Below are 72089 nucleotides of genomic sequence, written 5' to 3'. Positions count from 1 at the left end.
GCCTGTATGTATTTTTGTCCATAAATGGACTGAAACATTCGAAGCCCAAAGGGCTGCCAAAAGAGTGAGACATTCTGGTTCCTGCTGAGCCCATGATCAGAGAGGTGTTCAAACACTTGCCCTGAAATTCTCATGCAGGATGAGCTCTTTGTATTAATCATCAAATCTTTTCCTTTTTTCAGATGTGAACTGATTGATGAGGGTTCTGCATTTGCCGGCCTCGTGACTGTTCTTGAAATGGCAGTATTATTTTTGGAACACAGAAACTGTGTCCCTGCAGACAGATAATTAAAGTTTTTACTAAAACGAGTATAGAAATCAAGCACAGAAAACCTCCATAGATCTCAGTCACCACTGGGGTTCTCTGACTAAGAAATATAATTTACGCTAACTCATGACATTAGGGCTATTTTCTATTAAGAACAGGAGGCAGCATATGGACAGGACACCCAACACAGTGATGAGCAGTGAAATTAGGTTTTGATTTTAGGAAACAGCTGATATACTGCATGCCATTTAGGTAACTGCCTACTGCACAAGCATGATTTTATGTTTAATACAAAGATAGACTGGAGAAACAAAGACTTAAAAATGGCCACCTCAGCTGGAAGCTCCACTGGAACAATATACTGAAGTTCCATTTGGTGTAGTTTTGCATCTATTTATAGGGCCCCATCACTCTCACAACCAAGAAGTCGAACAGGCTGCAAACAAGTTGCCATCACTTTCAGTCCTCTCCGAATGGTAAACAGTTCCAATTAGAAATTCTTTGCCACTAAATTGTCTGCTGCTAACTGCTCTTTTGCATGTAATTATCAGTGAGGATTTAATAAGTATGGAAATACTATTACATGCCAAAAAGTAAAAATAAAATGAGAAAAAGCAGACTTAAAGAATGTCTGGCAGACAAACTCTTTAATTAATCCTGGAACATCATATTGGCTGATGTCTCTCTCAGTGAACATCTCTGGCAGAGAAATGGGTTTCTATAATATCTCAAGCAAAACGAGTAATGCATTTGCTTCTACAGCTAGAAAGGTTTTGGCCTTTGCCTCCAGGTTATGAATTTGAAAAGAACATCGATATAGGTGAGAACAAGACTGAACATGTCAAGGGAAACATAAAAAATCTTCACATGTCTTAAGAATAGTAACCCCTAATAAAGTACCAATTCAGATGAGGCACAGGCAAAACCTAGGAGGGGTTTTAAACTGTCACTAGGCTTTTAGGCGTAGCTCTAAGTTTCGCGTTCTTTACATGATCCATCTCTTAAACAACCACACGGTTTATGCTCCAGGTAAAACATGGGAGACGAGGATGAAGAAAATGAATTATCCTCTTAAGGATTTTCCTCTTAGGAAAGAAAGGATCCTCCTAGGATCCTCTTCCTCCTAGGAAGAAAGGATCAAGATGGACAAATAACTTTGCAGTGAGACTTTCTGCCTACCGTCAAATGGCAACGGAATTTGAAATATCCTTGATATGTCCCACCTGTGGTCACAGTCATTAGATAATATTCATCAGAATATAATCAGACTCAGAAGATAATAAGCCTGTACACAGACATAGCAAGGGTCCCAAATCTAGATCCTGTGTAGTTAATAGCTAAACTACTGTTTGCCACTGTGAGAGAAAAATCACAGTTCATGTATTTCCCTAAGATAGCAAAGAAAATGAAGTGGAAGGAAGATTTGGTATTTCGCTGAATTGATTTTCACTACATTTCTCTAAAGGAAAGACATCTAGATTTAGCGTTGTAAAGCAGGTTAATGACCTGTTGCACAAGACTAAAGAATAAATTATTACTGAGAGAGAATGAGTAGAATGCAAATATGAAATGTACTTTCTTGAGTGGAAAAAAATAGATTTCTTGCTTTAATTTCCTTAGTTGCTGTTTTTTTAGCTGTCATTTAGTGGCTCTGTGTAGACCTGAAAATGCCTTTCTAATGTTCATGAAGAATGCTGAAACAAAATTGACCAAGTTTAGCTAAGCAGAAGGCTGGTACTGAAAGCTGCAGGTGGGAAGCGTTACAAGCTTTCTTTTGCTATTCCTGGCCCAATTCCTCAATGTAAATCTGTTGCCCAAAGGGGAACAACCTACAGAACTAGCGAGAATTCTGTTCTTCCTGCCTGCTCCAGACTATATTATTTCTTTCTCCAAGAATTTGGAGGGTGACAATTATGGTGAGACATTTTGTATGTGATATAATACCTGTTTACTTGCAACTCCAAGATCAATTCACAGAGAGCAGATGTGGCAACAGTATTCAGTCACTGTTGTATTCACTTATCTCGGATTTGAATTGCTACCCCAGATGCCAAAGAAGCCATGCCCAATCCTGAGCACACTGAGCCTTCTAGATCTTGACACTTGGTTGTGTCAGAGAGAGACATCACACTTCAGTACCTTTGCATTTGGCCAAACGAACTCTGAAGACATTCTGGTATACTCTATTTATAGTTAGCAAGATATTTTTTGGCATAGTTCTTTAGGCATAGGTTGGCCTACCACCATTAGAGAGGACGGTCTCAGTCTGGGAGCTGTTGTTGTAACTCATGTATGAAATTAAAGTGAAACTTTCAGACTTCTCCCTTTTTGTGGGTTCAGTATGAATTCACATGAAATATCATAACTGAAGCTCTAAAATGAAGATAACACCACCAGGGTGGATTTGGTGTCTATTTTCCCTGACAGATTTCTGCATTCCATTTGTGACTGATTTTGTGATAAGGTTACTCTCTGGAGGGCATAGCTTTAGTTTTCAGATCATTTTTTTGCTTTCTAAACTGGAACAGGAAAAGAATAAACCCTGGCTGACTGGATCGCCTTAACAGCATATATCTTCAGGACTTCTGAATCCGAGCAAATCAGATCATCCTGCACCGATGTGATATATAATTCCCGTATCTTCTGTGCCATCAGCTCCTTGGGTTTGGTTTGAAGGGATAAGAATTAAGCTGCAGCATCTGAGTGAAATTGTTTTTATTATTGGAGTCACAAGATCTTTTTATGGGCAAGGGAAAAACTACCACAACTGGCACACAGCGTGACTCAACCTTACATATTGGGAACCGTAATTCTGTCAGCATCAATTGGACATGAAGCATACCCATTGCTTTGAGTCTTTATTTTTATGTAGCCCTGCTAGCAAAAAGAAACTATTTCCTGTTTGTAATTTAGTGCGCACCGGTTTTATTATTTCCTTTAACTCTTCCCCATGTTTAAATCACTACTTATTAAATAATGTTCCAGCATTTCCTTTCTAAGTGTGTCTTGGTGCATCAGTAGAGCTCAGCTAACTTTGAGACTGGATCTGCTGCTTGAAAATATTCATTGATGGCAAGTAATGAAAAAGTAATGACAGCTGAAACAATAACTGCCTATAAAAATCTGATTTCAGCTGTTGTTGAACCTGTTGATCTTTAGTGAAAAATGAAATATAAACTTTAATGGAATATCACTGTCGCTGCATCTTCCATCATCGTATTATAGGTTATGATTGCTACATTTTTCTCCTTTTACTGTAAAAGGTGACTCTTGGGAACAAGAAGGGCTGATTGCTCCATTAGTTTTTGATACTTAGGGCAACATTCATTTCTTTTGCACTTCATTTGCATTCCCTAATCACTGGAAATATCCTGGAAAATCTTATACCATTTGATGACCTAACCAGAGAATATTTTTTCGCTGAAGCCCTATTTCGCCCCCACTCCTAGAAACTCAGTCTTATTCTTTAGGCATCTATATTTGCCATAAATTACGACGGCTCTTAAGATGAGACATGTGAATTATGGTAAATACATTTCAAACCTCTTCCATTAGATTTTCATGGGAACCATTGGTAAACAAAACAAATACGCATGAGGCAGATAGCAAGTTTGGTGGATTTCAGTTGAAAGTAACCCTGAATGTATACCAAGACTGCGAGGTCTAACAATATAGAAAATCGAATTACTAGATTCCATTTTGAATCATCACCTGATTCTATTTACATAGAAACTTTACTCCCTGATGAGAAAAAGGATGAAAAGCTGGGGCTTACCTGACTCTGCATGCCACCAACCGTATGTGCCAAAAGACAGCCAGCCTGAGTAAATCATCTTGTCAAAACAGAAAGTATCACTAAGGCGGCAACACTGAGGGGCTGAGCGATTCATACCAGTTTGTTAAAAGCAGAGGCATGTATTCAGCCATTACTCCTTTGCCTTTTTGTCAAGGGCTCTGATTAGATAGCTTTTTCGTGTTAAAAAACTGTAAATGTAGATAATTCTGTAGCTTACTAATGTTGAATGTTACTGAGCTTATGTCCATAACGGAATTATTCTAAAGTAAGACCCATACACAGTTATAGCTGTCATCAAATAACTTTCTTAGAGGAATATTATTTTACATTAGGAGTACCCACATTATAAGCTTTCTGCAAATATTCTAAAAGACCTGTTGGGGAACACCTCCATGTACAAACCCTATTTTTCAGAAGCAGACGCTGTTCTGACTTTCTTTTTGCACTTACGCTATACTCTACACACATCAAGGAGGATGCTGAATTGGTGCTTGACATAAAGATGACTAACAACAATGCCATTAAAAGGGGTGAGGGTGGCAGGGAGTAAAGTACTTAACAGAGATGACAGTGAAAGAATAAAGTATTTAACAATGAGAATCTATTACTTCTTGGGGTACCTAAGTGGTTTTTGGATGAATATAGAATTACTTATGTGACTGAAGTATTAATAATACAGATATATTATTGTAGAGAAACCTAGGAAAAAAATTATGCCCTCTTATTTTCTTGCTATGAAACTTAAAGCCTCAGCATTTTCATTGGCTCCAAAAAATTATTTTATGATGAAGAGCCACAGTAAAGCTCAAAATGAAGAGAAAGAATTCCTAATTCGATAGCCCTAGCTGCACAAATAAACAAAAAAATGTCATCTGATAACTTATGTGACCCTGAGTGGCAGTTTCTTTTCAACAGATGTAGTTTAATCTTTGAGCAGCAGGTGCAAAAGTTATCTCGAGGCAGAAGCTACAAACAGAGCAATTTTACAGGAGACATTTCACTTGGTGGGAAATGCAGGAATAATTGCAACATGCAGCTCTTTTTCCTTCTGTCTTCCAATAGCAGATCATACATGACCCAATGCTTTATCTTGAAAGATACATATATACATATATATGTATAAATATATTTCTATCCCCCTCCCCCAGATGGGAACATGGTTCAGCACAGTATTGCTCCTTTGGTCAGAGTTTAGCAATTGATGCGAAAATGGATTTTCATTCCATTCAGTTTCTAAGCACTCAAAGGAACGCATTTGTTTTGAATTACCTATCTGGACACCCAGGTGGTTGCTAATAAAAGAGAATCAAATGGATTTAATGCCGCATTCGATCAGTTCCCGCGGTTCTGGAAATATATTCACCATCCCAGGCTTGGTTTTGTGTCAGTTAGGGTTTTATCCTGCCGGATGCTGAAAACGGCATATAAGTTGTACAGTGTTAACTTGAGCTAAGAATTTTGACAAACTGGGCCCTCATTAAGGAAATCGAAAAATGATTTTTTTTTTCCTGACCTCTGAAGCATGTAAAATAAATACACTAATTAAAGAAAGATCTGAGCCTCAGACTTTATATAGCAAACAGTGGTAGAGTTTTTCTTCCTGCTTGATACACCTGCAATACACAATAACATCTTTCTCCGGCAAAGTAAGTAAGCACACACTTAAAGTGAAGCCGTAAGAATACTCTGATTGGCTTAAAATTAAGCAATGTGCTTAAGTGCTTTGTTGTATTTAAGCCAGGCTTGAATCAACCGAGATGGCTCACACAACCCAACCATGTTCCACAACTCACTGTTCTCCCAGAAGTCCAAAATACCGTGGAGCACCGCCAACCTCCTTTGCCTGCCCTACAGGTACTGCACTGCCGCACTACTAGATGAGTCACCTCAAGGAAATGTAATTTTGGAGTTGGCTTCTTGAAACAAAACCTCTTTGCATCAGTTTGTGGACAAATAGTTCTGAACAGAAAAAAATGACTCCCATAGGTATTCCTGCCCTTCTAGTAATGTTCCGGTCCTGAACGTTGACTAAAATGGGCTATTTCCATTGCAATAAAATAGCTATATTTACAAGCTGACCTTGAAGCATGTACCAACTATTCCTCCAAGATGGTATCACAGCTTCTCAGCTAGATGCCTCAGACTACACACTGCCAAAGGATAATGAAAATTCTCTTTCAGCCTCAGCTGCTGATGCTGTGTAAATTTAACATAATACAACTCTCCTGCTGTTCTTGGCCTTTGCTGGGTTCCCAGAATGACCCTGTTAACACCACTCAGAAACGCAGAGCAGATTAGAGAGCAATGAATGGAAGCAACACAAGAAAAGGACCTGAGAGCAACGAGCCTCTGTGGCTTATTCACAATGGCAAACCTGGAAGGGAAAACATCCTGTAGCTCATAAGGACAACAAACTCGGCCACGCACAAGGCTGGCAGATTACAGTAGGTGCTTCTCCATCTGCTCCTCTGCTCCTTGGCAGCACCGGGGGGGACTCTCAAGGAAGAGTGAAGGGACACCAGCTCCTGCTCTGACAGGGGCTCTGCCCAGGCAGCACACTTCGATGACCTGCTGATGGAGGATAAGGCTGCAGAACCGCACCTGCCTTCCGTCCATGCCTACTGCAGCTGCAGACAGTGCCACTATTTGCAGCAGGAGAAAGTGACTGCAAAATGCCACCAGATCAGCTTTTTCACACCGAGTACGCGCTGGCATAAATGACAAGACCAGGTACAAGAAAACAAAGGAACAAGCTTATTTCTTTCTATATATAGAGAAAGCACTGCCTCCAGAAACACTGAAAGAATGGACTTTGAGGATATTCTTACAAATTGTTGAGAGACAAAATCATCTTTATCCTGTGACATGTGAGCAGACAATTGTCGCTCTATATCTCATCCTTCCAAATGACATTGTCCTACAATATATTTGTTCCAGGCTCTCTGAAGCACTGGCTAGTAATGCAAAAATCTTAGAAAAATGACTAATTTCGGCCTCTACAAGATGATAACAGAACAAAGCCCTGAGCTGGTACCATTATAGCTGAACACAGAGATAAAATTACGCCCTTAAAGTGGCAGTATCACAAAAGTGGTAAAAAAATTAAAAATCATATAGGTCACCTTGACACTGACAGGCAGGAGATGTTGTTTCCGAAGTAAGTAACGGGACCCAACATTTCAATGCGTGAAGAGACTAAGAAGTTTTGGAGAAATATTTCTGTTTTGGAAATGACATTCCTCTCTATCAGACTGTAGCAGTGTGGGTTGATTTTTCTGATAGAAGTTATTAAAAAATGCCAGTACTCTCAGTGAGAACTACTGGCATCATTAACCTCCCAAGAGATGATGAAGCAACAGGAGACATTTCTTAAGATTGTTTTGACATTTAAACATATTTTTTTCAATATATGTTTTTCTTACTGGCATGTAATGATTTAAAAAGTATTATAACTAATTGCAGATGTTTTCTTCTAAGAGCCTCTTCGTGCTTGAGTAATGCACATGAGATATATGAGATTCTTGGCCGGTAATCTTGCTTCTTTTGATACTTTGTTTTGTATTTGCCATTCATATACATAAATTCACAAACGAGCCGCCAATACTTGGCAGTCCTACTCAACTTTATACATATTCATTACGAAGACAAGAGAAATCATACATACCCGGAGGGTTTAAGAATTCTGATGGTGGCTCTGACAAGTTCAAACAGACGCTGTCTTGTGTATCTCCTAAACTTAGATTATACCCTGCTGTTACAATACATGGCTACTAATCCTAGAAAGATATGAATAGCCTGGTAATATGTATTTAAACAACTTTCACACCTATGACTCTGTGTTAACTAATTTTAGCACACAAACATGTAGTTAATGAATTACATCAAAAAGCAAAATCATGTTGAAAGACACTAGAGACCAAGTTCGATAGGTTATGATCAGAATATTTGCAATTAAAATTAATCTCTGTTTCTGTTCAAGTGATTGTTGACTCCCACAAAGGGCTTCAGTGCGGAGCTGAAGAGACCGGTCACTGTCTCTCCTTTGGTACCACCACCTGTGTGCAGGACAGACAGAAAATGGAAAGACCCCAGAGATCCCAGCCCCTTCAGCAGCCCCGTCTCCAGGACAAAGTGGAAATGGTCGTGGCAAAAATAAGCGAGGCTTGGTTAACTAAGTTTGGGTAAAACTCTAACGAGGACAAGGAGGTATGTAGCTTTCTCATAGGTTAGCAGATTCCTATGTTCTGGTGGTTGGATCTTGACTTCTGTCCTTTTAAAGGTTTCAATTTTTGAATCTCAAAGATTTTGAAGGGAGAAGTGGCAGTTCCGTCGGTGCAAAGTGCAAAAGCAATCTCACAGCAGTTTTCCAGTCCATTACTGTGCTATGCCCTTGTTCTCTTTGCAAAAACAAGCAACATGAGGACACTACACAAACAGGCTCTGATCAGTACTTGAACTTAGTACTCCTCTGACAAGATTATGTGGATAATAACCACTTACTGTGTGTTAAATATACTTCAGTGCACTAAAAAAAAAGCAAAGAACGTTTGAGTTGATCAAACGTAGGGCTTCTCAGTCCCAGAAAAGCCTCTAATAAAGACTGGCAAGCGTGTGCTCCTGCTCAGGAGGACCTGAATGGCACAGGTATTACATGTCAGGTCTAAGAACTGCAGTCAACTACGTAAGGACGCCTGGAGAAGACTCCTGCGGAGCATGTCTAAGTCAGAGGACGGTTTTAGATTCTTCTGCTGTGAGAATGTGGATGACAGTGTGTATTGAGTCATTACTATTAATTTATTTCTCAAATAGCAAATTTAAGAGAAAAGAACACATCATATATTAAGAGCCGTTCAGCTCCAGCATTTGAGTTCAAGACTAATATAGCCCTTCAGTAAAACGTTCACAGAGGATGAAAAAGATCAAAACATGAGTCAGTTTGTGGCAGCCAACAGAGACACATCTTGACAGGCAGTAGACTGTGTTCATTGTTCAAGTGATGGAGGCTGGCAACGGGCATCATCTGCTCCAAGAGGAGAGTCACTGCGTCACTTTACCTTGGACGATCCCGTGGATGAGTCAGCTTCGCTCCAATACATCAGACTCTGCAAAGTTACACTCTATTCCATATAGATTCATTCATTACAATTTAGTTTTAGCCCTCTCTGTTCACCTGGATTCATGGGAGAATAATTACATTTGGATTTTTTCATCTTTGCTGTTACTGATAGTCTCATAAATGAAGGAGGGAGACAGCACATTCTATTGGCCTGAAATGAAGCACTCTTAAGCAAGAATCAACAAAACAACAGCACTGCTTTAAAATGCTATGAAATGAAACAGATTAGCCCTTATGGCCACTTTGACATACAGTGACTCATATTGTAATTAGCCAATGTACTAACATAGACATTTCTAAATTATCCATGTGGCTAAGGCTTTCCTGAAATGTGGGATCTAGAATAAAAAAAATCCATAGCACAGCTACCTAATAAGCTTAAATAGTCCAAACACTTCAAATAATTTGTATTTTTACGACTCTGAAACACAAACAGTACTGTTCAATATCAGAAGTTCCAATTAAACAAGTGCTTGTAAGTTTACTGGAGACTAGTGTCTCTAGTACAAGCATCACTGAGATCATTATATGAAGAAAGCTGGGTGTGCCGACATAAAGGGAAACATAATTGGCTCTGAAGGAATTACGGATTTAGAGTTGTGATAAAGGAACGAAAATGCAAATGGTCACGCAAGAAGATAAACAACCTGGACTGATCTTCAGACAAGGTCATAAGAAAGAAAAAAATCTTTTGTTCTGTTAAACTGAGTTAATTTGGCATGAAAATAATACAATGACAAAAATCTTCGAATCTAAATTTCAGGCTCATATTTCAAACCAGATTTCATTTGAAAGATTGATTTTATTTTTCATTTTTGTGTGGTTGTGACACGTATTTGAAAAGTTTTGACCACAGACACTGCAAAAACTGTGCAGTGCTTAGCAACCAAAAGTGAGATTTCTTTAAGCAATTTTGAATTTGGGTTGGGTTTTGGGTTTTTTTTTTTATTTTAATCAAAAGACTGTTATATTTTTTTCTTCAAGATATTATGTTACCTGAAACTTAATCTTATGATGAGAGTGCTATTGGAGGTCTGTTCTTTTAGAGAGCCAGTTTCAGCCCATTTGACAGTTGCTTCAGTCCATTACTTAACCAGATGCACATATTATTTTCAGCGCTGTTTTCCTGATCTTTCTCTTTTTAAAGCTGATGGAATCAGACAGCCAGTTTGCTTTGCTTTACTATGCTTTACAGAAGTGGATTGTCTCAGTTAGGAAGGAAAGGCCAGGCAGTTCACAGCTGTAGACGTTATTTATTCTTCTGGGGTAAGAGTGTAGCAATCTCTTCTAAATGAGAACAACAGAATCTTCTTTTGTCCAGACATGAAACAGTCTTAAGTGAGAATCAGCACAGTAGCACCAACTACTTTTGGAAAGATGCTTTGGGATTCTTACTTAACTTGCACGTGAACAATTTTTCAGCTTTAGGAAGAAAGAAAAACTTAACTAAAACTTCGGCTTATGAGACAAGACAGCTGATGATTTGGTTACTTTCAAACATGCCCTATTTTGGAAATTGCTAGGGAATTTCAACTGCTAGGAATTTCATTTGCTAGGGAATGTCATCTAACTTTAAAAATAAGGAAAACAGAAAATTAAGGGGAACGGCCCCCATCCTTAAAAGCATTGCTATAATTAAGATTCCAAAGCCAAGTTTTGAGTTCTACAGCTAACTCATCTTCATCTCTTGGAACATAATATTTTACAGAACGCAATACGGTGTTAGCCTTAATGCCTTGAAACACACATTTACCTGTATGACTCTCCTAGTGTAGGTTTATGCTGCTTTTTAAATTTGTTTGCTGTAAGTTAAAGATTGCCATACCATTCCTTTTTGTTTGTTTCATGCTTAAGTCATGCTTTGACACCATCTGTGGTTTGTTAATATAATTAGCCAATAAATTGGTAAAGACTTCCTTTCCAGGCATCTTTTTAAAAATTCAAAGTTCAGATGTACAAAGTCAGTCACATATCTAAGTGATAAACCATGACTGTAATGTTCTCTGGCTCAAATATCTGCTTGCAGCGGTGAGCAGCTTTTGACTTAGGGCTGCAATTTTCCTTTTATTTCCCCAAAACCAGCTGTAAAAAACGATAACCAGCTTTAAACGTGTCATCCTAAAGGATTCCCTTTAAGCTGAGTAAAGCTGTGTGGTATAGCTGCTGATAGATGAAGATGCAGCGCATTCCCGATGTCCTCTGCCGCTCACAACTCCCATGTGAAGTGAAAGGGCAAATCAGTGAGGGTTCAAATTCTAGTGCTCTGAATGCATCCCTAAACTAACTCCACTCTTTTCTCATCTTCAGCATTTGGGGAATATATTTGCAAGTGTAAAGCAAGATAAATCCTTTCAGGTTCCAGCATTTAATTAAGCTTTCAGCTATCTTTGTGAATGAACCAAGAGCATCTAATATGCGTGTCTACAGGGAACAGATCAGGAGTACCACTCCATCTGTGAAGTTGTTTGCTATCAGCTGGAAAAAATCTCTTCTCAATTAGCCTCTCTCTGTGTCTAACTTCCTCTGGAACATTGCATCTACTATAGCTGAATCCCAATTGTAATAAATGTACTTGAACAAAAAAATACTTCGACTTCCTCTGTGATGGCCTGTGATTCTGGCAGTAATAGGAAATCGGGTTTAAGCAGCGTCAGGCTAAGCTGAGGTATAGAAACCAGCCTGGGAAAGACGATGTTAAATGATTTTAAAATCATTTAAAAAGTGTTCAAGGTTGTATAGCAGACCACAGCAGAATTGTTCTGTAATTGTTCTGATTTTTTTTTTCCCCGCTCTCTTATTATAAGTGAATGTCTGTAGGATTCCCAAAGTGGGAAACAGCTTGGTTTAGCATCCAATTGGAAACAGTAAGGATGTAAAAATTAAATCCCAACCTGAGTGGATCTGCTTACAGGGACCACTGGCGATACTTTAGTCCGCAACAGCAATCAACATAAAGACCTTACCTATCACAGAGAATCTTCTATCGCCTGGTTGGTCTAACATGCTTACCCAATAGAATGCATCATGGTAACCGTGTGGGCAGAATATTTTTGGAACAGATGGTCTGTTACCACCCCGTAACCACCTGATCCCCATTGAGTACCAAAGTCATGAACATAAATAAAGACCAGGTTAGAACGGTCTTTTCTCGCAGTACGTGAGAACTGATAATGTGACAATGACATCTCAGAAACAAATTGTTCCCAGGAACTGTAAGACGGCTCAAAAGTCACGGTCACCAAAATGATTTAGAATAGCGCTAACATTCACATGGCAAAATATGAATCAATGTGCCAAATGCCAAGCATTTGTGCTTCAACTTTTTATGTGTCAGTACTTCAAAGAGGAACTACACAGTTTTTCTATGCAGTGTATAATATCATCACACTTCAGACATCATAAACCATTTTCAGCTGTCATAACCAAATCAAGACTGAGTTTATCTTCATCTGTATTGTTCCAGCTGGCTTCCTTGAATATCCAACACAAGTATTCACGCAAAATGAAGTAAAGAGTTTCCCTCCCTAAAGGTAACCTCTAAATTAACTATTCCCAAATCAAAGGAGTGAATGGCCTTTTTGAAAATCAGCCAGCATTGGGCCAGCGCTCCGAGTGCTTCCTCTCACTGCAGTTCCTCTGCCCATACCGACGTTTCCCCATTTCTCCTTGGGATACCTGCCCCCTCCCCCGACTACTCCCATCTTCCCTAGTCCATCCCTACACCACACCCCACTGCAATGCCACTAATCCAACACCACACTGCCCACCTCCTTCTTACCCCATCCATCATTTTGCTGCACAGTTCTAACCTACCACTGAGCTGCTCTGGGGAACGAGACCAGTACACGTCAAGCTTTCTCTCCAACACAGCAGACGATTAATGGCATGGGTATCTTCCAAAACAGCTCCCTGTACACTGTGGCTGGGTAACAGGCCATGGCGGTGACACACGATTTCTCTCCACACACTGAGGAAAGAGCCCACGCTTTCCATCAGCTGCTGTGCAAGGCTGCCTGCAAGCTGCATCTAACAAATCCCTATTTTAAAGAAATTTTCTTTCAAGTCTTTTTTTTTTTTAAACATACATAAAGGGACCAAAAAGTACTTCTTTAGGAGTTTTGCCATACACACGTAACTGAGAAGGATTAAGGCTATTTAATGTTCTCATGTTTTAATATGAACCTCAAGGATGGGGTAACACATGGAAATACTTCCCCGGCTCTCCTACTGCTCTATTACCATCTACCCATGCATGGGCAGATCATTGGCGAGGCGCAGAAAACTAATGAGATTGACATGAATATTAAAAAAAATCTCTGAAAGGTGCCCTTTGGCTTCCAAGCGCTCTGAAAGCACCCGCACCACATTTTCAAGCCGCTTACTGAAAACCACGACCGATGGAAGCATGCCTCTATTTACCAAGAAAATTAATTTTCACATCACCACTTTTGGCTTCTGCCAGATTGTTTCCAGTATGTGCACAGCTACGACGGGAGCCATTGCGTGCCTATGAGAGGGCCTGGAAGAGAACCCTGCAGCATCCCTAAGGCCAGGAGAGGCCGTGGGTTTGTAACGGCCACCGAACACAAAGCACCGTGCCCCGTGCCCGACCGACTGGCGCTCAGAGCCTCGATAACCCCTTTTGCTGTGGAGAACAAGTGGGAGAAGTTTACGTAAGGCCGCCTTTCAGCGGGCTATCCCTCCACGCGAGCCGGGCCAGGCCCTCGGGGACGCTAACGGACGCCAACCACCACCCCACCCCCCGCAGCGCCCCAGCCCGGCACCAAAACGAGGCTCCACCTCCCGGCGGGTAACGCGCCGCCCAGGCCCTGCCGCACGCCCTGAACTACAACTCCCAGCATGCACCGCCAATAGCCCCCGGGCGCCGCGCGGGCGCGATGCACGCCGTGAAGTGTAGTCCCCCTCCGGCCTCGCCGCCGTTTCTCCCCCCACCCCCCGCGCCACACTCCAACGGCGGCCTAAACTTCCCGCGCACGCTCTGCGCCACGTACGCTCTGGCGTCACACGGCGGCGGACACCTCCCGCCCGCCGGCGGAGCCAATCAAGCAACGCGAGTAGGGGAGGGGGGACCTTTGACCCGGCGCCGCGCGCGGGCGGCCCGCCCCGCCCCTCCCGCCGTGTCAGCCGCAGCCGCAGGAGGCGGCGGAGCCCCCGCCTCCCCCCGCCCGCTCCTGCCGCCGTCCCCGGCTCCGGTTCGCCCCGCCCGAGCGCCGTCCCCAGCAGCGGGCGAAGTGGAGCCGGCGAGGCCGGGAAGACGCCGCCGCCTCCTCCTTCTCCTTCTCTCCTCCTCCTCTCCCGCCCCCCGCCCCGTCCGGGTCCGTCAACATGGCGAGCGCCTCGTACCACATCTCCAACCTGCTGGAGAAAATGACATCCAGCGACAAGGACTTCAGGTGGGAGCCGCCGCCGCATCCCCCCCACAACCCTGCAGCACCTCGGCCGCCGGCCCGGGCCCTCGCCCCGCCGCGCCGCGCCCGCGGGCCCCGCGCCGCCCTGCCCTGCCCCCACCGCCGCCTCCGCGCCGGGCCCGGGCCTGGCGCCGCGGCCGACAGGGCGGCGGGGCCGAGCGCGGCCCGGTGCTGCGAGCCCGCCTCGGTGCCTCTTGGGGTGGGAGAGGGCCTCTCCCCCGGGCCGCCCCTGCGGGGCTGGGCGCGAATCTGCCGCCACCCCGGGAAGAAAGTTGGCGGGAGGGGAGCGGCTCTTCTGCCGCCGCCCGTGAAGGACGGGGCAGGGGAAGCCGCGGCCTCCCCGCGTCGCGGGCAGAGATCGCAGGCAGCCGGGAGGAGCTGAGCGGCCCTCGGGCTTGCTGAGCTGCGGGGGGCTGAAGGCGGGGGAGGAGGTCGGCGGTGCAGTTTTCCATCCTCGCAGATGCTCAGAAGCCGAACGGACGAAGCCCCGAGCAACCTGCCGGCTTTGAGATGACCTCCCTGGGTCCCTTCCCAACCTCCAAAAAAATACGGATCCTGTGATTCTGCGAATAGGAGCAGGGAGGGACACCCAGAACATCCTAAGCTCACATGCTTGCAGGATGCTGCAGCCTGTAGACAAGAGGGGTTTTGTGCTCCTCGCATAATTTGGTACTGCCTCTAAAAGTCAGTGGATCCAGAGAGAGAAGTCCAGATAAGTCTGATGGGGAAAGGACTAGTATATATAATTTTGAACTTAAGATCTGTCACAAAATCACTACTTTTTATTGGATCATTTGCTTGCTTCGTAATAAATGAATAGCAGAGAAAATGCAAGCATTTGGATATCAGAAAATGAAATGGTATAAGTAAGCTATTAAAAAACACCAGAGGTGATAACATTTACACAATAGCTCTAGTAAAGCATTAGGTTAAAAATAATTGCCTTTCTTTGTATGGTGTGCAACCAGAAATTCACTTTTGAAGCCTTTATTTGTCAAAGAGGGTACATGAATACAGACAGGGAAAAGGCATAAAATGTGCTTGGGTTTTGTTGCTTTGCTCCAGCATAACAGTGCTTAGTTTATAGTTAAAGAACATCTTGACATCCAAACAAGTCTCTTGTTAATATATTAAAATCTAAAGGAAAACAGAGGTGATAATTAAATAACCAGAAAGTTGGATTTGGAATAATCTTGTTTGCTTTTGACAAACCGTTGTAGCACTGGACACACATGCAATAAATTTATGGTTTTTTCATGTCAGTTTCTTTCAGATTTTAGTAACATGATATTACCTGGAAAATTTAGGCTAGAAATTTTGGAAGTAGAAAAAAATATTGATTGGCTTAAAAAGAGATGGTCCAGAATCCCCTGCTTTATTTAAATTGTACTAAAAATAGATTCAGACATTTGTTCTTCTGAATGTTACTGAAGATTTTTTCTCTACTTATATCACATTAATTTTTTTCTGTAGTTAAGTGAGCTTTGCATTTTGTGCTTATGGTGAGGATGACCTACAAAAAATTCTAGTTGATTTGTGACTAAATACCCATTTTGATGAGTTTAAAACTTGTTGCATAAAAGGTGTAGGTCACACCTGTCAAATGCAGTTGTAACAAGCACTTTTTTTGCCCAGTTGCATGTAGTTAAACTTGCTTTGTGGTTGCTGTAGGAGAGGACACTTCAGAAATTACCTGTTCTAGGAGCTTTGAACAACTTTGGAATTCCCAAATATTAATTTTTTTTTCTTAGCATGGATTAAAATCTGCCTTTACAAACCATAAAAATGAGTGATGATAGACCTTTACAAACTGGCTGTTATGCAGTAACACGTTTTATGAAACTTTGTGTATCGTGTATTTGCGTAACGGTTAAAATAGTATTTAGCGCTGGTAATTGTAAGCGCATTTATTCTTAGATCATATACCTTTGAAGAGGGACAGTGTAGTTAACCTGTTGATATCAGGGAGATGAGTTATAAACCACAGTTCGAGTAACCACTTTCCTGTAACATTTAATCCTCCATTTTTTGGATAAACTGACTTGTCCAATGCAAATTGTCCAGAAACTCGCGCTTAAATTCTAAAATGGGCAGTAACGTAAAGTGGCAATTTACTATATGATTCTGGGAGAAGTAGTGTCCTCACTGGAGAAGGAGAATGACTACTCCTAGTACAAGGTATGAGGAACTGCTGACATGCTGCTGCTTCGTGCTGGGTAAGGTTTGATGTGCCTGAGGTGGGATCAGTTGTGACTAAAGGCCACATCTAAACTACTCGAAGCCATATTTCTAAATACCAGCTACTTTAAACTGAAGTCGCCAGGCCTCCCCACACCATTGTGGGGTTTGGGTAGGGGTTTTTTTTTAGTGGAGGAGTTTGCCAGGAGGACTCCTCAGTTGTAGTTGAGTGCCACCGAAGATGCCCAAGCTCTGCTTAGTTTAGGGACGTGTCACAAGTAGGTGATGAGTGCATGTGGATTCATAAGGCTGGGAAATGGGAGCTATTGACCAAGGAAGTGAGGGGAGGCTATTAAGAAGGCTTTAGAAAAGGACGTAAATATAGCAGTAATACAGAGGCACTTTTTGAATGTTCTAGTATTGTGTGACTGTGTATATCTTTATTCCCATTCTGTCTGTCCATTACATTAACTTACCAAGTAGTTTTTTCCTTGCTGTGCTTAAAAGTTGGTGCCATTCGCATTCATTGTCTGTTTGTGCACATATCTGGCTTCTGTCAGATTACAGGCTTGTTTCAGAGGGACTGTTGAAGTGAAATAAAAATGACTGAAGTCTTATCTTAAAAACACCTTGAGATTATTAAACTGGAATTACTGTATTAAAAGACAGGACAAGTTGGGGTCCATTCTGTGAGGGCAGGCATCTGGCATTTGTGATGCATATTACGATTATGCAGAGTCTTGGCTTTAATTTTCAGTAAAAAAGTATTTAGCATGTCAGGCTGTAAAGATAACTTTGCAAGTATGACCTGAGCTCAAGTGATGTCTGCTTGAGGCTGATGTTCCTGAAGTCCCAATGTCAACCTTAACTGTTTAATTATAGACCAGTTTTATCTGGAGCTTTGAATGGGGTTTGGGATTGGTACCAAAGCCCATGGGATCCGTAATTGAGTAATACATCTCTGTTACCTCTCCTGAGAAGAGAGGACGCTTACAAAAGAAGAACAGATTGGGAAACAGACTTCAGAAGGAAAAGCAACAAAAGACATAAAAGCATTATTTTTGGAAAGTAATTTCTCAGTATGTTGTTGTATTGGTGGATGTGACAGTGTTGTTGAATAGTAAATTAATTGATGTGAAAGATGATTTTATTTGCTTGATCTCTCAAGAATTAATCTTGGTCTTTAATGTGTCACCCTGGATTGAGGGCAGGATAAATTTATTGGCCATTGTCTGCACTATAAACAAACTAGTCTGCACAGGGGAATTAAAAACACAAAACGTAGCTTCAGTTTTATTTCTTCTTCATTAATGTTTGGCTTTTATGAATTTTGTGGGAGAATGTTTAAAAAATTCTATATTCTTCTTGCTTAAAAGTTGTTTTAAAATAAACTCGGAACAGAGATTGCTTTTTTTTTTTTAACAAACTTTAAAAATAAAATCCTATTTTGTACAACATCAGCATAGCTAATGAAAGGACTACTTAAAATCCGTGAAAGTGTCTGGTTTACTTTGTGGAAATCATTTGGAATCTAATGTAAACAGCAGAAGTAAAATATGTATCTGTCCTCATCAGAGAAGGATGATGGCCTAACTAAAAGTTATTGTCATTTTTAAATACAAATTTTCTCATTTTTATTCTACAACTAAAATAAATGCTACTGCATCACAAAACAGGTAACAGTAATCCAACGTTGAATGTGATTTATTTGATAATAAATGGTGGAAACTGAGAATTTTGAATCCTGAGCACTCTGAATAACCCATATCCTTTTAGCAATAATTATCTGACTATCTTTTGTCAGGTTTATGGCTACTAATGACTTGATGACAGAACTACAGAAAGATTCTATCAAGCTGGATGATGATAGTGAAAGAAAGGTGGTGAAGATGATTTTGAAATTACTGGAAGATAAAAATGGTGAGGTGCAAAACTTAGCTGTCAAATGGTAGGTATTCTTTTTCCATGGTGTAAAGAATTGTTTAATGACTGAAAAATGTAAAGCACTTTTGGAAGACTTAAGGGCTGCTGCTACACAAACTAGTTGTGAAACTGATGTCCACAAAGGAACCCTTGCACTTGTAGGCTACCTGCCTTAATTGTAGTTTCTTACAGAACTATCTCTTGTTGGCATTTTGGATTAACATTTGGGGTTTCAGGTGACAAGTAGCACGTGCAGTCCTTGCTGAATGTATATGAATGACATGCTTGTTCTTTGGTGATAATTCTTGAATGCTAAATAGATTTAAAAATACTGTAATTCATTGGTAATTGCCACATTGATATTTGATTGTGAGAAGGTAGGTGATGCGTAGGGGAAGAATTGTAGTATTGGAGTAGCTTCCAGGCAGAGATAAAAACATAAAAAGGTAAATATGTGGTCTTGATTATCAAGTATGGAACTTATTTCTTCCCTAACATTCAGAATACTGTGTTAACGGTTTTACATGCTTTACAGGAATTGAAAATGTTCTATGGGATCAGGGTGCAGTTACTTGCATTTCAGAGACTTCTGTTGCTTCTGTACCCTCTCTTCCTCACTTTTTTTAACTTTACATGTAGTGTGGCTTTTCCAGAGCACCCTTTGAAGAGGTTCTATGTTTATTATGCCTTTTTGTTCTTGGCCCTTCTGACTTTTTGTACTTTTTAAGTAGGGCCTCTCTGTTAAGAAGCTTGTAGGGTTCCTGAGAATGTTTCTTGTTTGTGAGCTCATTTAAAAAAAAAAAACAACAAAACAACAAACCAACAACTTATATTCCGCGAGGCATGGATTGAAGTAAACTTGCTATGCAAGAGCTTGGGGCAGCTTTGAAGAGAAGTTTCACATTATGACTAGCTGAGTTTGTTTCAGCTTGTTATTCTTTAGGGTTTGCCTTATCAGACTAGCAAAGCAGAAAATTAAAGCCTGTGTGTACATCTGCTTATGTGCTTAGAAGCAGTGCTTGCTTCAGCTTCTGAAGTATTTTCAGTGATGGTAACCAAAATCTTGCACAGAGAAACTAGTGTAGGAATAGCAAGTTTGAAGCCAAAGTTTAATATTAGCAGTATAGTAATATAATTGTCACTACTTTTTCACTACTCTGTCCAAGATTGCGGTGTTGTTAAAATGTGTCTTCCTCCCCGCCCCCCCGCCTTTGTTTTTTTAACAAACAACACAAAATGACGTCTTTCTTTTTTATTCAAACTTCTGAAATGTCAGAGTTCCTTGTGATACAGCTTCAGTTCTATGGCTTTGAAACAGATTGCTTGTACTCAATCAGAAGAGTAGGTTATTATGAAACTTGGCTCAGGCTTAGAATTGTCTTGGTGTGCAATAGCGTTTTGTGGAAAAGGTACGTTGCAGCATACATGCAGTACTCATCTTTAAGGTACATCCTAAAGTTATCCTGAAGTTTAGATTCATACACATAGACACAGCTTATATATCAGTCTTTAATGGCAATGTTAGAACTTTGGACTGAAAATACACGTAATGTTTATTAAAACATTAAAGAAAGATCATGAAGGGAGGAGACTCTATTTTCAGATGATCACCTGTGTATGTGCACATGTACGTGTGTCCTGTTCTTTTCTTATTAACCATTTGTCTATTTTTAAAGTTTACTTTGACATACTGATAGATTTCTTGGATTTAATTAAAATGGTGGGATCTATTTAAAGTTTGGAGTCTTTATGAGAAATCCAAATAATGTTAAAGAACAGTCATATTAAATATACTGTAATGGGACAGGCAAGATGATGGAAAATTTTTCAGGGAAATTGTGAACATTCATCTAGAATGTGTACATTCTTGAACATACCAAGGTTTTTTTTGGGCATTCCAAACACTTGCAGATATTCTTTGACGACAGAAAAATCCCACCACTGTAAAAACGTTTTCTCTTTTTAAAGCAGCTTATACTCACGGTATTGGTCTATGACAGTTTTAAGCCAGGTGAAGCTTCTGCTGCTGCTCTGCTGTTCTTGCCCTCCTTGTCCCTTTTTTTGCACTGTTGCTTATCTGATTTTGTTGTAGACTGGTTTGGGGACTTAGTTTTCTTCTGGCTTAGAGCTCTCCTCCTGCAATCTGATGAGCATTGGTAGAAACAGTGGTGAGGACGAAGGATGGGAGAGGTTGAACACTAGTAAGCTGTAGTTAAAAAATTTTTAAGATAGTTCAAGCTCATATAAAGTCTTCCATCTACTTCAGCCCTGGGTGTAAGCTCAATTTGTTGGGAAGTTAAATTCAGCCAGGATATTTTTCTTGATCTTTTTGTTTTTTAAATATTTTGTGGTGTTCTTTACTTGTGTATTTCTGTTAGAGATTTGCTGGCACTTTCAGCTGAGGAGAGTGTAAATTGTGTTTAGATCTCTATTAATTTAAATGCTCTGGTGAACTTCAGAGGCTGTCTGCAGGAACTTTCATCAGACTGGTACTTGATGACCCATTTAACTATAGATTCCCTCTCTCATAGAAAAAGGACTTAAGACAGCCCTATGTACCTTTGAATCTTCATTTGAGACGGGTTTTTCCTTGAGGAAGGGAGGGGAAAGATTTGTAGTGTTAGCGTAGCTTCCTCTACAGGTAGATCAATGGAAACACTGTGAATGGGAAAGGTATTGATCACTCCTTGGGCAGATAAGAATCTCTTGCGGGAGGATCACTCTTTCAAGGTTTGATTCTTGAGGTCACTGAGCAGAGCAGATTTAAAACAACGCAGAACAGCCTTAAAGCAGCATTTATTTTTAGGTAAGCGTAGCACCAAGTAAGCAGTGTTCTGGTTTTACCTTATCTGCTGCTTGTTTTCACATTTGTGTAGGAAGGGCTCTATTGATTAAAATGCTGATGAACTTGTTTCTTATTATCTCTTCAAAGCACACTAATGATTTTGTTCTTGTTCCTTTCAGTTATATTACCCTGGTTTTGGACAGGATAAAACATGTTGTTCTTTGGTTAGCAGAAGTCAGGTTGAGAGTTCATGGATATTTGGGTAGTAACCTCGCAAGATGATTGTGCAGTTCATTTCTGAATAACAATGAAAATTAATGAGCTGCCTGAGTACTCTTGGAGTAAAAGTCAACCTGCTCTAAGCTCTGACCCTACAGAAGGGAAGGGAGTGTATTTGTCAAGCTTCTGTTGTTGCAGGCAGTAGATGCAAACTAGGTCAGTAACTGTGGGTTCTTCACCTTGTTTTTCTTGAGAGCATGTAAAATTTTAAATGTATTCTTGTTGTCTGAATTTTTTTTTGGAGTTGTTAGTTTTTTGCTTCATTTGATAATCTTAGGCTGTTTTACAGTCAGCCAGTGTAGAAAATGCTGTTGGAGATTCTTACAGCATGTACTTAGTTAAAGCCTGTTAGTGTAGTCCAGCACAGCTTCCTGTGCACCTTACGGCGGTACTAGTTATACTGCCTGTAGAACTGTCCAAGATCACGTGCATCTGGATTAGACAAGCAGTATGGTTTGTCTAAGTGTAGGTATTGTGTTGAATGGAATGTTTGTTCTTCGTTGATGGTAATGTCAGTAATGTTCTGTTGGCCCAAATTGCACATTGTTTCATATGTTTTCTGTGTTGCAGTTTAAGGATGAGCTGCTTCTCATTTTGAGCAGTTATTTACGGTTTGATATTCTGCCATTTAAACCTATACTTACAAATTTTTGTTGTTTCACACCGTGAAATGTTTCTTGAAACCTGTAAAAACCCAAACAAACATGCATATATATATATATATATGGGGGAAAAAAAAAGAGTGGGATTAAAGTAAGTACTTCTCAGTGGTTTCTCCCTTGTGCTACTGCAGTTTCTCTGCATTTATCAGTGTGACTTCTCTGGGCAGTAGTTCAATATAGGAAAGCCTGCTTGATGCTGTGAGTGTGAGTCATTAGTGTGAACAGGATGATGCACATATTGGCTGCTGTGTGGCTGATCTGGTTCAGCAGCTTTAAAGCATTTTGTATGCTGTGGTAATACACTGCTGCGCATCACGCTATACTGGTCATTTCAGTCTTTCTTTTTTTTTTCCATTTGTGAATTTTAACTCTCCTCTGTAAGTAAATGTATTTATCTGATAGCCATTAAAATATGCCAGTTTGAGACTATAATTGATTATAAGTTGGTGACCGCTTTCTAATAAGGAGCTACAGTGTGATCACCTTTATTTTTAAATGTATGTAACTTAAAGGAATACAGTGTGTTGTAGTTGCTGTTTATTTCTCTAGGCAGCTGAATGAGCTTTTGACTTTAAAGAGAAACTGGACACAAATTATTGGCTAGGGAAAGGGAAAAGATCAAAGAGCACTTAAAACAGTATCTGATAGTGCCTTCAAATGTGTAAAATACATAGTTAAGTGCAAAAGCTTTGTACTCAGAACTTACTTTCTAAAAGAAGGTTGTAGTTTACTTTCAACTTCTGATCAGCTTAGTTTGTAATCTGGGACTAATAATAAGGTCTGTAAGTGATACCTACTGTTTGTTTCATATGAATACACTTCCATAATTATAGACGTGCTTGTTCCTGCTCCCTAGTGCTTCTATTTACAGGACTTCCGATGGAGCATGCAGCGTTACAGATGTGAAATGGTTTGTACGGATTCTGCACTCGTACCTTTGTATACTGTAGTTTGTTGACTGAAATGCACAGGGAGTTTCGGTGGACTACTGTGGGCAGTCGTCATACCTTGGAATTGCGATTGCTTCTGTTATAGGTGGTTTGTGCTTGTGCTGCTTGCAAAACAATTTACTATGCACCAATGGTCGAAGAGTGTAACAGTGCTGTGAGTAGCTGATGACTGACAGTGGTGTGTATTTGAAGAGAAGCTAGTGACAGACTGAGAGAGTTGGGCTTGTTCAGTCTGGAGAAAAGAAGGCTCCGAGGAGACCTTATAGTGGCCTACCAGTATCTTAAGGGGGCCTACAAGAAAGCTGGTGAGGGACTTTGTAGGATGTCGGGTAATGGCAGGACTAGAGAGAATGGATTAAAACTAGAGATGGGACGATTCAGACTGGACATTAGGAAGAAGTTCTTCACCATGAGGGTGGTGAGACACTGGAACAGGTTACCCAGAGAGGTGGTGCAAGCCCCATCCCTGGAAGTTTTTAAGGCCAGGCTGGATGGGGCTCTGAGCAACCTGATCTAGTGGGAGGTGTCCCTGCCCATGGCAGGGGGGTTGGAACGAGATGATCTTTAAGGTCCCTTCCAGCCCTAACAATTCTATTATGCATCAAGGAAACACTGTGAAGGGAAAGCTTGGCTGAAGAGTGAAATCAGGTTGTGGAGAAAGCCATGAGCTTTTTGAGCAACTGGAGAAAATGTTTCAACTTTTAGGAATGCGGTCAGGGTTGGCTTGATGTATTTGAGTCTGGGAGGTAATCCTTGGTAATAATCTGTGTGTTGGCAAATGCTTGTGTACAAATTGATCAGGAATTTATCTGTTGGAGGAAAAAGGCCTTTACCAGTATCAGTGTCCAGAAATTATTTCAATAAGGTTGCAGTATTAATTTAACATGATTTTACAGTAAGTAAAATGACCAGATTAGATTGTGGATATGATCCTCTAAATCCCTGCTGTCAGAGGTTAGTAGCTGTGAGATGGTTTGATGGAATCTAAAGATTCCAGTACAGTGCCCCTTTCCTAAATTAAAAGGCAGTGCCAGGTTAGGGCCAGAGGTTTGGCTGCTTTTAACAAAGGATGCTCTGTCAGAGCTGTTCATTTCTGCAGGACTAGGTGTACCTGCTGAAGCAAGTGAGAAACCATTCCATTACATCTTCGTTTCTGTGTACTTACAGGGCTTCTGTTTATGCCTTTCATCAGATACTAGCCAGTATCTCAATTAACAGTTCTCTTGGGATTGTTTGCTGTGTCTTCTAGAAATGCTGCACCAAAGTTGGTTTTGTGTATTTTTAAGATATCTGCATATCTTCATAAAATACTCTGCAAAATGAGTAAATTGCAATCTTCCTGAATTTGTGGCGTTGAGGTGATCATAATGCATAAATTTCAGATGTCTGTAGCCTAATTTGACGAATGTCAAATTAGTTCCAAGTTTTGTGCATTAACAAAACTGAGTTAATTAATTGTACGTGATTTCAGTGCATGATTTTGGTAAATATGATTTGCCTTTGCTGCCTTTTTTTTTTTTTAAATTCCCAAATTGCCAGTATTTTCATCAGGTTTTACCACACGAGTAGGGTGATGGTGAGTAAGGAGAGGAGGAAACCACGCAGGTTACAGTTTGTGAAGGAAGGCATGGAAAGCAGTAGGTGTGGTTGTCTTGGGAATTGCCTGTTCCTGGGTGTTAATCTAAGTGCTGTGCCTCGAGTGCAACCACTGTTCTGAGTTCATGAGGGTAAGGTGTTATGAGCATGGCCATTGAAAGAGAAGCTCCTAAGTTTGCCTAACATGGTGACAGGTGACTAATGCCAAAACTTTGAACCTTACTCTGGTTACTACCGTATTGTAAATCAACTTAGTGCTTGAATGCAAGAGCTTGCTTTATATAATAGATAAATTTCCTTTGTCCATGTCCTTCTGTCTGCACTTCTTGCTTGCTGCCTTTTGCTTCTGTTGGGTGTTTTTTATAATTAGCTCTTGCCACTGTGGATTCTTGGACCTCGGAAAGAAGGGTAGCAGCAGTGGGGTATGCACAACAACAGGTTTTGGGATGGAAGATATATTTTGGTTTTGTCCTACTCAATAGAGCCATGTCTGCTACCTGTCCAAGAGTGAGGGCCATAAATCTCAGCTCTTTGAGGCCAGCTGGAATTACTGGCTTACAGTCTTCTGAATTTGAGCCTAGTCCTCCAGTCTAGCTCGCTCCAACAGCTCTGTGTAACCGTTTAGTTTGAGCTGTTGGAACACTGTCTTTTTTTTTTTTTTTTTTTCAGGAGTGGAGAAAATGGGTGACCAGATTGGGTGGAACAGTGATTTTTTGAGGGTCTACGCTTGTCCTGTGGTGTGAACTATATGGTGGGGGGTGATGGCCTTGGAATGATTGAGAGGACTTGTAAGGTGGGAAGCATGAAAGGTGTGGGTAACTCTTGAGAGTGTTTGGGAGGCTTTGTAGCAGGAGGAATGGAAAACTTGATGCTCTGAGACTGAAGAGAAGACTTAGTTTCACAGGAACTTGGAACATGTGGGTTTGGATTTACCCTGTAAGTGCTTCTAAACTGTGTTTGACCAGACCGTTCCTCTTTTTTATTTTTTTCCCCATGCACACTTGAAAGGAAAGTTGCTCTAACCAGAAGTGGGGATTGCTAAAGTGACTTGTTCAAAATGAACAAATGCATTGTCGATTTTGACTATACATTCAGAAGTTAATTCAATAGGATCCAGCGTACCAAATCACGTTAAAAAATGGTGAGATAATACAAAGCATGTATAGGTCAACAAGTAAAATTAATATGAGATAACATTTCCTTGTTAACAGCACTTTGGAATTAAGCTGCGCATCCTTGGATCTCCACTGTTAAAGCAATGCAGGAATTTGTCTTTTTTCCGCAGCGATACCAGCGAGGTAGTAAACGTGTGGGGTTGTCTTGCTGTCATTCTTGGCAAATACAGTACTAAGCTCCTAAACTAACTTCAGTGCCTTTATGCTGAATGCCATAGCCTCGAGCCTTGTCTTCTGAATAGTGATCCGTGACCTGGGTGTTTCCTCGCAGATGCCTGGCTGACAGTTTTATTAGCTAGTAGTGAACCCAGGGTCCAGCTGTGTTCTTGGAGAGTTAGACTTAAACTCCAGAGCCATTTCCAGTAAAAGAAGAAAAACTTGTCATCTTGTTTCACTTGTCATCTTGTACATCGTGTGCTTGTCTCTTAATAGATATAAATACATTAAGAAAAGAACTCTCCTTTAGACTGTAAAGTCTCAAGGGTGATTTTTCTGTCTTTAAACACTTGTTGGTTTCTGTAATACAGATGGGAATTAGATTATTTAAGTACTAAGTGTAAAGTTTTTGCCTGAGTGGCAGAATTTAATTTTGATTTTGGTCTATTTGCTTTCAGAATAATAGTCTTTATTGAGAGTTTTGTATCTTGCTAGCTTGGACAGATTTCTTCTTGCTTATAGATTGTCCCCCGCCCCCATCCCCTTTTTTGGGTAGTTGACTTAATGCCTGTGCTTTTTGTTAATGTGAAACTTGCTCTTAATTCAGAATAATTTCCAAAATCTTATCAAATAAAACCAAAACATTTTTCCCCATTGTAATTACTGAAGTCTGAAAGGAAATACTTTTAATCCAGATAGTTTCTTGCCAGTAATCTGGTACAATTAGAATATAATGTATTCAGTTTATTCATTTTACAAGAACTGCATGCTAATATTTGTTAATAGGAGTTTAGCTGTTTACCATGATCTGGTAACTCCATTATTAAATTGTACAATCAAATGTATGAAGTTGGAAGTTCTCTTCCCACTTTTTTCCTAGTGTCTGGAGCTTGTTTTGGTTTTGGAAAACGCTTTGAAAGGCTGGTTTTGGAGTGGGTGGTGGGAATATTTACCCTTGTGTATCAAACTAACTTGTGGATGAACTGTTTTAAAAGCTTGGTAATTGCTATTTGTTTCCAGTCAATGAAAATTGAAGTGCAAGTTAATACATTATAACTTGCCAAATACAACTTTATTATTTTTTTTCTCAGCATGGGAAAACAGATGATATTTAGAGAGGATACTCCCTTTACACTTCACAAGGAGTTAAAGTATGCAAATACATTCTAGTGGAAAGTTGTTTTGTTGTTAATTATCTTAGTCTATTACAAATAATTTCATCATCTGCTTGTAAAACTTCTGCATAGTTCTGATGTTTCAATAAGGTAGCGACCATATGGTCCTGAAATCATTGCAGCCTCAGAAGTCTGACATAGTTGTAGTGAATCGTGGCATATATTTGAAAATTTGAACTTTGCTTTCTTGATCTTAGTCTTGTTTTGATAAGAAGTTAGTTAATTTTTTCCTGTAGTGTTTCAGTTTGACTTCAGCTGTCCAAAATTAGTGTTTACTAACCCTACAGAGATCATTTTCATCTCAGTTAGCTTTGCTAGAATCAACGTTAATAAAAAGCAGATGTATACAGTGTTAAAATTCAGTGTGGAAAACACATTAAGTTTATATGGAGGCATTGCATTCTAATGTAGTCCTAGTACAATCAGTTTGTGATTGGCTTTAAGACGTTCCTTTTTCTGCATTTGTTCCTACATTAATTTCCACATATTTCAGTTTTATAGTTTTGATCTGTAGAGTGCTTTTTTGTGTACATGGTGTACAATGTTGAAGGGCAGATACAAAGTTTGGAGTCTCCCTTGTAAGTCACAGAAATATCGATGATTTCTGACCTGTAACAACCTCTGTCAGTTGTAGGAGACACCACCTCTTAGCCCAGCGCTTGAAATCACTTAAATGCTCTCCATTCTCTCAGCACAAACCTCATGGAACCATTGCATGGGCTCACTTTGACTTCTGTACTGCAGGTTGGGCCCTGACTTTCACGAGAACAGCAACAAAGCCTGAGCTTTTGAAAAATGCTTCCTAAAATATAACAGCCTTGCGCATGTCTTCTCACTTCTCAAAATTTTAACCAGATTGTTTTGATACAAAGGGCTTGCTTAATAAAGTCCTCACGCCGTACTGCTCATCAAAGCTCACGCTGAGAACACGCATGTAGAATCTCTTGAAAAACTGCTGTGCTTTCTCACTGTGGCCAAAGTTGAATTTGATGATGATGTCTATAATTTGAAGTGTGTGTCACAGGAGAAGTTGTTGAGAATCAGGCTATAGGATTTCCTTGGTGGGACATCTGCAAAACATAACTAGGGGAAGGTCTGCGCACAAGGCCAAGTCAGAATGATGTCCATTATCCCTTTAATTCAGAAGAAAGAGAAAATGAATGGTAGTTTTCTGCAGATACATCTGTGTGTCTGTTAATTCTGCTGTTGGCTACACTTCTAGTTCACAATTCCCACGTTTTCTGTAGATGGTCTGTGCTGCTGCTCCCACCATTCTTGCCTCAAGCTATTGCTTTTTCTCCTATGTGACTGTTACACACAGCTCCTTGTTCTCCTGCCCTTGCTTCTGTTATGGTTGGTGCAGAACCTAAGCTTGGTAGAACTTCATGTCACATTTAATTTCTAGTATTGATGTCTCAGTAGTAAGGGTGCTTTCTTGATTGGGTAGTAATATTATGGATGTTACTACAGAGAATTAAAGAGTAGCTAGCCAGATAAACATACAGAGAGCAGAAGCTTACAAAAGAAGGGAGCTATGTCTTTCAGAGTAGTTACTGTATGCATAGGCTAACTTCACTGTTTTTTGATGGAACATGGTAGGAATGCCTATAATGCAGCTTAACGCTCATCTTTCAGAATTCGTTGTGTTCATTATTAATGTAGTATGTGTGAGAGAGCTGAATTCGATTAAAAGATTGGGTAATTTAAAGTCTTCCAAAATTCATTTACCATTTCTGAGCTGCCTTGTCTGAAGGCAGGTGTTCTAAAAATAGGGAGAAACTAGATAAGCAAATTTGGAGTGAGAAGGAGGGTTTTTGCAGGTGAATGGAAGGAAATAAAGGCAATATAAGGTTCTGTTTTTTGTATAACTTCCTGTTTGTAACAGAACATTAGCAATGGAGAGATGCTGAAAGTTGATAATAGGGCTAGGAAGACAGTGAAGGATGCTATATTTCTTAGCAATAACTAGACTTTACTGGGACATCTGTGGTTTTAGTATTTTGAACAAATAGGAGCATTTGATGAGTGAATACAAGACTCTTATGATCCTCAAAGGAGTCGGAATGTCTAAAAACAATTCAGAAGAAAGAGGAAATGTCACTATGTGCTACATGTATAGTGGTGCTTGGAGTCTGCGGGAAGAAGGGCATGCCATGACATTGGTTTTTGTTTTATCATTTGCATTCTATTAAGGAAGGTACTCCAAGGTGTAGAGTGAGCCTGAGTGTATGTTGGATTGAACCCAAGCATTGTATAGAGTAAAGATGCAGTAATTAAGAAGATTGCTTACTTGTCTGTGGACTAAGCGGGCACTGATAGTCAAGCACATAAACTGGTGGCTCTGGCTAGGTGACTTTTGTTACAAATATTGGCGTTGAGAAGTGAAAGGGTTTTGAGACTGAAGCAGAACAGTCATGCAAAAACCATTTCCGCCACTAGATAAAAAAACGTGCTAAAACAGCATTTTGTTACTAGATTTATGGAGACAGATTATCAACCCAACCAGCTGAAGGTTTTCGGATTTTAAAATTCTGCTTTACATTGCTACCAAAACAAACCATAAGTTTGTGACTTGAATGCAAAATATGTAAAATGAGGGGGTTTATTTAAGGATGCAGATTTAATACTTTTCTTCTATTTATACAGCCTTGGCCCTTTGGTGAGTAAAGTGAAGGAGTATCAAGTGGAGACTATTGTAGATACCCTCTGTACAAACATGCTTTCAGATAAAGAACAGTTACGTGACATTTCAAGCATTGGCCTTAAAACTGTGATTGGAGAACTCCCCCCAGCTTCCAGTGGTAAGGCATTTTGTACTCAAGACTATCTAGTTTTATTGTTTCATTACGAATTAAAAAAAAAACCGCAAAAGCTGTGTCCTTTAGGGAAGAAGATTCAGTTCATTTAACATTGGAACTAATTTCTGTTAGAGGAAAAATGGATGACACAAATAACCTTTTAGTTTCTTCTCTGACAGTATTTGCAGATTTTACTAGTTTAAAAACTATTTTTACTGAAGAATTGCATTCATGTGAAAAAAACCCAACAACTTATATGAACTTCAGTATAACAAATTTAGTGTAAAAGCTATTTTAATAATTGTCTGGTGGAACGTTTCTAGGCTATAGTAATAGCTAAATCTCCCCTTGCTTTTTGATTGATGGTATACTTTAAAATTGATTATAACTTGGGTATTTTTCTTTAATGATCTGATTTCTTGTCTCAGTTTCTGGTGTTTTGGAAAGTACGCTGTGTTTCTAACAATTGCCTGTTAAATTACCAAAATGCTTACCTGCAGTTTTAAATGAAGGCAGTCAGTCCTCCAAAAGAGATAGTAATGATGAGCAGCTCATCAGTTAATGGCATTACTTTTTTATTCAAGTGCTTTTCAGATATCGTAGCGTAGGATATGAATGAGAATAGAGAAATGATTAAAAAGGCTTTGGAAGTGCAGTTTTTAGAGACTGAGGTTTCTGAAATAAAAAAAAAAAAGCTCTGATTTTAACATCCTTTATTGAAAATCCATGTGTAAGTTTTGCTTTTATCAAGCAGTAGTGAGATGTGTAAACTTTTACTTAAAATTGGTTATTTAATTAATCAGTTTAAGCTTTTATTCTTCTGTTTGCCTGCACAAAACAAAAGGAGATCTTGGGCTGAAGGTAAAGCTCGAACAAAAATGTAGCAAAATCTTTCAATATAATTAGTCTTCCTAATACAAAAGGAACCTAGGTGTTATTTCTTGCTTTCCACTCAAACATAGATTGTTGTCTTTTTTTCTTAGCCTCTATGGTAATATATTTTACTGTCCAATTGTTACGTTGAGTTTTAGTCATATAGTTAAGAATAAGCCATAAATATATATAAACTGTATTTAATATAGGTTGGAATGATAATAATTTCACATCTAAATTCCCAAAGTGTGATTTAACAAAAACTTCATGCAAATTAAGATAAGCACTAGCCATTGGGTAGCTGTTACCATGGCACGAGTATCTTCTTTTCTCATAATTACCCCAAACAACATTAGACAGTTGCGGGGAAGGGGGATCTATGGAGCTGTGGTAAAGACATTTTTACTTGAATTGTAAAATACTTTGGGTATACATTTTTTCCCCTTTCTCAAATGTTCCAGCAGTATTTCAGGTACTTACTATTTAAGTTATTTCATGTGCAAAATGATTTTATTTTGAGGTTTCGTTATACAGCTGTTCTTTAGAGGTGCCTCTATCTACTTCTGTGCTTCCCCTTGCCTTTTTAATTATTTCTTTACTTTTACCAATAGTCCTTTCATTTATTGCTCCAGACTCATCTTGGCCTTCACTTTCCATTGCTTGCCCTGCCAAAAGCAGGGTCCTTTCTGTTGTATATACCTTATGGGACAATTAAGAAGCCCTCCTTCCTAGTAGGTTTCTACATAGACAGTCTTTCAGCTCTAATGCAGAGCATACGTTACATTAGCAAACAGACTGGCTGTTCAAGCTTGTTTTGTTGTGTGGGAAAAGCTGTTTTATGTTTAGATCAGGTTGTTTCCATAGTCACAAACTTGATCTCTGGTGTTTAAAAAAACATTTTTTTTTTTTTTTTAAATTATGAAAACACTGAAGTTTTGTTGTACTTTCAGGTTCTGCATTAGCAGCTAATGTTTGCAAAAAGATCACAGGGCGTCTCACAAGTGCTATAGCCAAGCAGGAAGATGTGTCTGTTCAACTGGAAGCACTGGATATCATGGCTGATATGCTGAGCAGGTAAACATCCCTTTTCCAAACGCTGGTGAATGCTCATAAATACTCCTTAAAGCTTGAGCTTAAATTTTCCAAATGTTAAATTTAAATTACTTTAAGTTACGTGAAATAATATGGTTAGCTATTAAATATAGGTGAAACTTCATTTAGGGAAAAAAATGAATATATTGAAGGTAAGCTGATTGATAGATCAATTACTTTATTATTTAATCTTCTGAGAACTGTAGTTTTAAGCTTATTTTAATGTTTATTGCTTTGAGGGTATATTTTAAACTCATTTATTGTTTTTAAAAGCTCCACAAGCATAAATTTAAAGACTTAATTAGAATCTTTGTGATGTTTTGGGAATATTTAAAGGAATTGTTGTACAGTATGTGACCAAAGTTATCTAGATTCAATTGGTTTGAGTTTGTGTTTTGTCTGTTTTAAGGCAAGGAGGACTGCTTGTTAACTTCCATCCTTCAATTCTGACCTGTCTGCTCCCCCAGCTGACTAGCCCCAGACTTGCTGTGAGGAAAAGAACCATCATTGCTCTTGGTCACCTGGTTATGAGTTGTGGCAATATGGTTTTTGTTGACCTCATTGAACATCTGTTGACAGAGCTGTCTAAAAATGATTCCATGTCAACAACTAGGACCTATATACAGTGTATTGCTGCCATCAGTAGGCAAGCAGGTCATAGAATAGGTAAGAAAAATACGTATTATCTGTATACTATATAAAAATATAATAATCTGTAACTTTAAAAGTTTTTTAGGTGAGAGTGACTTTGCTATTTTTCTTCTCTTACTAGGTGAATATCTTGAGAAAATAATTCCTTTGGTTGTAAAGTTTTGTAATGTAGATGATGATGAACTGCGAGAGTATTGCATTCAAGCCTTTGAATCCTTTGTTAGGAGGTAAGTTATTCTCAGGTACCTATTTCAGGCTTTCTTAAGATCTAATAGTGTGCCATTTGGTTGTAAGCTGTCAAGAGACAGTCTCTTTGGTGCGAGCTTTGAGCTGGTACTGTTCCAGTTATTCTGTCTTGTAACTTAACTGTTAAGCAGTGTTATGGCTGTACTTCAGAAACTTTCTACTTTGCCGTTGCTACTTATGCAAACAGAAGGGGGAAAGTATTCTAATAATGTTTGTTGTCCAATAGTGGTGACGAAAATATTGATATCCAAAGGCACATCTTGGTCCCCCGCACATTCCAATCTAGCAAATTCAGCTACATAGTAACATTGCCTTTTCTGAACTTTCTTTCTCAATTTCTGTAATTCAGATGGATGCACTGATGGTACTTGGTTTGGCTAAGGTCTCTGAAGTACAGTATGTGGCATGGAGTCTTTCAGAAATATTTTAATTCTTCAAAGTAATTTGATATTGATTGTATTTTTGTATTATGCAGATGTCCTAAAGAAGTTTATCCTCATGTATCTACCATTATAAACATTTGTCTTAAATATCTTACCTATGATCCTAATTACAATTATGATGACGAAGATGAAGATGAAAATGCTATGGATGCTGATGGTGGCGATGATGATGATCAAGGTATATTCTGTTTTTGGTTTGGGGGAGAGAAAGAGCTTCTGAATCTGCACTCATCTGAGAAAATTGATATGGGTGGTATTGCAAAGTACCAGCATTTGAGTGACTTGTATACTTCTGTATTCAATTTTTGTACTGTTTTTAAACATGCCTTATGAACTCATTTCTTGGAATAAAAGTATAGGATGTTCTTGCTGGAGATAAGGATTTCCAAGGGTGAGTATAAAATACAAGACAAATATTTTAAAAGACTTGAAACATGAGAAAAGGCAGAAGCGTAGAAGATGATATAACTAAAGCAAGAAGAACATCAGTTAATGAATTGAAAATACATATTCAGTATGGGAAAGGATTCTCACTATTTTCCACTATAATATATTGTTACCTAATGCATAAAATCAGAGTAGATAGAAAAATGCAGCATACTCAGTATTTTTCTGTATGATAAAAATGTTTTAGACTGAAAGGCATGAGGTATTTATTTAATATTTTGGCAATACCTTGCCATATGTAAGCTTTATGAAAACTTGGACACACAAGTAATCTGAACCCAGAGCATAACATTCTCATTACTTCAAGAATGAGTGAGCCGCATAGTTGTTGCTTTAGTGCTTAAAGTAAATTTGTATTGCTTATTGTATATTTCTTTGTTGTCCTTTTTGGGGGGCAGAGTATGGTTTGATTGAAAGAAACAAACAGAATCATTTGTTGAATCTCGATCAGCTAGTAATTGTTGCTTATGTCAGGAATAAAGAGGAATATGCTTTAAATCAGTAGTCAGGCTATAAATATGATGGGAGTTGCCTTATCCTGTTTGCAGTTTAAATTAATACATGTGTAAGACTAGCGTGAAAAAATTGGCAGAGAAAATAATTAGCCTTATGATTTAGGCAATTTAGAAGGCTTTTTATGTATATTTTTTTGACATGCTTCTGAACGTATTTCTTTGGTGTGCCTTAAACAAAGAATGCAAGTGTGTCTTATTAATTGTTTAAAATAAAACTTGATGCTTTGATTGTCTAGACTTGAACATATGCATAATTTATTTTTTCAAGGGAGCGATGATGAATATAGTGATGATGATGACATGAGCTGGAAAGTGAGGCGTGCAGCTGCTAAATGTTTGGATGCTGTGGTTAGCACACGACATGAAATGCTTCCAGAATTCTACAAAACTGTATCTCCTGCTTTAATAGCCAGATTCAAAGAACGTGAAGAGAATGTTAAAGCAGATGTCTTTCACGCATATCTTTCTCTTTTAAAACAAACTCGACCTGTGCAAAGTTGGCTTTGTGATCCTGATGCAATGGAACAAGGAGAGACACCTTTGACAATGCTTCAGAGTCAGGTTATTTGTCAAGATTTTTGTTATCTTTGAGAAGATACGCTGAAGTTATCATAAGGATAGTTCTTGAAATATGCCGTGTCATGCTTCCTTCATACACAGATTACAGTTTATCACTGTAGTACTAACATAGAGAGCAAGCCGGGTAAACTGGCCCAGAAAAGTGCAGCAGTCTTGAAAACTGAAATTACCAACTCATGCAAATGTGCTTATCTGACTTCAGTTGTTTACCATCACCTGTAAAAGTTGCATGTCCTGTGTAGTTTAACCAAATTACCAAAGCAAAATAGTTATTTTGTGCGTTCTGTAATGCAGACATAAGCTCTGATGATCAAGATAAAATTTGATCTGCTGCAACATACTTTATTTTCAGAATAAAAAGGATAGTGCTGAAAAACTTAGAAAAAGGGAATTATTTCAGTGACTTTTCAGTTGTTGCTCTCTACAGTTTTATTAATTCAAATCTAGTTTTGCTTTGTTTCATTTCACCTTTTAAAGTTAAATTACTGTTTTTTTGGATAGCAGTTCTTTTGAATCTTCATTTCCCAGGGTTTATAATTTCTCTAGTTCTGTAGAGAAATCAGAAATAGAGGGGTAGGACACACGTCTGTCTTTATACCTCCCAGTGATAGAGGGTGAAAGAAATGGTAGCTATTGGATCAATTAACAGATGTGTGATGATTACAGGTCCCCAACATTGTTAAAGCCTTGCACAAACAGATGAAGGAGAAAAGTGTGAAGACTCGTCAGTGTTGCTTTAACATGCTGACTGAGCTAGTAAATGTATTACCTGGAGCCCTAACACAACATGTTCCTGTACTCGTACCAGGTATGAGAAGCATATTATTAGCTTAGATTTATTAGCAAATTGGATGTGAAGTTTCAAGATCTTTAAATCTTGACTGTGCTTTTTGCAGAAGCTTTGAAGTGTTGCTTCTATTTAAAGAAATCAGCAAAATAATCAGCTACTGTGTGGATCCATATAAATATTTTAGTGACATATTTCCATTAGTCTTGAAAACAAGGGTTGGCTGTGAGATTGAGATTTTTTTTTTTCATCTACCTAAAAAAATAAATTTAAATTGCTTCTTAATTGTAAGATCAAACTGCCTTCTTTCTCATCTCAACAGCGCAAAATATTGTTCATATTTTAGCTTTTGGGACCTAAAATGTAGAATTTTGAAGTAAGAAGGAGAAGTAAGTTTGGAAAAGGTAAAGGTTCAGAATCCAATTATAATTAAGAAAATATATCACAAGCCATCAAAAGACCCCATGTCCTCTGTGTAGAGGAAGCTTGAAACTGATTGAATAAAATAGCAAAAGGGGCATGGAAGCGTTCAAGAAAGGCTGGGAGCAGGAAAACATAAATTGAGTATAGCTGCCTGCCTTCAGAAATTCTGAAGTGTTCTAACAGAATATAAATACCTAACCTAAAAATACACTTTTCTTTTTTCTTCCAGGAATAATTTTTTCACTGAATGACAAATCAAGCTCTTCTAACCTGAAGATAGATGCTTTGTCCTGTTTGTATGTGATCCTCTGCAATCATGCTCCCCAAGTCTTTCATCCTCATGTTCAAGCATTGGTACCTCCAGTTGTAGCTTGCGTTGGAGACCCATTTTACAAGATAACATCAGAGGCGCTTTTGGTTACCCAACAACTTGTGAAAGTCATTCGTCCTTTAGACCAGCCTTCTTCTTTTGATGCTACTCCTTACATCAAAGATTTGTTTACTTGTACAATCAAGAGATTAAAGGCTGCTGACATTGATCAGGAGGTGAAAGAAAGGGCAATATCTTGCATGGGTCAAATAATTTGTAGCCTTGGTGACAGCCTAGGAGCTGACCTGCCTAGTACACTTCAGATCTTCCTCGAGAGACTGAAGAATGAGATCACTCGGTTAACTACAGTGAAGGCCATGACATTGATTGCTGGTTCTCCTCTGAAGATAGATTTGAGACCAATCCTTGGGGAAGGAGTTCCTATTCTTGCTTCTTTTTTAAGAAAGAACCAGCGAGCTTTGAAACTGGGCACTCTCTCTGCTCTAGATATTTTAATTAAGAATTACAGCGACAGCTTGACAGCTGCCATGATTGATGCTGTCCTGGATGAGCTTCCACCTCTGATTAGTGAAAGTGATATGCATGTATCACAGATGGCCATCAGTTTCCTGACAACACTGGCTAAAGTATATCCTTCCTCCCTGTCAAAGATTAGTGGGTCCATTCTCAATGAACTTATTGGGCTGGTGAGATCGCCTCTACTTCAGGGTGGAGCACTGAGTGCCATGCTAGAATTTTTCCAAGCTTTGGTTGTGACGGGTACAAATAATTTAGGCTATATGGATTTACTGCGCATGTTGACGGGTCCAGTGTACTCACAGAGCACAGCACTTACTCACAAGCAGTCTTACTATTCCATTGCCAAATGCGTTGCTGCCCTTACTCGAGCCTGCCCTAAGGAAGGACCAGCTGTTGTAGGTCAGTTCATTCAAGATGTCAAGAACTCAAGGTCCACAGATTCCATTCGGCTTTTGGCTTTGCTTTCTCTTGGGGAGGTTGGGCACCACATTGACTTAAGCGGACAAATTGAGCTGAAGTCTGTAATATTAGAAGCGTTCTCTTCTCCTAGTGAAGAAGTCAAATCGGCAGCATCTTATGCATTAGGCAGTATTAGTGTTGGCAATCTTCCTGAGTATCTGCCATTTGTCTTACAAGAAATAACCAGTCAACCTAAGAGGCAATACCTTCTTCTTCATTCCTTGAAAGAAATAATTAGCTCTGCATCAGTCATTGGTCTCAAACCATATGTTGAGAACATCTGGGCCTTACTCCTGAAGCACTGTGAATGTGCAGAAGAGGGTACCAGGAATGTTGTTGCTGAATGTTTGGGCAAGCTTACTTTAATAGACCCAGAGACTCTGCTTCCACGACTCAAGGGATACTTGGCATCAGGTGAGCAGTAGTAACTCATGTACTGTAGCATATGGCCTTACACTATCTATTAATAAATTGATCTAGTTTTGCAAATTACTTGCTTAAATTTTGTGATGTTCTTGAAGTCTTGCTTTCCTCCTGCCCCAACAATGTGAAGCTTAGATGGTTCCATTTTTACTAGAAGAAATTAGTCATACGTAACGTGAATTAGTTTTATATTCTGCTTTCAGACCGTAGTATTTCAATTAATGATGTTATGTTTAACTAAGAGTTAAAAACTTTAAGGGGAAGGAACATGGGTGACAAAGGGACGGCACTACTTGACAGACCAGTTGCAACATGTTGACATTTTGATGTAAATTACAGTATTCCTAATTTCCAGATGAAAATTCTGAAACTTTTAAGGATTAGGAGGGATCGTTGTGCATAATTCTTTAATCTTTCTCACATCAAGAATATTGACCTGTTTTTTTCACATGCTTCTGCTTTAAAGAGGAGAGTGGTTTGTATAAGCCTATGTGTTGAATGAAAAAATCTGCCCTAATAGGTTCATTACTTCAATTTTCTGTAGCAGATAATGTGAAATGTTTATTGCAAATATTATGGTCTCTTTTTCCCCTGTTTAAAATGTACCACAAGAACGTCTATGGAGAAAACATATTGCATTGCTAGCAGTAAGTAACATTTCTTCTTTAGTGTTCTTAAGAGCATTAGACATTTAAAGAGAATGGAATTGAATGTGATTTAAATTCTGTAGTTGTACTGTTTTAGTGTTACATATTTATACTTTTGCTTCATATTAGGGTCCTCATATGCTCGAAGTTCGGTGGTTACTGCTGTCAAGTTCACTATTTCTGATCATCCACAACCCATAGACCCACTCTTGAAGAACTGCATAGGTAAGTTCTCTACTTTAGTGACAGTGTCTATGTTTTCAAGCAATAGAATTGCACTTAAAAATTGTTGTGTTTTCAGGGAAAAAAAACCATTTTGCGGGTACCAGAATTATCTGATAATGGTAACTGTTGGAACAGTTACGTTTTCATAGTGGCCAACTATTTCTATTAATTCTAGCTTGTTTGAATTCTGAGTAGTAAAAGTTGTGTGGTAAAAATGGTGTGTATTGAAGCTGTGATGGGCAAAGAATACAAGGAGCTAGGGTTTTTAGGAAGACAGTACCCAAAAGCTGGTTTCCTTTCCCATGCTCTTGCCAAATTATATCAGTTTGATGTAGTAAGGTACTGTCTTTACGCAGAAGGGTGGTCTTGGAAATATTTGACATTTAGTCATTTAAAAGATACACGCACTTGTGAATTCTGAGAATTACCAGGTGGCAAATTGTAAATTTAGGTGTTTAGGATTGTATAATGCTTTGTGACCTGAAAGTTATTGGAAGCTTGTATATTTTTGAAGGGATAAGGTAATCAGAGCTTTCAGTATAATGTCAGTATGATGAAGAGCTTTGCAATGCTGTGTCTTTTTGATCTTTTTTCATTTGTATGACAAAGTATTGTAGATTTGTTTAGTATGCTATGGTGAATGTTTTATATAGTGGGTTGATTATAAGTTTAAAGATTGTTAAAAATTGTGTATACTGATAAAACTAATGGGGGGAGAGAGATTAATCTTTGAAAACATACAGTTTTGTACAGAGCAAGGTTTTTATTTATGGGAAAGTGGTGTCAGTTCCTATGTGCTATTTTCATCATCATCATTATTTTCATCAAAAAAATTAACATTTTTTTAATAGTATGTTAAAGAATTGACTATGCTTCTGGGTTTTTCCCCCCTGTTGTCCCTCCCACTGGAGCTACCTTGCCTCTTGGGTTTCTGGACATACTTATTGATTACCCAGTCAAAATACCTGTTGGTATCTAGTACTTAAAAAATCTCAATTATCTTTAGTTTGTTACCCAGGGTTTGGTTTTTTTCTGTGTAGAAGTCACTTTGATGTTTACACCCTTTTGGTTTTTTTTCCTTTTAAAAATCTCACTCCTCTTGGAAGTTGCTAGTAAACTTGACAAATGTTGGGGAAAAGTATGATCTATTCCTGCAGGCATTTCTGTTTTATAGAACTATAGACATTGTAAATTGAAAAAGCCCAGAGTGTGTGGTGGGATGGGATGAGAGGGCTGTTGCTATGTTAATAATACTGAGTGGGCTTATCCTCTGGTAATTTAGGTATTTTCAATATATGCCAGTTTAGGGGTTAAAAATCAATATATTCATAGTTTTCTTAAGACGTGTTCTCTAATTCTTGAACTGCAGAATTTAAATTGGTTTTCTAATGCATATTCTGAGGGGCTTTAATGGAGAACAGGAAAGATTGTGTTAGATATAATTTTTGTCAATTTGCACACTATAGCTTTAAAAAAAAAAGTTGAAATATCATTAAGTGATAGTCGTTTATTTTGGTGGTGGTTTCTCTATTTCTGCTTCATTATCTGAAATGCAAAATATCTCAGTTATATAATGCTTTAGAAAGGATTATAACTAAATAGATTTTTTTGTGTATTCATGCTAAAATAGCAGATATTGGTCTGTATTACATCAAAATAAGCGCTGCACTTAATATGTCCCCTTGAAAAGTTAAAAACTAAGCAAAGATATTTTTGAAGTAGCAAATGAAGGTGATCCTCATAAGTTTGTTTTATTTCTGTACATGGTTGCAGGTGATTTTCTGAAAACATTGGAGGACCCAGATCTCAATGTCAGGAGAGTAGCCCTAGTGACGTTTAACTCAGCTGCACACAATAAACCGTCATTAATAAGGGACCTCTTAGATACTGTGCTTCCTCATCTTTACAATGAAACAAAAGTCAGAAAGGAATTAATCAGAGAGGTATGTTAACTAAGAAAAACAGTGCTAAATATATCTAAGTAGATTATTTGTTTTTCTAAATATATTACTTTGTTTTTTATTTTCCGACAGGTGGAAATGGGACCATTTAAGCATACAGTTGATGACGGGTTGGACATAAGGAAAGCAGCTTTTGAGTGCATGTATACTCTTCTGGATAGCTGTTTGGATAGACTAGATATATTTGAATTCTTAAACCATGTTGAAGATGGCCTGAAGGATCACTATGATATTAAGGTTAGCTGTCATTTTTCTCTGTGTAAGCAGTGACTGGGTCAAAATATTTTAAATAGTGAATAGACTGAAATGGTAAAAATATTACTTCGTATGCTTAAGTACTTCACCGTATTTGCCATTTTTATTGAACTGTTGCTGCTAAAAAGGTTACACAGCATTGTAGGGAGTATCTCTCCATATATGTGCTGAGCCTAACTGATTGTTGAATTGGTTTTCTCTCAACCTAGATGCTAACCTTTTTAATGTTGGTGAGATTGTCTACCCTTTGTCCAAGCGCAGTGCTGCAGAGATTGGATAGGCTTGTTGAACCGTTGCGCGCTACATGTACAACTAAGGTATTGTTTTAAATTTAAAACTTATTTATGTTAATTATTTTGTGTTGTCTTATAGAAGTGTAAATGAACTCGCGTATGAAGAATACTTCTGAGAATCTAGATGTAGCGCTGCAGCATTTCCTGGGTGACAGTTCATAAGCTGCAATAGGGCAATATAAATGTGTGGGCCCTTATATATGTATTAAATGTCTTTAAACTACAAATGGAAGAGTAGACTTGTTAGCTTCTTTTTAAAAATCCTCTGTTTCTTTGATGCCATTTGTTTTGTTCCTTAAAAATCTAGGTGCCACCTGGGCAACTTTTAAGTCTCATTATAAATAGTGAAACAGTTTTTCTGACTTCTAATGATTATGTTGTTGCAGCCAAGCATTTGGGTGACGAAGTGTGCAGACAGTGTAAAGTGGTCCTATTTTTGTTGGGGTTTTTTCGGTTTGCTTTGTTTCTTCATTTATATTACAAGATTCTTGGGTGTTGGCACAGTTAGTCTCCTTGCATTCGTGCTCTTACCTTGATCTGTCTGCATGTTCTGACAGTCATTTAATGCCTGATTTACCCTGCTTCTCCATTACTGTATTCTGTTATATTTCACATCAAGAAATTTGATTGCTTTTAATGATAATTTATGTTTGTATCACTGAAACACCTTAGAGAATGATAACAGAAGGTTAAGCAGTAACCTAATGAAGGTCAACTTTTAAAAAAATTCTGTTCTCTGGAAGCTGGAAGTATAGTGATAATATTTTAATATTGTTTACTGAGCTTACTAGCTAGAGGTCAGCTGCTACAATTGTTTTGATTTGGTAACTGACTTGGTATCTTACAAGCTTTTTCTGCTAACCATGCAGTATTCAAGTTTCAGTCTTACTTGTAAAGTGATGGTAAAAAGTCTTACTAAAGAGTAGCTGTTTGGAGGGTATTTTTAGCTTCTTGTTGTTGGGATTTTTTTTCTTTTTCCTTTTAGAGCTTAGGCCATTTTGAAAGCTGTGCAAAGTGGTAGTATGGGAGGAAATAAGTCTTTGTCGGAATTTTATTTTTTTTTTTAGGTGGGAGGGTTAAGCAAAAGTTTAAACATATTTTCATTTCTTCCCTAGGTAAAGGCAAACTCAGTGAAACAGGAGTTTGAAAAGCAAGATGAACTGAAACGATCTGCTATGAGGGCAGTAGCAGCGCTTCTAACCATTCCAGAAGCAGAGAAGAGTCCATTAATGAGTGAATTTCAGTCACAGATAAGCTCTAACCCTGAGCTGGCAGCCATCTTTGAAAGTATCCAAAAAGATTCATCATCCACTAACTTGGAATCAATGGACACTAGTTAGATGTTTGTCCAAAATGGGGACCATTATGTTGAACCGTACAATGCACTGAATTGACAGATTATGAGTAAGAAACAGAAAAAGTATCTAATCTACACGTTGTTCCACTTTATTTACCGTTATGGAGACAGTTGGCTTTTCCCATTGTTGCTTTTCTAGCATTTATTCCAGAAATGTATTTCCATAATCCAGAGTTTGTTAACCACTCTTGTTTTAGTGGATTTGGCCACATTTGGGAATTAAAAAGTTGACACACGTTGTATGAAAATAGGTTCCAACATCCATTTGCCCTGTAATGTTTAGGATTAAAATGTCAAAATTTTGTGACCATGATTTTTTTTTTCTTTTATTCACTCTTTCTACTTGTAAACAAAAAGGGGGGGAGGTGGGAATCAAGCGTCCAGGTGCACCATTTTTTTGTATAACTTCTTATTCTTTTTTTGTTTCAGCTTCATAAATTGGTTTGGCTGGCAGATGAATTCTGTGTAAGATTTATTATATTAAAGAGAGGGTTTGGGCACAGTTCAAAAAATCCAGACATAAATGTCATTTTTAAGGTGTGGGGATTAGAAAACAAATATCCCTCATGTGCACACTAATTTTGCATGAGCAAGTTTACAAATATATATTGTCTGTAAAACAGCATGTACAGTTTATTCGTAATGCAAGTTAAAATAAGTTCTACGGTATCAGTGCAGTTTTCAGGTGTTTTGACATACAGACCATTCATACAGGAAGGGACAAATGGTTGTCTTAACCTGGCTTTTTTAAATGCCAGTAGTATGACCCTGCAGATGTTCTATAGTAAATATGACAATTCCTGCAGTTTTTGATGGGTTTTCATTCCCAAAGGCTGGATCCCCTGGAATTGAGGTGGACAAACCAGAAGATCCGAGTGAAATAGGATGAGATGGAGGTAAAATGAGCAGAGAACAATAATAGCTGCTCAGTGGGTCCTGAACTCTGGATTCAACTTTGCTTTTGTTACAAAAATTCAAAAGGAAGTTTCTTCAGTGGCTTCTACCTCCTATTCTTTATCCAACAGCTTTTGTTAAGGCACTAATACATGGTGCTACCTAGACAAGTATTGCCAGACCATCATTTTGTGCCTGTGGGAATGGTTTCTGGCACATGGAACCACCAGTAGATTGCAGTGCTGCAAGTGTCATACAGCATTCTGGTGAGACAGGAAACGGAATGGTCTTAAGACTGGAGAGATAGAGGGCAAACAGACACAAGAAAAAAAAAATCTGCTGTAAATACGTTGAGGTAATCTAAAAGTGGACGAGAAGTTGATAGCTGGCAGTCCTGCAATGAACTGGATTTGGGAATTTAATAGCAAAAGATGAGGCACCAGTGCCTCAAATTGAGACTTGTCATTACTTGGTTAATGCAGTTGCTTAGTTGTCTTTTTTTAGTCAGATCTGAATTCGATTTTTCTCTAGTTAACTGGTATTTTTTAGCTAGTTTGGTATTTTGGAAACCTGTTACATGGATAGGTGGCATAAGCTGCTACGTGACTAAACAAACGTGACCTCAGAGACAGTTTCCTGTGAACATTGGGGTTCGAGGGGCAAATACTTCACCTTACACGCTTGCAGCTTGGGAAAAGCAGGGGAGATACTGGTGCATTTTACAGTAATAAAAGGACCTGAACGAAGAGATCTATGAGCTCATTCAGTAGTAACAATTTTAATGCTGTAGAAATTTTTGAAATTGTAGCTTTCTCTGTCTTCAAAGTCTTCATACTAATGTAACAATTGTCTTCTAGAAGTAGAAATAAATGAGATTAAATGTACCAACCTATCTAAATGTCATGAAAAAGAATGACTCTAGAGAGAAACCATATGGTAGAAGAAGCACTGTGAATTAGGTGCATTTTATCTTGCCATATAATTCATCTACTTCAATTACAGTAATATATACAGGCCTCCTAATTAAGAATCTGTTGTGCTAATTAGTTGTCAAACTAATCTTGGAACTTCTGTGTTTTCAGAATGCATTAAAATGTTTTATAGACCTAAAGCTAGGTGTGAGAATGGCATGATAAACATGAAATGTGAGGCTAAAATATGTAAATAGAGTAGGTGACAACGGTAAGTAAACAGAAAACTTTTATTCCCAATTGAGAGATTTGTGTGTATCGTAACGCCTAATGTGGTGGGTGCAAATAATCTTCACTTTGTTTTGCAGTACCTTACAGTGGACCAAGCTTAAGAACAGATGAGAAGGTAGAGCTGTATTACATAGTGAACATTTTCTTGCAAGAGAGTAATTTTCACTTTGACCACTGATAAATCTGATGGGAACAGAAGAATTAAATCTTCCCTGTAAATTACGGAAATTCTAAGAGTACGGTTATCTCCAAGTAGCAGTTGGTTATTTCAGTGACGTAGGAAGACGGGCTCATAAAGGTTGTAACTGCACCATAATTACTGAAATTTATTTATTAGTTTTATTAAATCTAACCATTTTAGGTATTCAAATGCCGCTGCTTTTCACTGGATCACTCAGTTGAAAGTTGTAAGTTTTTCCCCAGTGTATATCCAGGTATTGGGGTAAAGTGGGTGTATTTCTGCTTTTAGCGTAAGTTGGTTCAGGTAATTCTGTTAAGGATGGTGTCAGGAATGCCTGTAGCCGTTCTTAAATGCTTAATATTTGAAACTAAAATATGAAATTACTCTCACTAAAATCAAACCAGAATTCTGAAAGCCTGCTCTTAAAGGTTTTTGGTACAATTAGAACTTTCTCTAGTGTTTTTCATCATTTTGCACACAGGCAATTGAGACCAATTAATAAGCTTGCACATAATACAGGAATGGTTGGCCATTACTTGCATTGTAGATTCTTGCCTTTAAATATTTTTGTATCTCAAAAGTACTTAATGCTCAGATTTTCCATGAAAAGTCTTCCCATCCTTGCAAGGGACGCCTTTTCTAAAATTATAAATTGAAAGCTACAAGTACCTTAAGAACGCTGCACTTCAATCATGTAAATTTATTTTTTTAATATAATTTTCCTTCAAAATGTTACATCTAATATAGCAGTTAACAAAATAAAAAGAGCTGAACTACTTCCAGATCGTATTTTTATGAGGTGAACAAAGCAGTACATACGCATGTGAACAGCATTGCTTCTCTCCAAAGAAGGATTAGTTTAACATTTCATCAACTTAAATTAGAAATATGAATTAAAAGTTCCTATCTGCTACTATTGGATTTGGCTTAACAGATAGACTCAGTAATGATGGTAGGAATGAGTTCACCCTGCTCTGGTGGCCTGGTTAGTAGTGATTTAGCAGCTGTTCTCATATTTGCTGGTACTTCCCCTTCCTCGCCTCCCCTTGAGATGACTTTCAAAGCAAAGTAACACGTGGCCTTGGGAAGCGCGTGGGGTTTTTTCATTTGGTTTTGTTAATCCTCATCGTTCTGACTGAAATGACGCCTGTTTTCTGCCAAACTCCAAATGGTTAAGCCTGCAGCCTCTGGTTTTTATTTCCCTGTTGGTACTGCTCTTAAAATTAATTTCAGAGAAATGAAAAACACTAGGCAGTTTATTACTTTCTTTTTGTCCTTGTTTCCTCCTCGCTATGAGGTGGAAAGATTTGCCTGCTGCACTGTTGAACACGACATGAACGTGTCCCGGGCATTGTGACAGCGAGCGTTGCCCCCTGCTCTAGAAGAGCTCTTCAGTACAGGGTTACAGCTCTTACGCTAAAACTCACCTCTGTCATCAGTATCCATTGGTAATTTTTCATTGTATCTGAGTTTGGGGGAAGGAGAAGGAAATCAGAGTTCTTGAGAATAATGAAGTAAATTAATCTTCCATGACCAGTGTTGGTGAAGTGGGGAAGTTTTCTGCAAGAGGTACTTTTGTGAGGATCAGGCAGTTTTGTCTTAGTGGAGAGTTAGACTTCTTTAGATTAGTTCCCACCCCGTGAGGATTTAATATTTCCAAATAATATTTGATGAGGAGAAAACTGCCTCCAGAAAGGCCATCCATCCCCTGAAACAAACAAAAGGGTTTCCGTTGATTTTAGTCTGTATGTTGTGTTTTGGAACGTAACCCTGAATCAGAGAAGAAATGAGTGTGTTTCTGAGAACCACAGAGATGCTGGCTCGAAGACAGGTGTTACCTGAAATGTAGCACTAAGAAAGAGATGAAATCTTAAAGTGAGAATATTTTCATTTAAAATAATTCTCCTTCCTTTTGTGTTCTGCCTCTGATCCTATTTTTGAAGAATGGGAAATACAGAAGGGGGAAAAAAAAAGTAATTAGCAAGCTGTGAACTTCCTGATCCCAGAACTTAAGGGGTAATTTCTATTCCGTGCTGCTTCCTTTAAAAATAAAAAAGTAATTCAACCAGAGGTATTTTGACAAAAGTACAAAGTAATTCTGAAAAGACTTTTATTCTGAAGGAGTTAAAAGTCTTTTATCATATTTTCATTGCTTTTTCTTTTATTCTGAAGAAATTCTTTCCCTTCATATGCGGATTTCTCCCACCTGACAATTACGAGGCAGTTCAATACGCTGACGCAGGCTTTGGGAAATAAGCTGTGTCACTTGGTTCGGTGCAGTAAAGATACTCCTATAGGAGAAAAAGTTTGTAATTCTTTCCCCATGTTCTTTTGTTAATAGATTTAAAAAAAAAAAAAAAAGTCGTTCACATATGACTGAAGTTTCCATTCAACCTCCAGCCTTTCTTCTCTTCAACTGAAGAAGTACTGGACTCTTAATCATCTGATAAATATTACTTTGGTGTCACCCTTCCTGGGAATTCTTGATGTTGTAATCTCAAGTCCTCTAGAAGACTTTTTTTCTTTCTCCAGTCCTTACTAAGGTTATTTGCTAGAAGGCTGAGCTTTATCTCCCATATCTGCAACGTTTCTATTACGCATGAAGACAATTCTTTCATGAATTGCGTGTAGTATCCATTTGACAGAGGCACTTCTCGGAGAGATGCTATGCTTAAATGCAGCTGAATGCCATTTTTGAGGAAGTTCATAGTTCAAACACTCCCCTCTGCAGTGAAAATCCAGTATACCTAAAATTCACTGGAATTTAGAGTATTAAAAAAAAGCCAAACCAAAAAGACCCCACCACATTTCCGTATTTAAAAACACCTAAGGACAAAATAAAACGATTTGTTCCACGGGCGACACAACTAATGGGATGTGACTTTATGTAAATTTTTCTCTTACCCCTCAGTTTCTTAATGCTTGCAGCGTATCAAATGATCTGTGGCTCTAGAAGGCGTTCTGTGTCGCAGCAGCGGAGTTCTGCCTGCTGATGGAACGTATGGGAGGAGCCACTTCAGTTCTTTTCCCTCCCCTGCTGCTCATCTTCACGCAGATAACAAACTTTGAAATGTCAGCCACATTCGACAGAAGGGTAAAAACTGACCAGCATTTAAAAAAAAATATGGGATTTCCCATGCTCCCGATTCCTTTTCAGTGTCAAACAACTTTCCCATGTTATTTTCCAAATGCAAAGATGATCAAATGAGTCTTTATTAGGAGAAAGATACTAAATGAAAGTGACTGAGTTGTACTGAGTTCTTTTTCCTGACACTGAAGGTTGAAAACCCATGTCTCTGGTTTGAATCGTGACTTGTTTACAAAAACCATCTCATCATCAAAATTAGAAGTGTGGAACTGAAGCTGCAGATGGACGGGATGGTTGATTTTAGTGCCTTGGCAGGGGGCAGCCAAAGTAAACCACTAAACTCTGCGCTGCTTTCTAACGTGGTACCAATTTTGGCATATCAAGTGTGTTGAATTCAGCTCTAATAAAATGGTAGAATATTTGTATTCTCCAGGTAGCTGATACAAAAGACTAAAAAGTTGTTTGACATGGAAGATTATACACTGCTCTTGTTTTGATTTTCAAAAAGTATATATGTAGACACAGTGACCTTAGTTGCAGGTCACTTTCTAAGAAGTTGACCTTTTTTTTCAGTTCTCCATTCCCAACTTTTTAAAATAAAAGAAAAAAAGGCAATTCGTAATTTTGTAGGGGTGTTGGTATTTGATTTCTGCAGGACTATTGCTTTTTTCTTTTTTCTTTTTTTTTTTTTTTTCCCTTCCTTTTAAATCCTTCCAGGAAAAAAAGTCTACAGTGGAAATTTGAGTGGCTTTCAGCATGCGGCATTCAGTCATTCTGCGTAGAGTTTTTATAAGAAAAATGAAGAGACATTATTTATCCACAGAGAAAATAATTCAATTTCTCAATGGTTTGAATAGATGTATTCAGGTTGAAACAGCGGGATGTCATCAGGGGCTGTGTAAGGACAAAGAATTTTCTGAAACAGTAAACATTTCTGGTTGTCCACGAATGATTCGTTTTGGTGTTAGGTGACTGAACATGGCTGGTTTGGGAAACTTTAAGCTAAAACAAGGGCAAGGGCAGGCTATCGCGTACAAATGTGAATTTCCGTTACGTTGCTGCTTGGCAAATGGTTAATACTTGTTGGTTTGGTTCTTCTTAATGTCAGTGTCGTTACGCATTTCTTGCTCCAAGACTTTTCATAGCTTAGCTATTATCAACAAAATACTGTGCACATTGTCCAAGTTCTCTTTGGCTAAGGGAGGATGGGTTTGAAGGATGGTTTGGGCAGAGTGCAGAAACAGTTGGGCAACTGACTGCATTTATTTTTTCCCTGTGTGCCTTTTAACGTAGGGAAGGATGGGGAAAAAAAAAAAAAGGTCCATTGCCAGGTTTAGGCGCTTCTATAGAAGGAGGTCAAGAAGAACGCTGCAGAATATAATGAGTTTTCTTTGGCCAAAGTATTTTTTTTTTTTGTTCACTGTCCTGGGGCGCGCCAGGGACAAAAAAAAGTCTAGTATGGCTCACCAAACAGACCTGGTGAAATCCCGTGTGTCTGTGGGGTCAGACCTTCCAGCTGAGAGAACAGAGAGATCCACAGGAATTACTGAAGAGAATCAGACCTGATTAAGAACAACCCAAAGGCTGCCATCGCAATACAGATGCGGCTTTATGAGCTTAGCTACGTTCTATAAGCAAGGGACGTTCTCCACTACAGAAAGAAGAGAACCCGGGAGCTGTTTCGCAACGTGCCTGTCTCTTACACGTCTGCAGCGAGGGCCCGTAGTTGTGTGTAGCGTGGATGCTGAGCAAAATACAGCGGTGTAACATGGGGACGATATGATGGAGGGGAAAAAAGTCTGGTCATTGTCTACTCCATCATTCAATTCACATCACAACAGGTAATTAAGATGTAAGGGAGCTTTGTTTTACTTGAGGCAGTGGAGTCATGCTCATTTGCAGGTCTATCCAGTTTGCTCTAAAAATGCAATACTCGACACGTATTTTTAATTGTAATTTTAGTAAGTGCACAATTATATTTTCAAGGGAAGGTTCATCCTAAAAATTGTCTTGCTTCACTGATCTCCTTTTGGAGAATTCACCTCAAATAATACAGCTTTAAGTAATTCCTCTGACAGCATTTAATAGCTAGAACTGAGTTGTTAATACTTCTAATCATTCCAATAAATGAAATCTATTTCCAACAGAGGAAACTTTGACATGCTGCTATGTCAACTAATGAAGTAAGGCAGGCAACCACCATGCCCAGTTCCCAGGATCAGCTGAAACATTCTGCGGGAATTGAGTCAGATGTTCCTCCTACCTCCTGCCTTCGGAAGTGGTAAAGAGCAAGTGGGAGAACGCTTACTCTGTTCATCTCCTTTACTTGAGTTTTAACATGGTCTAGTGGATTAAAGTGATTTGAAATCAAGAATGCTTATGCTTTAAAAAAAAAAAAAAAAAAAAAAATTGCAAACTTACTTAACAACCTGTTTAAATCAGCTTTGAAGGAAACTGCTTCTGTCTTCTCAGAGAGTGAGCTGCCACAGTTGTAGACTGCAGCTAATACTTGAACACATCAAGGAGCAATCTCTCTGGGTAGTGCTTTGAAAAGGCAAAGAATATAATACAAGATTCAAGGATTTATTGGCAAAGTTAGCCTTAAATGTCACCACCTTGTTTCTGTGCTGCTGTACTGTTTGTTTACAAGAGAAATGTTCCAACACATGCAATTTAGGATTGTGAACAGATGACGTCTTATATTGTGGATGTCTGTTTGCTTTATGTCACTACAAAACCCAGCGTTGCTTGCCTTGGTTAAATCTTGCATTCTCTTCTGTAATTTTATCCAGAGTTCAGCCTGTAGCAATAAAAACAGAATTCATTTCTGACAAAGCTAATGTTACAGAAAGGGAGAGGCCCTAGGAAACGCCTGAGGACTGCATACACAATTGTATGTTTGACTACAAAGATGTCATAGTTAATGCACTCCGTCTCGCAGACCAGATATTTCTTTGACAAAGTAGTGGAAATAGGTTTATTAAAAGTACAGTATCTGAGAACAGCTTCAGAAGCATCTTTGATAAATCTGTTCTTACAGCTGGTTGATCACGTGCCTGAAGAAGAGCCGATTCACAGTGAAGTCTGTCTTCATTCCTCATCAATGGCCTTTGCTTAAAGAAAAATCCAAATGTTCCTGCCTGGCTGTATCGGCAAATACGCTGTCGTATGTTGGTGAATACAGCACAGTGCTGAAGGTTATTTTTGTGCTCAAAAGCAAGTTGCTGCGTTGTGTACAAGCTTCCTGTAGCCCCAACTTACCCATTTGACAGGGGTCTGTGAATAAAATTTTAGTGATTGCAGGTACTACGATTTTCCCAGAGGGAGGCATGATGCCCTAAGACTATAATATTGCATTGATGAGATCGTAAAAATAACTATAACTTTGCCTGGTTTTGCATTTTTCAGAAAGATCCTTAAGCATCAAGCCCTGAAACCTTCTAATGAAAGAAAAGTTGTTTTACGTAGCTGGAGTGTTTTAATCCTGTAACTGCATTTTTCGTTTGCCTCTTGACGACTGTCCAGTTGGAACGTGGTAACGAGCACACTGGGTGCAATCCCACTCAGTGGGGTAATACACAAATGATGTTAATTCTCTTGGAACAGCTATTGTTTCTTTGTGATAACTTCAGTAGTAGCTGCAGTAAAAGTACATTCTTTATGCCACATAATGAAGTTTTCAGAACGCACCATGAATTTAAGAAAGTACCTGTGAGTATTAACGTTACATGTAGCTGCAGGATTAAGAATGTTATCATTATATTGTAGCTGCAGCTCTGTTTTCTCTTCTTTCAAGTGTCACTCTAATTTAACAAGCTAAAATCTCCACTAGATATCTGTGTGTTTGTATACACGCGTTTCTGAGAATAGGCGAGTTTTTCTGTTGTTTCAGTCTTTTGATGTTTTAATTTTTTAAAGCTAACAGTTCTTCCTAGGTGCAAGCAATCGGTATCATATTTGTGGAAATTGTTTCAGTCGTCTGAAAAAAATGTCAATTCTTTGATATTTTCCCAATGCAAACTGTTAAATAAAACCATGTAGTAATATTTTATTCTAAAAAGCTAAAATTAGTCCTGGTGAGCGTTTTTCTACGAAAGTGATTTCACTACTATGAATTTCTCATTCATTTTGTAAGGAAATCAAATTTAAATCTAATTTATTGGTGGTATTTTAATTTCATCGTAAAATTAGCCTTTTGGACCCTCTGGTTTTATACCCTCTGCCTTGAACCAGAAACCCTTTCATTTCTCTTCGGATCAGTGACTGGCCAGGTTTGTTTGCGCAGGTCTCTGCCCTGCCAACGCTGGTTCTATAACTGGGAATCTGCTGCTGCCTCTTAAAAATGGAGCACAAATGCTTCCTCTCAGATGGTTGGGGTGCAGCTAAAGCCAGCTTCTCCGTTCTTTCCCAATGTTCATTATAACCGTTTGCAGTATCTATACTAAGGAAAAAAAGGGTAATACATTTTTTTGTCCATCTGGTTACTTCACCTTGTTGCAGTGTCATGGCAGACTCCAGCGTGTTAGCTGGCTCTATGAGCACAGTTGAATGAAAAATTAAATTTCAGGAGCAATTTCCAGCAACTCATTGTGTACCAGGAGATGGCGCTGTAACCTCATTAACAAATGCCAGAGAGACTTGGTGGGGGGGGAGATTTTCTTCCCAGATCAGAAATTGCACGTAGTTGAAGAATAGATTTGAAATGGATCTCGTAATTTTATTTTTCTTGACAGGATACTGAAACTTTCTGTTATGACTGGCTCGCTTCAAAATTCCTTTTTTCACTCTTTCACGAATAATTCCTAAACTTCACTTCCGTACCGTGAAGTTTGGCAAACTTTGTGCAGGTAGGTGGCCACCACGGCAATATTCCTCCTAGAGCCAGGTGTGTGGTGGTGGTATGGTCTGGGTGGCTTGGCACTGCTGCGAGGAGTGGAATAAACCACTGGGTGCTACTGGCTGAGTTAATGGCTGAAAAAGCAGATTTCATAGCATAATTCCATATTTTTCTACCTTGCTAAGGATTTCCCTTCCGAGATCGATTTACCCTTACAAGAGGTAACGGGCACAAGCTTGAACATAGGAAGTTCCGTCTCAACATGAGGAGGAACTTCTTTACTTTGAGGGTGACAGAGCACTGGCACAGGCTGCCCAGAGAGGTGGTGGAGTCACTTTCTCTGGAGACATTCAAAACCCACCTGGACGCGTCCCTGTGCAACCTGCTCTAGGTGACCCTGCTCTGGCAGGGGGGTTGGACTAGATGATCTCCAGAGGTCCCTTCCAACCCCTACCATTCTGTGATTCTGTGAATTTCCTTCTCCCAGGCTTTCAGCAGGCAGCTGTAGTGGGAATAGTGGCCCTTAACACGAGAGACCAAAGTTAAGTGTTGGGTTCTAATGTGCTCCACAACGGTTTCATCCATGATGCTCAGAGCAGCCTTTAAGCCCATTGCCTTCCTGTGGGGGTTCTTTGGGGCCTCATGTTCAGCTCAACACTCTTCGTACATGATCTACTTCACTGTTGCCCTGCAGGAGGGATCCCTTCCCTCTGCAGGATCTAAATTTGTCATTTTTATGCTAGCTTGCTCTCTTTGAGCCCAGAACTGTTGCTATGCCTTGGTACTCCTTTACGGTGTTCCACAGCAAAGGTACATCCAGGCTTTCGTGGCAAATCAACGTTTTCTTGTCTGATAGGATGTCTCTCTGATCCACCTTGTTTTCTCAATTTCGCCTAAATCAAAAGATTCGTTCACTGAGTAGCTTCTCCCACCATGTATGACGCAGGGAGCAACTTCTCTCTCTGGACAACGGCTTCAGAATGAAACTGAAACAAAATTTACTCGCTGGAAAAGCTTTTGAAGTTGATGTGGCTGAGGAATGGCTTTATTCTCATGTTTATGGAACCTGGTCTCTCTATGCTTGCTGGGGGTCTATATGTAATAAAACTGGGTGCTAATCTGCCCAAACGACATAGCTGAAAAACTGCTGGAGGAAACTGCGGCTTTGGCTACAATTTTTAGAGTTAGATATGTACCTAAGGAAAAAAGGAAAGGAAAAATAGTGCTTGTATACATTTCAAAACTAAAATTTCAAATACAGTCTGAAGTTGTCCTGCCACCTGGATGTGCTAATGCTTAGTTTGTTTAAGCTGCTATCCGAATTTGTTATTTTTGCCGGAACGTGGTTTCAGCTACAAGTTTTGCCTTGCAGAAGCAACCTGGGTTTAAGGCATCAAAATTACAATGAATTTACTAAGATGGTGACGATTCTTTGGGGGTATGAACTGCTTGTCAAGTATTAATTTTTATGGTGCTGAGTAAAATACCAAATGAAACTTTGTTGAAAACAGTGGTTAACAAACAACAAAAAAAGTCAGTTTGACAACAATATCTTCTTCTCATTCATAGTGATACTCTAAATATTGCCTCTTTGTCAGAAGATGACCAGGGCAAGGGGTGACCCCGCTGCACCTCCCCCAGCCCCGACACACCTGAACTGGAAAGGACGAACTGGGACATATTGAGGCTTGAGGAATTTCAAAAAGGAAGAGAGTTTTGTTTTTTAAATACGACCTAGTTAACTGCTCTGTAGTTATTATGGACCAGTTCTGTATTTATTAGCATGTGTGTGATGTTTCTAGACGAACCAAAGCAAATAAAGCCAGAGGGAATGTCATCGACATGCCATGCTTGAGTGCTCTCAGCTACCAAGAACTGAATGGGTAGTTTTAGATGCACAAGCCGGCAATGAGGAGCTTTTTTTTCAGGCTTCAAATGTATCCTCTTATTGTAGAGGTTCAGTGTGATACTGCAAATATTAGAATATGTATAAATTGTTTATTTAAAAAAAAAAATAAATCTGTGTCTCACTGGCGATGCAAACCCCTCTCACTAAGTTCGTGTAACGTTAAAAGTCAATGGGAAGAAAAATCTATTTGAAGTTTAAATTCTTCTCTAATAACTGAAATTCATTTTGGAACAGTTTGTACCGGTGTAAGCAGTGGCAACAATTGCATGCAATTCATCTGGGAACTGAGTGGAACGAACACAAAGGCTGGTTTGATTACAGATGCACGGGCTCCCTGCTCCTTTCACTCAGGAACGTCAGCGTTGCTGTATTGGATGGGAAAAGCAGGCTGCTCGGCGGTTACCCGCGCTGCCAGCGCCTGCGTCGCAAGCTTCGGAACCAAGTTTGCTTCCCTAACGGCAAAGAGGTTACGTTGCATCCTTGTGGCCAAAATGGGCCTTTATTTGCAGTTTTTGCAGGCCTGCTGCCTGAATTGTGGTTTCCTTGGCGTGAAGGGCTCAGCTTGAACTTTGCTGATATTTATTCTGGTGAGCAACAAAGAGCATAAGTTTGCTCTGATCTACCTTGTGCATAATCCTGTTAATTTCTCTAGGTAGGAAAACAATCCTTAGTTTTTATAATTTTTTAAGTTTCAATTTATATTGGCAAGCATTAATGTATCTATTTTGGTTTAATTTTGGTGGGTCTTTAAACAAATTACATCTCTGGCCACAGAGGCCAGGAAAACACAAGATGCATAATAATGGGCAATGAAAGGACCTAGCACCCTTCAAGACGACTCTGTCATGTCAGTTGCTTCTGAAAATCATGTTTTCGTGTTATCTCATACTTTATAAATCATTTGCTTTAGGCTCAGAATAGTTACAGGAACTGCACAAGCTAGAGACAAAAATGTCGTTCCCCTTTCTGTCCCCGCAGAGGTTATCTGGCTCAGCTGTTAGGATCTGGGCCCCTTTATCAACGCTGCAGCACTGACTTGACAATATAAGATTATCTTTTAAGCAGGAGGAGGCATCCTGATTTTGGGAGTGAGTTACTGTCAGAAGAGAGGCAGCTGGAGGAGAAAGAGTGAGATTGTGTGAGGCTGCTACGGAGCCACAGATAACTGCTTTCAGGGCTTTAATAAATAAAGGTATATGGCTGTGGGGAGCTGTGAGACAGGGTGTTCTCCGATCCATCCAGATAACAAGCTAGCCGTGAAATGCCAGCAAAGGAGCTGCCCCCCACCAGTGATATACAATCCTTTGGGAATGGGATGTCAAGAATAACCTCTGTGGAGCCCCCGTAAAGGCTCACTCAAGCTGAGACCGGGCACAGCGGAGCATCAAGTCTTCAGAGCCTTTCCCAGCAAGTCCCTGAATCTGCGCTGAGAGGTCAGGTGGCCTGGCCCCATCGTGGGCTTACACAGCTTTGGAGGCCCGTGTAATCGATGGTGCTAATGATGACGCTCTTTGTGTACTCCATTCCAGAAATGCCGTTTGCTAATAGGGAAAAATCCCCTTTGTTGTTTGTTTTGGGATTTGTTGTTGTTTTTCTTTTCCATTTTGCCTTTTTCTTTGTCTGTTGTTGATAGTTTTCTGATGCGAAGCAAGGCCTGGGGAAAGAAGCCCCCTACCCAGAGCAGGGTCAGTCAAGGCAGCTTCCCTAGGGCTGCGTCCAGCTGTCTCTTGAGACTCTCCAAAGGTGGGATCCCACAATCTCTCTGGGCAAGCTGTTCCAGTGCTTGGTCACCCTCACCATCAAAAAGTAATTAATGTTTTTTCCTTTGTTTCAGCTATACTTCAACTCATACTGATTGCCCCTTGACACGTCACTGGGCATCACTGAGAAGAGCCTGGACCTGTCTTCTTTACTCCCCCCGCCATCAGGTATTTGTACACATGGATGAGATTGCCCCCCAAGCTTTCTCTTCTCCAGGCTGAGCAGTCCCAGCTCTCTCACCCTCACCCTCCCTATGTCAAGTGCTCCAAACCCCATAGTCATCTCTGTGGCCCTTTGATAGACCTGCTCCAGTACCTGCATGTCTCTCTTGCACTGGGAAACCCAGGACTGGACCCAGCACTCCAGGTGTGTCTCACCAGGGCTGAGCAGAGGAGAAGGATCACCTCCCTCCACCTGCTGGCAGGGCTCTGCCTGATGCAGCTCAGGAGGCTGTTGGTCGCCTTTGCCACAAGGGCACATTGCTGGCTCATGGTCAACTTGGTGTCCACCAGGACCCCCAGGGACTTTTCTGACAATGTTTCCTTTTATGGGTCTAGGAGCAAAAATTGGCTGCTCTGTCCAGAATTCAATTCATGTGCAAGTAATTGAAAAACTTAAAAATCACTTTCTACACAAGAATCAAAGACGAGTATTTTTTCTTTAGTGTAATGGAAATATTGCTTAGTAGAACTACAACTGCAATTTCCTTCCTAGGTTTCTCTCTGTGCTACTGCACAATCACTTCAGCGCACTATTGTTTTAAAATCCAGAGGGCTGCTTGATAGGAATTTATCAAAGTGCACACGTAAGTGAATTATGAATGCCAGGCCCAGCCTCTGGTTCAGATGTCGCTGACAAGAGGTACCGTAGCATCTGCCAAGTCAGGATCCTGCTGCTGATTTAACGTCAGTCTTTAATGAAAAGGGGGCTGGGTTTTAGTGCCTTGTCAAAAAAAAAAAAAACAAACCATTGGAGATAAATATTAATTTTAAATAGTTAACTAATGTTGACAGCTACAAGACAAAGCATGAGAATGAAATGTAGCCCCTTCCTACTTGTGCCCAAGTGAGCAAGGAGAATGGTTACCACCAGGTGTAGGTGCAAGTGAAAGAAAAGCCAGTTATGTCCTGGTTTTGCCAATGGCTGACATACCATTGTCATGGGGTCCTTTACTACATTTAATTACGTGGGTTTTATGTGTTTTTTGTTTTTTTTTTTTTTTTTGCAAGTAGTAGCATATTTTCTGTTTCCTCTCATGTGGAAAATGATTAATTGTACAAATTAAATGAAAACATCCCATGTTCAACTGCACAAAGACTCTTCAAATACTAGAACAGAAGTGATATTTTTCTGTCTTAGTGTTTCTGCTGAAAAACGCTGAAAATCCAGAATAATCATTGGAAGTTCCATACAGTAAGAAGGAGTGAAAATGAAATTCAACTCTTCATTATTTCCTGTGGGTTCATATATTTTCATGCATTACAGTAATTGTTAATGTTTCCACAGCACTTCGCATTTCTATTAATTTTGAAAAAAAAAAAAAGGTCACAGTAGTGAGAGCATCGCCTTTATCCTGTAGAGTTTGAGCCTGGCTTTGTTCTTTGCTGGACACACATGAGGAAATTAAGTTGCAGTGGCCTAAAGGTGAGTCCGTAGACTAGTGAGGTTAAGTCTCCCTCACGGTGCCTTGTTAGAGCTGTTCTGCTTTGTTTAAATGCTCCTATTTAGATACTAAATATGGGATATGTAGCGGAGCTGGGACTCAAACTTTCGTCTCTGAATGCCCCAACAGAAGGGGTGGTCTCTCTCCTGTCCTGCGAGTACTCATTACTCTGGAAAGCAGAACAGTTCAAACCAGAGACAGATAACAGAGTAAGATACAGCCTCGTATCTAGATATCTACGCAGCATCGTCTTCGGGATGGGATGTGTCGTTAGCAGCCCTTCAGCTGGTGCCTGCAGCCTGACAGAGACCGTGGGCCACGCACTCCGCAGCTCTGCAAGGCGTGCTCGGCATCTGCCCACGGAGCCTGTCAGACCAGCTAACGGCAAACCCAGCGCCTGCCCCTGCGCTTGCACAGGGTGCTTGTAACCAGAAAGCTTTAGAATTAGGGGTAAATGGCATCGAGGAGTAAGTATTTGAGCAGCCTGGTCTAGTGGGAGGTGTCCCTGCCCACAGCAGGGGGGTTGAAACTGGATGATCTTTAAGGTCCCTTCCAACCTGAACCGTTCTATGATTACGAAATTGGAAATGGTTGTGCAAAGGTAGGACATAAGAAAAACATCATTGGCATTTATCTTTTGCTGTAGCCATCACTAAAAGCCACCCAGCTCTTTACTTTTTAGGATGGGCCAACATTTGCTATCAGGGCATTTTTTTGTTACAGTCACTTATTTATACTGAGTGCAAATAAGTCTTCCATGTGTAAACTCTGTCACCCTGAGTGTCTCCCTTCCTACTAAATTTGAATGTAGCGCCGTGCTGCAGTTTCCTTTCATTTTTCCTTTCCTGCTGTCGTGCTCAGAGATGTTGCCGGGTGCTGCTGGTGTGTCCGTACCGACGAGGCAGTGCCAAGTGCGCATCCTTGAGGATGCTGGGCTGAGGCAGGCCTGGCTCCTGAAGCAGAACGTGTGTGTGGGGAGGGCTTTCACACTTTGACAGTGCTCCTTACGGCCACAGCTGCTTTACTACACAACAAAACTTCATTAATTGTATTTTAAGTAACAGCTAGCATACAAGCTTACGTGACTGCTCCATCAGCTCCGCAGTAGTCGCTGGTTCTTTGCAGAAACGAGCTGCTGCACCATTCCCAACACTGTTGTTTGTGTCTGTCCAGAAGGATGATCTTTCCATGCTGGATTAGCTTTGGGGACTCCACCACATTTTATTTTAAATAATACTGCTAATTTTCTCCTTACCAGCCAGGCAAGGAGGACACTTGTGCTGCTTGCATGTGGGGCTAAAAATAGTCAGATAAAGAAAAGCGTAGACTGGTCCAAATCCGTATCACTTTCCACTGGACAAGTTCTCACAACAGCCACCCTTCTAAACATCTTACCTCTAAATTTTCAGTTACACAGAAATTAGTCATGTTCCTCTAGCTGAGTTTAAGCCTGTTATAATTATTTCTATGCTGTGAATGGGATAAGTGATTTATTACCGTGCATTACTTCTCCAATCTGTCATAATGGAGCAATCAATTTTTAGATGTGTGTTTTGCAGAGTGTACGAAGCACTGATGCTATGAAAAATATCACCAGAGAATACAGCTTTTATCTCTGCTGAAAAATGGTGACAAAAATGCTTTCAGTGGGACCTGGACCAAACTGCTGTATCTGAACAGGTGCTGAGCGTGGCCTACAATTCTTGAGGTGTTGCATCGGGTCAACAGCTATTGGTAATGTTTATTCAAGCGTAGGCAAAGCCATAGGGATTCTGCGCTGCAGCGGGCATAACAGGATGGCTGAATATAATGAAAGTTTTCTGTTGTGGGATAAAAGACACTAGTAGGGCACGAGCAATAGCCATGTTAGAATCCAAACCTCCAGGGTAGCTGTGCCGAAATTTCTCCTGTATGTTTTATTGTCAGATTTTGATCGATAGCTTTGGTGCATTAGGAATATAAAGAGAATAGATCTGATTCTATTGTGAATGAAAAAAAAATATAAATCTTTTGAGTATGTTACTACACTTATGGACAGTTGCAGTGTGCTTCATGTGGAAGTTTTTTTTTTAAAAGTGAAAATTCCGTATTTTATGCAAAGCAGTTGAATGATTTCAATCGACCTTACTCTAATGCACTATTGCAATGGATATCAACCCAGCTAGAGATGTGTTGGCTTGTAGAATAAAACCAGCATTTGAGTCAGAAAACCTGAACAGGCAAGACTTGAAGTTGCCAAACCAACGTCTCCTTATTTGCTCAGGGCAGAAACAAGATGACAAGTTCCTCTACCACTTTTAAAATAGTCATTTGGAGTGTTTTGGTTGAAATCAAAATAGCAAAGGGGCACGAGGTGCGGGTGGTGGGGAGGGAAGACAATTGAATCAGTCATTGTAGCTTTGCTGCTCAAATGATATGTGGTAGATGTTTAAAACATGTTTGTATGCCCCCTGTTGAAGAAGGAAGAGTGGCTATTGCTTCCTTCTACTTGCCGGTTTGATGAAAGATAACAAATACAGGATGAAGGCCACTAAAGGTGAGACGCGTCTGAGCCCTTCACCAGTGGGTGAATGAATAATGACTGGAAAGAGAACCCACCCTTAATCCCGAACTCCCTATTAGTCCGCTCCTTCAGAGACAGGAAGAAGAAAGTAACAGGCTGAACGTTGTGACACCATGATTCAGAACTGTCCCCTCAAATATCAACAGATCAAAATAAGCTAATGAGCGATATCTTTGTGCCTACTTGACCAATGCAATTTCTGTTCATTTTTATACTCATCAGAGTGTAAGTATTTCTCATTCTGTGCACTGGTTAATTAAAGGGAGTGCAGCGTATAGACTGAGTGAAGAAAAGAACTGCCTGCGCATAGTTGTCATTAAGAAAAAAGCAGCAATTTTTGTGGCGGGCAGTGCAGAATGAGTGGACCTTGTGAAGTGGCAACGTGCCAGTCACGAAATTGTGAAGCTGGAATTTTGGCTCTGCCTGTTTACAGCTTCTCAGGGCCTCTGTGTACATACAGCCTTTTGCTTAATATGAACAGCTTAATATCTAGCGAGAATCACTGAATTGGTTTGAATCCTGTGATTTATTTGTTTTCCTGGTTCTTCAAGTAACTGTGCTTTTCCCGTGTGCTCAGGATGATGAGAAAGCATCATTAGAGCTGTCTAGCACAGGTAGTGTCAGGTTAGCGGCGAGGCAATAAGGAGAACTGCCCTTTGATGGTTTTTTACTGTCAAAGAGGCATGAGGGAGCAGCAAATGTTAATTACTCATTCTCTTGGGAGGGTTTCAAATGAACGGAAAGGCCATCTCTGATGCTTTCCTTTCTGCGGGGCTCTTGGCTGTTTGCTATGGGAGTGAGCTGTCTCTGACCCCTCTGCGAGTTTTCCTGTGACCCTTCCAGTTGATGGCACGCCGGGTTTTGGCAGCAGTACCGATATTTGACAGTCGCTGATTTGGAGCACAGGCATTATGTGCTTCTTGCATCAGAAAAGAAGAGCAGGACCGAGGCTGTGGCTTACAAGGGATACAAGAAAGCACCAGCGGAGGCTTTCTCTTAAGCCTCGGTCCCCGTGAGTGCTTTGGTGCTGCACAGTGTGTGAATTTCTCTGATGTTGCCTCTTTAAAGCACATGGTTTTAAGCCAGTTCTTTGGCTTGGGACTTTATAGAACGTGCAACAAAAATATCTTGTAATTAATTTATCTTATGATAATTTTGAAGGAGCGTGAAGAGATTCCACGTGCCTAAACCAGCAGGTGTCCTCCAGCTGCTCCAGAGAACCTTGTCCCCTGGACCTGTGAATGTTTCTGTGCATTCATTTTGAGCTCTCTTTACTGGACATAATTGCTAGTTATCACCTCATTTTGGCCTTTTCGAAGAAAAAACTGGTCGAGAAAATCTCCTAGAATTGACTTAAAATTTAGTACTGCAGTGTTTATTGTTCCACCTTCCCCGCATGGAAGGGGGTGAGCCCTCTATGCACCCATGCCGCCTGCTAAACCGCTATCGTTTTAATGCATTCTCATTTATGGGCATTTCAGTTCACTGGTTCATTAGGGATATTCACCAGAGAAAATAAGCAAATAACGCAGACCGTGCACTTTCAGATACTTGTGCATTGAGCGTAGTCCAGAGTGCTTCCTGAGCAGTCGTCACCTGCCTCTAACGCGGCCGTCAGCAGAGAGGAGCCGTAACTCCACCACCGACTTTTCTTGGACCGGGAGCAGCGATAGTAAGCACCTGGGACCCTACTCTCCCATTGACCTCTACTTCATTTCCCACGCTCATGCACGGAGCTGGAGAACCTATTTGTCTGTCTCCTGCGGGCTGGTGATCACTGCCACATTCTTAACACGTAGCAGACCAGTGGAAGGGACATTTTTAAAAGAAGCAATAACACAATGTTGTTGCAGCTCGGATACAGAGATCAGAAACTCATCATTCTGGTGTCTTGAGAATAACTGAAAGGACAGAAGTCTGCTTGCCCATCGCCACTTGCGTTTGAATCCATCCCTAGCATTAAAAACTCAAATCTTATTTCCATTTTCCCTGAAACAGGAAATGTGCTTTCTGTTTTGACACAGGCATTTTTCTTGAATGACTACCCAAAATGCTATTCTCTTCTAAACAACATTTAGTCATTAGCAGTTTGTATTTTAAAATGCTATTTCTTATGAGTGGAAATATGTAAAACTTCCTTAAAAGCTGACTTGCAAATGTTAATACAGGGATAAATGAAGAGTTGATGAATAAGTCCTTCAGAAGCAAGCGGCTTTAGAAACACTCCATAAATTTTCCCCATTATCACATTTAAAAAACATTTAAAATAATTGTTGGAAGTCACTGAGTGCTGATAACTCTGCTTTATGAATGTGGACTGATGGAGTAAAGTGATAATTATTTAGCTGCTGTTGCAATTTAATTCAATCGCACCATGGCTGTTACAGTACAGTGCAGACTTCGCCTTTTTATTTTCTATAGGCCAAGAAAATCTGCTCGGTGGTCTCAGGTAATAGCCCTTGCAGGACCTCGCTGCATCGGGGGAAGGAAGGCAGAAGCAACGCTAAAGACTGTAGATGCTTCTGTGATAGAGAAACATCCCCACAGTGCACTTCAGCGTAGTCTGATTTTCAGGTCCTGTCACAGTCAAGAGGGATCCAGAACGCGACTGTCACCAGAGCCACCCACTCAGGGCTGGTGAATGCGATGCTGGACCTATGGGAGCAGGAAAGAATGGCTTGTCTTAGGCCACCTCAGAGACCCTCCTGCTGACCCCATGGCAGGTCTGACAGCCTGCTGGTGCCACCTGGGACACCTCAGGGCACCCCCAGCACCCTTTCCTGGTCATACATGGGCGACTGCTTCGAGCCATTGACTGCAAAGCTGGTGTTGTGGTTGCTTCCACCTCTACAGCCTTTGCCAGTGAACTTTCTGTTGAGGTGATTGTGCGTTGGCAAGGGCAATTTTAATGAATTTAAATTTGCTTTTGCTCTCAGTATTTCTTTTCTTTCAAAGAGTTGAGCCAGTGTGAGGTAGGAGCATACTGCACTTAGAAGATGGACAGAAGCGATTGCGCCCTTCTCAGAGGTGACAGAAAGCAAAGGTAAGACTGGTGCAGCCAAAGCCACCCTTCCAAACCTGCCTTCTGCAAAGGATCTCTCCAGTGACTGGTAACAGGGACTCAAATAAAAAACCCCCACATACGAAGAAATGAAATGTGCTGCTTGACTGCAGCAATATGGTGAGAACTCAGTCTTTGGGTTATTTAGTACATACTGACTGCAAAAGTGGCTTTTGGCATATTCATGGTGGCTTGCTGAAGTGCTGTGATGCCACCAAGCAGAGTCACATTGATGTGCTAGCTGCTTTCCCCACCCAGGGAGAACAGAAATCTCTGTGGCAATTCCAGTACCGGCGTGCTCAGAGATGTGTTAGCATCTAACGCCATCACCACTCAAGCAATTTTCTCATTTCCATTAGTTGGACCCAGACCTGGACCAAAGAATCAATTGAGATTCTACATGAATTTTACCACAGAGTATATTGTAAGGAGATGCTTATAAGTCTGCATAGTCTTTGACTATCAAAGAATGCTTATCTGTTTAAAATGCTGAAATAATTCTATTAATCCATATGAGCTCCAGAGTGATAATGAGAGATATTAAAATATCACTGAAATGCCAAAATCACAGCAGTCAAAAGCAGCCTTCTCTGAAAGGAAACTCATAGCATCTTATTCCAAGTAGCAACATCAAATGTGGGGTGCTGCACCTGGGGAGGAATAACCCCATGCACCAGTACAGGTTGGGGGCTGACCTGCTGGAGAGCAGCTCAGCTGAAAGAGACCTGGGAGTCCTGGTGGACAACAGGATGACCATGAGTCAGCAATGTGCCCTTGTGGCCAAGAAGGCCAATGGCATCCTGGGGTGCCACTGCATCAAGAAGAGTGTGGACAGCAGGTCGAGGGAGGTCATCCTCCCCCTCTACTCTGCCTTGGTGAGGCCACATCTGGAGTACTGTGTCCAGTTCTGGGCTCCCCGGTTCAAGAGGGACAGGGAACTGCTGGAGAGGGTGCAGCAGAGAGCTACCAAGATGATCAGGGGACTGGAACACCTCTCTTAAGAAGAAACACTGAGGAATTTGGGTCTTTTCAGTCTGGAAAGAAGACGGCTGAGGGGGGATCTTATCAACACTTATAAATACTTAAAGGGTGGGTGTCAGGAGGATGGGGCCAGGCTCTTTTCAGTGGTGCCCGGGGACAGGACAAGAGGTAACGGGCACAAACTTGAACATAGGAAGTTCCACCTAAACATGAGGAGGAACTTCTTTACTTTGAGGGTGGCAGAGCACTGGCACAGGCTGCCCAGAGAGGTGGTGGAGTCTCCGTCTCTGGAGACATTCAAAACCCACCTGGACGCGTTCCTGTGCAACCTGCTCTAGGTGACCCTGCTCTGGCAGGGGGCTTGGACTAGATGATCTCCAGAGGTCCCTTCCAACCCCTACCATTCTGTGATTCTGTGTGTGATTCTGTGAAGAGTCATTCAGAGTTCCTCAAAACCTGAGGAAAGAAAGATAAAACTTAAAACACAACAGCTTGTAAATGGGCTGGATGCACAGCTGAGTTGAGGCCATTGGGCCTCCAATGACTCGATACACTTTAAAAAATCATTCTGTTAGATCAGTCACTACATTTAGAAGAACAGTTGTAAAGACCATTATACTTCAACGAAATCACTCCAGTGCTTGGCTAGCTCTAAATAACAGTGATTAAGAACTGTCATACCAATGAAAAGCATAGTTTTCAGCATTTCCACGTAGAGTGTTTTACATATTTCATATCACGTACTGCCATGATCTCTGCTGTACCCTGCGTTTTTGTTTGCAGCTGTGGTAGCAAACTGTCTGAAAATGGGATCTTTGAAAGTCCGTAAATCTTTTTATTTCTTGTTTTGCTTTGTGGCTGCAATTCTGAAAGAAATTTTTAGCTGGTTTCATCGAAGATTTTATAGTAAGCTAAGTGTATTGGAAAACCCATGTCCTCCAGTGGTAAACTGGTTAGCGAACTGCATTTGCCCGTAGCAGCTGCAAGCCTGCATAGCTAATTCCTTCAGAAACGCTGATGCATCACGAACACGTGCATTCCAAGAGCTGAGATCTGCTGCCTCATCTCATCAATGGAAAGGGCTTTATGAATCAATATCACTCAATTTTAAGAGCGCTTCAACAGAGCAGCTATTTTTTTACTGTTGTACAAAAATTTATTGGTTTCTACAAACACAAAGCTACTTTTTTTTGTAGCATTAGGTGGAAAAATTTAAGGCGGGGAAATGAAAATTTTGCAAAGAAAGGTTGGTAATGTTTGAAAAAGAAGGCCATTGAGAAACAGAGGTCAGGAAAATGATGACATCTTCTAACAAAGACTGCGAGTGGTCATTCTGCAGCAATGTTTTGCTGCTGTACATAAGCACGATTTGAAGTATCTTGGCAAAGGTTTTTGGCATCCTGAGGACGTGTCAAGCTATTATCTACTGACAATTCTGTAGGGGTTTTATTCATGCAGTGGCCCAACCTCATCAATGCAGTGTGCTGGACACCCACTGAGGAGCATCTCCTTGGGCTATGTACAAAAAGGATAATTTGCCATTAGCAATTTAAAGAGCCCCGTGGGGCCATCCTCACCCCTTCATGTGTGTGTGTGGGCCGCTTGTGTGGCCTGGGTGCTTGGAAAGTTTCACAAGCACTAACTGCTGAGGCTCCTTGTCTGCAGCCCCCCCACGAGTCCATGGCTCACGCGTGGCTGCTCCCCTGCCAGCTGGACCACTCTGAGCTATTTTCCACCTGCTGCCAGCCCCAACTGGCACAGAACTGGTCTTGGAGCATCCCTGGATCTGATCATCCTTGCTTTGAAGTAATGATGCTTTTCACCATTGACTTCAGCCATCTGGGAGCGAAGCTCTGTTCTGATTTGCATTTAATCAAGGGTATTTTTCTCCTTTCCTTTTTCAGCTTTGCTTTGTAGCTTGTTTTTCTTTTTTTTTTGTGGATATTAAAAATATGCAATAAAAAGGATCTGTTAGTGTTCAACACTCTAAAAATCAGAGCTTTGTTGCTCCCTGGAAGCAATTTCTGTACTTTCTTTGCCTGACAGTGCCAGTAGATTTTCCAGAGTCAATAATCACAAAATGCCAGCATTGCTAAATGACGACAATAAATTTTCAAACAGTTCCATAACATGATTTTACCAGACATTAAAAAGGTCAGGCATGAGCTGTAAATAAATTCCCATCTCGCAGCTATATGCCATTTTAGTTAGAGAGTAAATTATCATTGAGATAAGCAGTCAAGCAGTTATTCTCCTGTTTTATAATGGCCCTATATTTTGCTAGTTAGATAGTTGGGCTCTCCTGCAAAGATAAGGAAGCCCTGTTAAAGTATGAAAATTCCACTACTGTAGAAAGGAGTGTGAACAAAATAAAAATTTAGAAAGCATCTTGAATCAAATGTAGGTTATGTAGTTAGGCATCCACTTTCTGTGACTTTCTGGAGCTCTCTGGGGCCATGTGAGGACACATCAAAAGACGGGCCTCAGCTAAGGGATGAAGAGCAAACCCTTCCTCCTCTTCCTCATTGGTGCCGTGGTGAACACGCACGCTGGTTTCTTCTCTCGGAACCTTCTGGATTTGTGCCTGTGCCCCTGCCGGCAGGTGGATGCACAGTGCCAGTGCTGGAAGTGGAGGGAAGGTGCACGTTCTGCCTTTCACATCTAGGAAGGGGCATGGCAGGGGGATGCCCGCATCCCACCTCCTCACTGAGACTAAAGGGTCTCCCCATGTCTGCAAGGCAATTCAGGTGCAGAATCTTCTTTTGGATGCAGACAGGACCTGGCTTTCAGCTGAACCCTCTGTGCCTTCTCAACATTTGCAGGAACAAATCAGAAGATCCCAAAGATGTCCAGACCACCACATATTCAATAGCTGTTTTGGAAACTGGGCAGAATTTCCCCCACGTAGTAGTGATTTAACCAGCTCTGCGCTTTGTCCTGTCAGAGCAGGGGCTGGTGAGAGCACGCTCTGAATGTGGCCCACAGATTGTCAGGGCTGTCTGGAAAGCTGGGCTTGTACTGAGAACTTCCTTGCGCCCGGCACAGAACTGAGTCTTTGCTTGCCTTTTGCTAAGGACTCTTGTGTCCCAGGGCGGCTGCTGGTCAGGTTTGCTCAGTGGCAATCTGGCTCCAGTTCTTGTTCCTGCACACCAAGAGGATTCAGCTGGTGGCTTTCCTTGGCCTCCACCACTGCAGCATGAGCCTCAACTTATATTTCAATAGTGAGTGAAAATACCAAATCGATGATTTGCCGTTAGGATTCAGACCAGAGTCTGATCCCTTCTGTTAAAAAATAATGGGTCACCAGCTGTATATATTTCACCTCTGGTTATAAGTATCACCAGAAGACTCGACAGTTTGCCTTGGAGATGGTAGGAGGAGGGGAAGTGAATTAACTCCAGAATGTTGCTTGCCACCAGGGTGAGCTCCATGCATGGTAAATCTGTATGGAAATCTGAGCATTTGATCTCGTGCCAAGGGGGAGATGGAGCTCAAGTGTTCAGACAAATTGTCATGGACAGTTCTGATCTCATGTTCAACGCAGACCTCTTCAGACCCCAGGTACCAGTTTGAGCGGCACTTCTTGTTAACACCGTGTATTGGAGCTGTGGAATGGTAATTTTGTGTAGTGTAGTCTTGTCTCTTGTACTTGGGAAGTCCAGAAAAGCTAGAGGTCTTCCTGCACTTCAGCAAAACCCCTACTAAGTTGAAACATCTTTCTAAGTTAAGGTACAGGGAAAAGGGATTCTTTCAGATTTTACCCATAAAGTCCATAATCATAATTTCCTGTAGGATTTAAATTATCCTTATGGGGAAGAAGGATCAGTGGAGGAGAGGTCATAGAGGAGCAAGATGGATCTGCCACCACCGGCTCCTCTCCTGGTGATCAGCAGTGCATGTTGGGGAGTGATTTTTAAGAGGATAAAGGAAGAAATGGGTAGAATGGGAGTTTAGCTGAGGAAAGAAAGGAAAAACATAGTCATAGAAAGACTTGGAAAAACAAGGAAAAGAAAGAGACAGGAACTGAGGAAAAGATGGGCTGGTTTGCAAATGGAAGGAAGGGACAGAGCAACTCTGGGAGACACAGGTAATGAAAGACGTCCCTCCCAGAGCAGCAGGGCCGGTGCACGCCAGCAGGCCCTGCCTTTGGAGGCGGCAGTGGAGTATCCCAAAAGGTTTGCATCGAGAACCTTTGCCACGCAGGGTGGCTCTGCTGGGGAAACTGGGATTAGCAGCAGACGTGGAAAGACGAGTTTGTGACTGCAGAGAATTAACTGTGAATTGTTCAGCCTAGCAAGGTGACCTGTTTTCAGGGTCATGTGGAGCAGCAAGGAACAGATGAAGAAAGGCAATTATTTTTCATGTATTACAGGGTTTCTGTATGCCCCGCAGGTACTCCTCCTGAGACAACCTGAAGATTTATACTGCAGTTGTAACAAATAAGATTTTTCTGCATTCTTCCATTTGCAGTAAAAAAATATTATGTGTAATACCCTAGCAGATAAACCAGAATCTTTTTGTGGACGTGCTGTTAAGTGTCCATTAAAACATACAATGTTGATATGTTGCCCCAGTTTGCATTGTGCAGAGCATTTCATCACCTTGTAGCTTGAAGAATACTCCAAGACTGACTTTCCTAAAGGAAGAATTCTTGTGAGATGAAAAAAAAATGAGATGAAGGCTGCAAACTTAAGAGGCAGTTGGTCTTTGATGTAAATTTATTTGCTTTGGTGGAGTAGAAAGCTGAGATATAGGAATGAAAGCTTTCCCAAACATACATGTAGGGCACATGGTTGAAAGGGGACTAGAAGACTGATGGAGCAGAAAGTTGCTCAGAACTGGTGGCCTAATCAGAAGAAGAAAAAATAGTTTTTCAACATTTTCATTGGCCAAAATAACTTGTTATTTGATTAAATGATGAATCACCATGTTTTCATGGTGATTATGGAGGCCCTATCCCTAGAAGTGTTCAAGGCCAGGCTGGATGGGGCTTTGAGCAGCCTGGTCTAGTGTGAGGTGTCCCTGCCCATGGCAGGGGGGCTGGAGCTAGATGATCTTTAAGGTCCCTTCCAACCTAAACCATTCTGTGATTCTATGATTCTATGAAATAGCCCATGCTGACACAGGATAGGAAGGTGATGCTTTGATGCTGGAGCTGATTTTGCCCAGAAGCCCTGGGTGACATTCACACACATGAGATATCACCATGGACCAGCTGGTGTGGCTCAGTGTAAGGGCTTGGGCCTGGCTGTGCTGGTGCATAGGGGCACGCTGCCCTTGCTATTTTGCTTGAGCTGGACTTTTGTGCCAAGGTAGCTCTGCCCTGGAGCTGGTGTTGTTCCTCTCCCAGGGTGTCCGGTTCAGCCGCTCGAGTTCCTGCTCGCCTGGTGAGCACCAGGTCTGGGGAGCAGACCAGCAAGCCAACCTGCCTGCCATGGCCTGCTGAGCCAGGAGCTGCAGGGGCAGTGGGGAAGCCCGTTGAAGGTGGTTTCTAAATGCTGGTTTGGAAACTAGCTGTAATTTTAATGACTGATTCCTCTGAGCCAGGGCAAACCGCTGCCGATACCTCCCAGAAACCTGCCTTAGAAAAATTAGGCTGTGCCCTATTAACTCAGCCCTTCCATCAGGTGTGTTTGCATGTGAACACCAGCCCTGCTGCTCGGTGGGGGCAAGAGCTTGGCTCACGTCCTACCCAAGTGCTGTAGCTGGCAAATCACTGTGCTTTTCCAAAGACAGCCGCCTCCCTCTATAGGGAAGATTTATTTCTGGAAAATGTTTCAAAGTGTGATTATATAGCATCTGACATAAATTGCCTGCACAGAGTAACTGGACACTTGGATGATCAATTAATGCTGGCTGCTTTCCATCCTATTGTTTCAGAGGTATCAGGTAATGGATGGTTCACATGCTCTACGCATTATATAAATAATTTAGTTTACGTCTAGGAAAATAAGCCTTGTCTGTGAAGCCCAGAGTTACTGGCTGTGTGGCTCAGAGATGGCTCTAAACCATTTCAGTCAAGCGTAATAAATTAGGAAACGGTGAAAGAGTTTATTTTCTTCACCATTGCCATTATTTGATTCAGCTACCACAAAGCTCTGTGTGAAATCCTATTGCCTGTACAAATATTACAACATAAATTTGAGAGTAAGACACAAAGAAATTATGTAAGATCCAAAACAATAGATGTACTGTTGTCGAAAGGCTTCGTGGGATATTTGCTTACTTCTTTTCAAAGAAACAGAAGCTTCATACTGCTTTTGCTCAGATAAGCAAAATTTTTATGTTTTTAAGCTATTAGTATCACCCAAGTGCTCCAAAGAAGGACTTTTCCCTAAAAGGGATCACTGGAAACACCACCCAAAGCCTGACCGCATTTGAAGTCAATGTTGAAATTCTGCTGAGTTACAAACAGCACGATTTTTCTGCAAATGTTTCTGTTCTTTGCTGAAGCATATGGCTACGCTTCTGAAAGCAGTTGAATTGCTATTGCTGAAGAAGTTGCCAGCCATTGGGATGCTTAGTTTGCCTCAACTGTGATTTTTTGGATGTATTTGATTATGTGACTGTAACAGGAGAGTCTTTAGATTAACAGCTTGTCAAGAAAAGTTGACTTCCCTCAGAGTTTTCTACTGTTCACTTTTCCTTTGATTAAGAACATTTTCTGTATGGGGGCAGCAATTAAGAAAACTCTTCTTTTTAATTAATGGATCAAATTATCCACACTTCTGTCCCAGTCTTCTTTGTTACAACACATAACCTTTATTTTTACAAGCAGTGCACCAAGTCATAGCCTTTTCTTATTCTGAAACACCTTAACCACCCCCAGAGCTACGCTATTTCATCCCTCTGTGTACATACAGCATGTATTAGAGGGGGCTGTTATGCCCATGAATGAATTGCATTATCCATGGGGGATGTTAAAAAGGTAATGAAAAGTTAATGTGGTATTTGCTTCTTTTCTTATATACTCATTAAAATGATTTATAACAGCGATGTTTATCTAAAAACACAATTAGAATATTAGATTAAGTGTTTACTTTTGATGTGGTACATGTAATTTTGTAGGAAGCCAGAATACAGTTTCAGCCCGGTGCGTAGGGAATTGAGAGAACAACTCAAGTTGTTTCTCAGTTA

At 40.2% G+C, this 72089-nt stretch overlaps 1 protein-coding gene across 1 annotated transcript; it reads left to right on the top strand.

Moving 5' to 3' along the window:
* The first annotated feature begins 14304 nt into the window (after positions 1-14304).
* Positions 14305-45766, top strand: CAND1 (cullin associated and neddylation dissociated 1). The gene is made up of 15 exons (XM_063323002.1): positions 14305-14594; positions 18592-18735; positions 30135-30289; positions 32110-32233; positions 32661-32917; positions 33024-33129; positions 33624-33769; positions 34822-35114; positions 35799-35940; positions 36572-38065; positions 38851-38946; positions 40720-40889; positions 40980-41144; positions 41372-41479; positions 42571-45766. Exons 1-15 carry the CDS (start codon positions 14527-14529, stop codon positions 42793-42795), a joined length of 3693 nt encoding a protein of 1230 aa, XP_063179072.1. The 5' UTR covers positions 14305-14526; the 3' UTR covers positions 42796-45766.
* Positions 45767-72089: the final 26323 nt, after the last annotated feature.

Source organism: Chroicocephalus ridibundus, chromosome 1, assembly GCF_963924245.1.
Source record: "Chroicocephalus ridibundus chromosome 1, bChrRid1.1, whole genome shotgun sequence".
Lineage (NCBI taxonomy): Eukaryota > Metazoa > Chordata > Aves > Charadriiformes > Laridae > Chroicocephalus > Chroicocephalus ridibundus.
This window is presented reverse-complemented; position numbering and strand designations above follow the sequence as displayed.

What these genes read in the sequence shown, in the direction of transcription:
- CAND1 (XM_063323002.1), top strand. Translation starts at nt 14,527, where the DNA reads ATGGCGAGCGCCTCGTACCACATCTCCAACCTGCTGGAGAAAATGACA. An exon ending in ACTCCCCCCAGCTTCCAGTG is followed by an intron (nt 30,290 to 32,109) that starts GTAAGGCATTTT and finishes TTGTACTTTCAG; the next exon opens with GTTCTGCATTAGCAGCTAAT. An exon ending in GCGCTACATGTACAACTAAG is followed by an intron (nt 41,480 to 42,570) that starts GTATTGTTTTAA and finishes TTTCTTCCCTAG; the next exon opens with GTAAAGGCAAACTCAGTGAA.